The sequence below is a fragment of the Mchenga conophoros genome, linkage group LG23 (assembly GCF_057382185.1).
Source record: "Mchenga conophoros isolate Kocher_MC1m ecotype Shallow Benthic linkage group LG23, M_conophoros_male_GT1.1, whole genome shotgun sequence".
NCBI classification, from domain to species: Eukaryota; Metazoa; Chordata; class Actinopteri; order Cichliformes; family Cichlidae; genus Mchenga; species Mchenga conophoros.
In genome coordinates, this window is record NC_140547.1 from 25,998,912 (window position 1) to 26,071,000 (window position 72,089).

Here is a 72,089-nt window from a genome sequence, read left to right on the forward strand (position 1 = left end):
ATACGATAGGATTAAGTGAGGGTTAGGCACAAAAAATGACTAAAAACTACCAGGTTCAGTTTAGAAAAAGATTACAGTTTAGTGTAAAATACAACACTTGCCACATCTTTTAAAGCTTTGTTTTCTTGGTCACATGGGCTTCTGACACAAAATGTCCTTCTTATTAAAAGACATTACTTACTAATTTGTGCTCACTGTTTCACATTTTGTTTTGAGACAGGGCTGGACACATTATCCCCCAGAAACACCACTGGGATCTGGTCACTTTAGTGCTTTAACGGCGGCTGTTTTCGCCTAAAAGGAGAGCGTGGGCGTTCTGGCGGCAGGGCAGTGATTGCTCCACCTCTGCCTCGGGTTGCATGAAGTTCTGCAAGGTCGTTTTTGCACGATCTTGCTGACGAACAGACCTTCACATTACTTCAGTGAGGCGAGAGGCATAAAAAATGGCACCAAGGCGCAAAGGCGGTCTATGCTTGCTTTTTGTAGACAGACCCTCAACGACAAAATGACTAAAATACCAACTGACTCACTGACAAACGCAGCATGGTTCAAATCCCAACATGCAAATTTGCAGCTTTAATATTAAGTTTTTGAGGGAATATTCAAGGTGCCACGTTCCCATGTGTATATCGATGTGACACATGTTGAAAGTGACTCATTCTCCTCTGAAGTGGGCTCAGTGTGCGGCAGAATGGCCTTGTGATTAGAACGACTGAACTGTAGCTGAAAGGTTAAATCGCTACAAAAGCCAATCGACCGTCACACTTCCTCTGATGTGTCACTTGAGTCGGTGCTTCTTCATCAATATCAAACCTCAAGGTCCACTCAGCATTGCACACAATGAGTTTAACTGATAACAAGATGCTTTTGAAAAAAATACTTATATTGAAACCTATAGCCCTAATCAACGGTTCTACGCGACTTTAGCTAAAATACAACCAAACAAAAATTGCAGTGAGTGAAGTAAGTGTGGTAAATTCTCAGATGACAAATGGAAACAGCTTCTTCCTCCACCTCCTCTCACTACAAACTCTACAAGGTTCGCTTTGTTCCCATTTTCTGCCCTAAAGCGATCGAGTGTCTGACATACTGCTCGTGAGATATCACATATGTATACATCACGTATAATCAGAGTGTGTCTGATGAATAGAATAATCACATCCCAGAGATTAGTCATTTTTACTCAATAAACTGGGGCTACATTACTTACTCCGCTCATGTACTTTGCTATATTTGTGAAAATCTTTGTTTTTAGCATAATTTACAGAATACACAGCTGTAAAGTTAGATTAATTTTTAAAAAAAATGATGACTTGGTTACAATAATTTGAAATACTGGCGCTGAGTTGGGTCGGTGGCGCGTCAAAACTTTTTTATAAGTAGGTGGGGTTCTTCTGGGGGATTTTAATTTAATCTCATCTGCGTATTGAACTTAATAAGCACAGCACATTCTCATCTTGTTCCCACACTGTGTACCTTTGAAATTTTACAGTGTGATGCACATTCATAAAGAGAGAATAAGCAAAAAACAAATACGTGTATCATAACAGACGCACCATTGAGACATTTAAGGATTTATCACAACTGGAAAAATCCTGACATTCAGAGGAACATGATGCTTTCTTTTTAATTTTTGCAGATTTAAAAGGTCACTCTCAGGCCAAACCTGCATCATTTACTGTGTAATGAAAGTCCTGGGTTTAGAAACAAATGGGCCAAGCGTCACTGAGGTGGTGGAGTTTTTCTGCTGGTTTAAAAATGCTCTGCATAAACACCTGTAAAGCTTCAGTGGGAAGCCCTGCAGCTCCCTGCTGACAGGCCGTGGGCTGACGTAGAGGGGATTTGCCCATTTTGGCCACGTACAGGCCTCAGCGACCCTCACCGCCCACAGCGTCTTCACCCTGAGAACGCTGCTGACGTCTGACATGTCTGCTATCTCCAGGCAGAGGCTGACACTCCCTCAGCCACGACCACACACTGCAGTCAGAGGGAAACCAGCGGCCTCCAGTGTGGTGTGTGTCTGTGCGTGACAAACACCTCAGCTCTGAGCTGATCTGAAGGTGTGATTAATCTGTTAAGTGTATTAATTTGGGGCTGCTGAAAAAAAAGGTCACGACTACCTATCAGATCGGCGTTTCATCTCGCATGCTGACAGGCTGAAATGCGACAAAAAGAATGGGGGGGAAAAATCCCTTGCAGGAGAGGAAGGAGTAGAGAAGAAAAACTGGTAGAAATGATGAAACAATGCAAGCTACAAGGGTGTGAGCAAAGTTGAGGCAGGCTTTGAAGTGCAGCCACACATTTTGCATGATTATTGCTGTTAAGTTTTTGATCTCGAGCCAGCAGGCACGAAAAACAACAGCAGCTTGGGATTAGTCTCCCCCCCACTCGCACGCCTACCTTGCCAGCATAAGTCCCTGACTCAATTAGAAAAAAACCTCTGCAACTTAGGGCTCCTCACGCACAAGTACCCACATCACCCTGCCCACGTCCCTGCAGCACATCACAACCAGCATCACTTTAATCGCCAAGCACAATGAATGCACAGGGATTTGTCTTGGTGACATTAATGCAGAGACGTGCTGACAACTAATGTACACACTGATAAGACAGTGCAGGGACAAGAGGGCCGAACACACAGAGGAAATAAAGATTTATCCGCCTTTAATTAAATATCAGATATCATCCATGGAGATTACTGCCTGCAAGGGCTGCACAGAAAGCTGACTGCTGCAAACAAATGCTGTTAATGTCTAAACTGGTCAGAAGTGTTCGTGGTTTTAGAGTTTTAAATGCACATGCATGTTGAATATGAAAGCATTAAAAAATGGTACCGTTCAGAAATGTGTTGGAAATCTCGTTTGTGCATGGAAACTGTGGTGGGATTTATGGTTAAGTATGGTGAAGGTCTGAACATTTAGTGTGTTAGAAAGTTGTATATTTGCACCTTAGGTCTGCTTGATCCAGATGAGAGCAGATGCAAATACATATAAACTGGGTTGAGTCATAGTTTCAATTTAGTCATGTTGTTCTAAGCTACAGTTCTTCTAAAGTCCACTTGAGGTTGGCTTTAACAGTGAGTCACACCACATAAGCTATGCCCAACTCCTAGGCTGCATCCTTCTAAGGACCTGGCCTTCGCGGTCCACGTGGGCCAGGTCCTTCAAAAACCGAGAAGGCCGGAAGTGCGAGGCTGTGAAATGGGACGGTCAAACCTTCAGATGTCCGTCACCAGTTGTCTCGGTGGAGTTTAATAAACTCAGCCCTCTGCTCCTTGCTCCCTAAAATATAACACGAGTAAATTTTCGACCATCTCACACTTCTGTTTAATCAGTTTTCTGTTTGATGTTTGTTCAGTTGAACTTTAATTTAGCACATATCTGTGTCTGTGTGATGCACTCATACTGAGTATGCATTCAGCTTGCTAACCAAACTAGCTAGCATTACCCAGTACTTTAGCAAATCACATTGTTGGGGCAGGGATAGCTCAGTAGGTAAAGTGGTCGCCCCATGATCGGAAGGTCGGCGGTTCGAATCCACTTAACGGCTACCCTGAGGTACCCCTGAGCAAGGTACCGTCCCTACACACTGCTCCCCGGGTGCCTGCTTAGTGGGCTGCCCACTGCTTCACTGAGTGAATGGGTCAAATGCAGAGAAAAACAAGTAATTTCCCCATGGGGATCAATAAAGTATCCATTATTATTATTATTATTATTGTTGTCTGGGCACTCCTGGCTCTAGAAAAACCAACATGGCCACAGATTTCAGTGCAGAAGTCTACATGCAGAAGATCCTGTGTTTTACTTATAAGGTATGGATAAGACCAAAATCCTTTGAGAAGCAAATATTTGTCAGCAAACCAGGTAATGATGTTTATGGCGAGTAACTTTGAAGTCCTGTTCACCAAGATATGAAAACAGTCCAAATCTGAGGTAAAACCCCACTTAAAAACATTGCTAAGGCCTAGAGTCACACAGGCCTAGAGGCTGGAAGTTGCTTATTATCACTGAGTGACACTGGTTGAAGAGGAAGAAGCTGCACCAAAAACCTCCTTGTGATGGCTTTGGTTGCTAGCAGATTGCTGTGGTCACATTTTTGCATGGGAGAAGCTGGCTTATTTGCAAACACTCTGTGTTTACTCTCTGTGTGTCAGGGAAGCTTGAATAGTACAACACAAACCGCAAGTATGAAATGTTGCCTTTTAACATAAAAAGTTGCACCTTACTGCTGCCACCAACAAATTTCAGAACGTTCATCTTTACTTTGAAGAAAAATGTTCTACATTTCTGGTTTGCACTGCAATCTTTAGAGTTTCACTGGTGCTTAGCAAGTTGTTTGTTTTGCACTACTTGCAACTATGCTAATCTTCTAGCAGCCTTGCAATCATGAGGTTTTCCATGCAGCACCATATACCTCTTTGCAATCTATTTGATATTAGCAACTACCAGCAAACTCCAGCAACCACTCACCAACTCCTGGGAGAATGGGCACTTTTCGCTAACAGGTTATGACTGCCAGGCTCTAGGACTGTGTGAATGAAGTATTAGCATTAATACTGTCATAGTGACTCCCAGCAAACTTCAGGAAAGACTCACCAACCAGTCAGGAAATTCAAATTTGTCCATAGCGGATGCTAATTGCAAGTTAGTCACCGACCAGACTAGCCTGTGTGACTGAGGCCTAACTTTGCCCTGAAAAAAAAAAAGCTTTTTGTCCAACACTTATAGATCTAAATTTCAAAATATCACTCAAGCTCAGCACATTCAACAACTCTTGCTCCTCACACGAGAACAAACATGATACTAAAATACAATGAATACAGTTTCCTTTTACTAGCCAAGACAGTTAACTTTACTACATTAACAAGTTGATATCTCTGCCACTGCACACCACTGGTGAACCTCTACCCTCAATCCAACAAGGCGACTGACTCTTTGAGGACAGAACCAGGACAACCGCTGCCTTTACCAAATTCTCTGAATTTCTTTTCAAGAGCTGTTGAGTGCCATCCCTCTCTCTTATACCGTGTTGCCGTCATTTTTCACTTCCTTGACGTTATTGTTAGTTTTTCTGTGGTTGTTTTTGTCCGTCTGAAGACCTCAAGTAATGCCGTCAATAGCTTAACAAACGGGGCTCTGCCCAAGGTGACCTCACTTATTTCAGGTAGTTCATTAAAACTCTTCATAATTAACTATATAAATAGTTATATAGTAAATAATGGTTATAAAGTATAAATAAATACACTATAATAATTAATATACTATACAGTGGGGCAAAAAAGTATTTAGTGAGCCACCAATTGTGCAAGTTCCCCCACCTAAAATGATGACAGAGGTCAGTAATTTGCACCAGAGGTACACTTCAACTGTGAGAGACAGAATGTGAAAAAAAAATCCATGAATTCACATGGTAGGATTTGTAAAGAATTTATTCGTAAATTAGGGTGGAAAATAAGTATTTGGTCACCTCAAACAAGGAAAATCTCTGGCTCTCACAGACCTGTAACGTCTTCTGTAAGAAGCTTTTCTGTCCCCCACTCGTTACCTGTATGAATGGCACCTGTTTGAACTCATCATCTGTATAAAAGACACCTGTCCACAGCCACAAACAGTCAGACTCCAAACTCCGCCATGGCCAAGACCAAAGAGCTTTCGAAGGACACCAGGAAAAGTATTGTAGACCTGCACCAGACTGGGAAGAGTGAATCTACAATAGGCAAGCAGCTTGGTGTGAAAAAATCAACTGTGGGAGCAATCATCAGAAAATGGAAGACATACAAGACCACTGATAATCTCCTTCGATCTGGGGCTCCACGCAAGATCTCATCCCGTGGGGTCAAAATGATCATGAGAACGGTGAGCAAAGATCCCAGAACCACACGGGGGGACCTGGTGAATGACCTGCAGAGAGCTGGGACCAAAGTAACAAAGGTCACCATCAGTAACACACTACAACGGCAGGGAATCAAATCCCGCAGTGCCAGACGTGTTCCGCTGCTGAAGCCAGTGCATGTCCAGGCCCGTCTGAAGTTTGCCAGAGAGCACATGGATGATACAGCAGAGGATTGGGAGAATGTCATGTGGTCAGATGAAACCAAAGTCGAACTTTTTGGTATAAACTCAACTCGTCGTGTTTGGAGGAAGAAGAATACTGAGTTGCATCCCAAGAACACCATACCTACTGTGAAGCATGGGGGTGGAAACATCATGCTATGGGGCTGTTTTTCTGCCAAGGGGACAGGACCACTGATCCGTGTTAAGGACAGAATGAATGGGGCCATGTATCGTGAGATTTTGAGCCAAAACCTCCTTCCATCAGTGAGAACTTTGAAGATGAAACGAGGCTGGGTCTTCCAACATGACAATGATCCAAAACACACCGCCCGGGCAACAAAGGAGTGGCTCCGTAAGAAGCATTTGAAAGTCCTGGAGTGGCCTAGCCAGTCTCCAGACCTCAACCCCATAGAAAATCTGTGGCGGGAGTTGAAAGTCCGTGTTGCTCGGCGACAGCCCCAAAACATCACTGCTCTCGAGAAGATCTGCATGGAGGAATGGGCCAAAATACCAGCTACTGTGTGTGCAAACCTGGTAAAGACCTATAGTAAACGTTTGACCTCTGTTATTGCCAACAAAGGTTATGTTACAAAGTATTGAGTTGTATTTTTGTTATTGACCAAATACTTATTTTCCACCCTGATTTACATATAAATTCTTTACAAATCCTACCATGTGGATTCATGGATTTTTTTTTTCACATTCTGTCTCTCACAGTTGAAGTGTACCTCTGGTGCAAATTACTGACCTCTGTCATCATTTTAGGTGGGGGAACTTGCACAATCGGTGGCTGACTAAATACTTTTTTGCCCCACTGTATTTAATTCGTATAAGGGAGTCTTTCCTTTCCACTTTTGCCAAAGTGCTTGCTATGATTGTTGGTGTTTTCTCTGTATTATTGTAGGGTTTTTACCTTACAATATAAAGTGCCTTGAGGCAATTTTTGTTGTGATTTTGCGCTATTTAAATAAAATTCAATTGAATATGTACTACTCCAGCTGCATCAGATACTTATGTCTTTGTCCATTTTTGTCCTGAACCTGCAGAGGTGGGACACTGTAGGTGTAAAATCCAGCCCCTTTCTCAGTTCTGCATCATAAATCAATTTATGATCATCTTTATATTTTCCACAGAAATTCAGCTTCCAGCGTCCCCGGCTTCAGGGCTCTGCCTGTCACTGTTTCCTTGTCATATCAATGATCTAGGAAGTAAAGCAGAGTTACTTACTGGAAGTTGCTCCAGGTAAAAGAGCTCCAGCTAAGTGAGTAAAATGCAAATGTAACTGGGAACGTCCTGACTGTGGGGGATCAGTACATTCAATCTGCTTTCTGTTCGGTAGAGGAACAGCGAATGACTAAAATGTAAATGCAAATGTGCCCGCTGCTTGTTGGTTGTGACGTTGGTGCTCCAGGAATTTAAGCTCACTGTAATGTCTTCCTCATTAGGAGCCACTCTGAATCAAAGAGTCAGCTGTAACCAGACGCCTAAATTACCCATTTAAAACTCCTTGTTGTTGTTAGATTGTAAAGCTTGTCACCCAGGAAAAGAAGCTTGTTCTGTGTAAAAGACTGAACTGTTAAATGTTCCAGTCACTTGCTTTGTGGCTTTTTCCTCCTGCACATTTTTTCAAACAAACTATAAAAACTATATGAAACAGAATTTAATTTTTTTTTCCCGCCTCTATGGTTCTCTATATAAATGACTCATTTATAAAAGTTTACACTTTTATGGCACTGCAAGGAAAGGCCATTTAAATGTCTATATGTTGCATGTTTAATTTTTAACCTTCACTTATTCTCTTACTGTTTTCATCCACTAACAGATGATCAGTTCAGTGTCAGCAAGGTCCATTGAATACAAAATTTTTCAGCTGCAGTTTTTTTATGCTTCAAGACCTAAAATGTGTTTTTCATTATGAATCAAAGCCACATTTCTAAAAAGAAGAGAGTTTTGTGTTGAAGAATAAAATTTTTTACAAGCGACTCTGAGATTTTGAGCGTCAACATCAGAAAATACAAGAACGAATGAACATTAAAGCCGGCATAGGCGAGAAATCTTAAGAAATCTCATGTAGGAGTTCCCAAACTATGAGTGAAATTGTTTTTAAGCATTTTCAGTCTGTGTATAAAAGATGGACATCTCCCGGGTCTGAAAAGTGAAGCTGACACTGGAGAGCTTTAAAGCTGTATTATTTCTAATAGTCATGAGGAGATGAGACTCTGTGGATGCAAATGATTTCATACCTGCCACTTTAAGACCATTTCCATTCTTCTGTACGTGACCCTCACACTTTGTTATCAATAATTATAAAAGAGAATTAGTGAGTTTTCTGTGTTCATCTAATGCTACCATTAATTTCCAGTCTACACACTTACAACCTGGCAACACCCAACCCGATTCTAATCTGAGCAGACAGCAGCAGCTGCTGTTTGACGATCCTAGGTCAGTAAAGAACAGGTTTTTGCAAACACACAAAAATAAATAGCAGCTTTGATTCACTGCCGTGTGTGTGTGTAATGGAAGGGTTGTTGACTTTGGTAAACTTTAATAGTGCAAAAAACAATGCAAAAACAGAAGCAATGTGTCTTTCCAACCATAGGCAACAAGTGTTTCCATCAAAACTTTCCAACGTATTGTGAGATGACTGTGAAGAGACAACGTGCAAGATTGTAAAAACTGACAAGATACAAAAACAAGAGAGCATGGTGATAATTTCAAACATCACTTAAAAGGCGTTTGCATATTGCATATTTAACTTTATGAAATACAATATTTAATAACTGCACAAGTGTAACATTGTATCAGGTCAGGTGTATCAGGTCAGGTTTCTCGGTTTCCCAGCTCCACCCTCACTCATCATATCTACTTTTAAAAAGATGATTATGGTCAAATTGGTGATGACAGAATGGTGACGTCTTTCATATGGTATATATTAACAGCATGGTAGTGAAGGGACTTTTAGATTTTCTTTGGCCAGTTTTCTGGAAATTTTGCTCTGTATTACTTGGAAATCTCCAAGCTATGAAGTTACATTTTAAAAAAGCCATATTTCACACTTCTGCAGCTTTTCCCATTGCTGAAAGTATGTAACTGACCTTTAAGGCTTTCATGATCCTGACTACCAGGACAAAAAATGTTGTCCAATCAAAAAAAATTTTTTAATCCCCCAATGTTTGTAAGGTAATTAGAAGACTGAAATAATTTTTTGGGAAAAAAAAATTTACATTTTTTAGATATCACATGTCCACTGCAGAGGACATTGGAAGGCCAAACATGTAAAAATGAACTTTGATGGCAAATATTTGCTTCAGCTGTTCACCAAGAAGTTTGAACTCAAGGAACTGTAATGGTTTCTTCCCCCAAAACTGCAAGTCATTGCTATACTGAAGCCATGAGTTGGTGATTGCCAGATCAAAAAGTAGAGAACTGCACATACTGTCAATTTCTGAGTGCGAGAGACCATCCTGTAGAAACTCAACATTCGGCAGCAAGGTCCACGTCACCTATATTGGTAGTGTACTCAGCAATTGCCAGTGGACTTGGCACATGGACAAACCTTTTGTTTTTCTTAGACCATCTTGTGTGTCTGTCCTGAGGTTGATTGCCATAGGCAGAGGATGCCATGACAACTGGCTTGTTGTCCAACCACTTAATGACAGCAAGTTCAGGTCTGAGTACCATCTCTGATGCTCCTCCTTCTTTCTTCTTCAAGGGCTTATTCCCTATGATCTTCTTCATCAGACAACTCAAGATCTGGGTTTCCCTCATCAAACTGCAATAAATTTCTTTCTGCTTCTAAAAAGGACTCCTTTTCTGGTCATTAAAAAAAACAGAACTAAATGGAGGAAATGGACTACAAATGTCCACTACGGAGGACATTTTTTTAACACTTCAATACTATACTAAAATGAAGTTAGAATTAAGCATACTATGTTTTAATGTGTTATTAAGAGACTTGTTTAAAATATGTTAACAACATTTATAGCTAAAAATTGCTTAATAAGCAGTTTTATGCACTTACTTTTCTTCTTCCCATAAAATGTGCTTGCAGCGATGGCTGCCATGTTCCTTAATGAAAAAACTAAAGTTCCCAAAGCTCCACCCCTTCACATTTGGTATCATTGGAAAGCCCTAAATGTCCTCTGTAGATACCAAAAGGAGGCAATTCTGTAGTATGCAGTGCATGGGAGATATTCAGGTTTAGAAAGGTACTCTACAGAGGACAAATTTGCATTGCTGGTAGTCAGGAGGTTATTGTTTTATTTATAGTCTATTTTATGAACCAATAAACTTATATTTACAAAAGTAGAGAATAGGAACACAAGAACACGCAGCAGTACCTTTAATTAATATATCTTTTTTTTCTCTTCTCTGAAAGCTAAAATGCAATTAGAGTTTTTAACAGAGACCTTGTATCTTTCTCCCCCTCACATCTGATTGGTTGGGAGAGATCCCTCCTTCAGCAGAAACTAGATCACAGTAAAAGAAAAACTGTCCTTCAGTGACTTTAAAGTTCACTGGAGTGCCAGCTGAAAGCTTTCAGATGTAAAGCGTGGCTCTCCTGCTGTGCTGGCCCTGCATGCTGCGGGGGCCGGAGGAGGGCCCAAGCAGGGCTGGACTGGGCCGGCCTGCTGGGCTGCTGGGCTACCGGCCGCCCACAGAGAGGCCTGGCTGGGTGGGCGTCATCTATGGAGCGATTGATCCCAGCCAGGACAAAAAGTCTCCCTGTTGTCCTGCTTGAGCAGCAGCAGCAGAAAAAGTGCTCAGAGTCACTGAAACAATGATATACGACTGCAGTATTTTGCGTGGTAAAACAGCATTGCTTACTGAGGTTCAATACCACTGCTAATGCTGCTTCTTTATAGGCTAAACCTATAAAAGAGTTTTGGGGTTTTTTCTACTATTAACAGTGCTATCACTAACATTAAAACTATTCATAAGATTTCCAGAAATAACTACCAATTTACTGTTTGATTGTTTTCTCTGTTGATATTTCCAGCTGTAAGATTTTACTGTACTCTACTAGAGTAGCTTTGCATGAGTCACAATTCAAAACAAACTTAATTATCTTATATTGGGCAAGTACTATATATACCAGCTCCTTCCTTTTAGGTTTGAAGCCCCACAAACAGAAAAGATTTGAGCTGAGAGGAACACATAAGGATGTCTCCTCTCAGTGACATAATGCAGGTCCAAGACTAGAACAAACTGTGTGAAACTGACCATTTAGATTGGTCTGAAGCTTTACACACTGACCTCATTCATTATTTGAAATGCTGACCTTGTTTAATATAAACTTCCACCAACGGAACAGTTTTGACAGAAAATGAGAAAAAGGAAAATAGGTCAACTTTAAATATCAGCAGTGAGTTGAAAAGCATGAATCGAGTGGCTTTTGCCACGTCATAAACAGAGGCAGGAGTTCCCCAGGGCACCTGTTTTAGTCCTCTTGGATTTTATATCTTTTTTGTAAGACTTCTTTATAAACTAGTTTTGGCTTGTTGTAACACTTTTATATTTCCACTTCCAGCAAGTTTCATTTTGTTCTTTCATCACTATGTGGTTTATTTTGTCCTTCTATTCTTTGTCTTTGCTTTTATGATTTTATTTTTGATTAGCACTTTCAGACTTTCTCTATTTATACTTTGCAGGCTTCTTTTGTGTTGTCTTTGTCTTTTTAATGACATGTCTGTCTCCTTCTAAATGCAGAACATCCCCATTACCATGAAGTATGTAATTAGTATTAACATGATTAAAACTGCCAAATGACAGCTGGGATAGGCTACAGGCCTTTTGTGACCCTGAATCTGATAAATAGTTAAGAAAACTGATGAATGAATGGGTAGATGATTACATCAGAAATGTGTTGTGATGCAGTCTCTCATGTTCACCTCGAGTCACCCATCCTTAAATTTGCTGACCTCTTAGGGGAAACCTGGTTTGTATCTCATAGATATAAGATTACAAGCGCAGCAAAAGATTTTGCAGCCTGATTGCATTTGTGCAAAACGTCAAAAACAGTACCAACCGTACAGGTCAAAGGTGAGAAAGTTCAGCAGATGGAACAAACTGCAAACCAGTTAATACCCCTTTTGCTAAGATTAACGGTTTCCATTAATGTGGAAAAAGTGAAATGAGAAAGGAGACACAGAAGGTAAACTTTGTGCTGCAGTGCGACTTTGCCATCGCGCCACTCTTCCTCCTTTGAAGTCCAGGCAGCTGTGCCTGGGGAGGTGGGAGGGTGGTGGCTGCTGTGAGTACGGTGTGGAGGTGTTTGCCTGTACAAGGGGAAAGGTCACAGCTACAGAGCTTGCATCTTTTTGCACTTTCTCCTGCACGTCAGAGGTGTTTGTTTAGCTGCTGAGAAAAAAAAAGCACCTGTAGTTTTTTGGCGGTGTGGGCTACACGCTGACAGAGTTTTGGAAACTTTAGGGCAGGAAACTAAAAGCAGCTTGTACAGTCTTTATAAATGACTTATCTCATTTTCTGTTTGCAGGTGCTTTATAATTAGTAAATTATGTCACGGTTTACTCATGTCACACGTTTAAAAGCCTTACCTTTCCTGACATCACCACACAAAGCATCTTACATCATATCCTGTCTCTCTGCTAGATGCAACCAGAACCTCGACCCTTTTATCCTGAGAACAAAGAAGCCCTGTAATCTGACAACTGACTGTTCAGTCTTTATGTTACCTGTTTGACTAGCATTTCATTTGAAAGAGTAGTCGATGATTGCTTTTGCATGTCTGTTAATTGCTTCACATGATGTTTTTATTATATCATATTTTCTTGAAGCGGGTACCTGAGGGTCCACATCAAAAGACACTGGCATCACTAGACCCCATTTACTGGTACTCGACAGCTGCAATAAAATCTCAGGTTCAAGTTTAAAATGTGCTGTGGATTCATTATTAGAATAGCCCTGTGATAGGCTGTTGACCTACTGACCCCCCCATTGACACAGAATTTGATAAACTGATAGATTGATTATCAAAAAAGCAATATTTTGTTTGTGAAGCACAGATTTCTGCAGGACTGTAGGATTATTACTTAAAAGACATTCTAATATAACCGAGCACTCTTGCCCTCTGGACTTCATTTTTTTCTAGCAATTTTGGTCATGTTTTTGATAGAACAAGTTAAGGTGAAAGAAATTGTTAAATTTCTTTGCGCTTCCAACAGGTCCTCTGCTCATAAATGAACGGAAAACCAAAAGAAAAACATGCTTTGCACTTGATCCATGATGCTGGTAAGCCTTTTCTTGATGCTTTTATGAGTTTTAAGTCTTGCACGTAATGTTCCTATTTAGAATATAGTATGACACAATCACCTAACATGCAAAAGATCCCTGGTTCTCAGAAAAGACACAATCCCTGAGATGGTTTGTGTCAGGAAGGTCATCCAGCATAAAAACTGGTGCCAAATCAAATATGTGGTTCCATCTCACGTAGCTACACCTGTGGCAGCATCTGAAAGCAGCTTTTTTCTAAGTCACTATGAGCTTGCAGTGTCCCTCAGTTTCTTAGTCAGGTCTCCCACTTGCCTCTTACAGCTTTCAAATAAAAAGGTGAACTCAAGGCTTTAAGATGGAACTTTACAAACCAACAGGTGGCATGGTGACTACATCCATATTTTATATACAGTCTATGTAATGGTGGGACTTGGAATAGAATGGATCTTACTGACAGCTCAAAGAGCATTAGAAAAGCCACTCAAACATTAGATTCCTACACTGGTCAAACTTTATCCACCTCAAATCCACAGCCAATTTGGAATCACCAGTGGCAAACATGGAAACTCCCCACAGAAAGGCCCTGAGTCACCACCATCACATCCTTTAAGCTCTTATTTGCAAAAAACCTTCAAAATGTAATCACACAAAGCTACGAAAATAAGAAACAATTTGTACTAAACTTAAATGAGAGATAAGCTGAGAGACATATTTTAACTAGAGTGGGATAAAAGGCTTTAAAATGTGACATGTATTAAGGTAATGTTGTAGATACACTAGATATTCCCTTTTGATGATTCCACTTTTGTGCAGATGTGGGTCATGTACTCCATTTGACAGCAGGATCTGTTGGAGGCCGCAGATGTTGATACATCTGGAAAACAAGTTTTTTGTCATAATTAGTCCACTCACTGACAGTATGCACTCTGCAGGCTCTTTAAAGCACTTCTTTCTCATCTCAAGTTAATTACTGCCATAATCCATCATTAACCAAACCATTGAAGAACACTAAGCTCACAGGCAGCCTGCTCTAACTGATTTCTAATGATTAATAGAGCATATCCATTATAAGCACTATGTCTGCTCTCTAATCCATATAGTCAGGCTATATCTAAATGGCACAAGCAGCAAAGAGAACAGAAAATGTGACTCTGAATCATTACATTTCAGCTTTTCTCTGCTACTCCTCTGATCAGCTCACAACAATCAATATAAAATGGAAAGAAACAACACTGTCTGAAAATATTAATCTGTTAAAGGTAGAAAAATACCACCAGCCTGCAGCTACATGCCCGTAACGTCCCATCCCAACGAGACTGCTTTACAGACATCATATTTGGCTGGTGAAATGGTGAAAGGCTCTGGCAAAATTTGGAAGGCACCAACTATTGTGGCCGGTGGATGAGAATGTTAATTTCCTCCCTTGATAATGATGCATGTCGTTCCCAAATGTGATTATACAGACAGAATGGTGTGCGGCACGCTCGTAATGTGCTTAAGATATTTTAAAATACACCATCATGCCTGCACACTGTGAAATATGAAAGGCCCCAACAGAAACCACAGGGGTACCGGGCCAGTTCCCTGAGGAACTCCAGGATCAAAGGTTTAAGAACATAAAGGGAATTTGTGGCATTTGTAACACTTAAGAAGATTATTATTACGTGCAGGGTTAAATTATGAGAGGAAGGGGTGAAGAATCACAATTTTTACATGAGTGTACATTTTTACAGCACCTCAGTCGTCAAAGGAGCTTGCAAAGAAAAGCGTCTGGACTTCTTTAAGTTGCTTGAAGACGTTTCACCTCTCATCCGAGAAGCTTCTTCAGTTCTAAGGTCAAATGGTGGAGAGTCCCAGATATAAACCTAGTGGGACAAAAGGACCCCCTGATGATCCTCTAGTCGCCTGAGCCAAGGTGTGAAACTGGGTGTGGGTCCAAATCAGCCAGAGTTTCGGGTGTGTTCATTGTGAAACCTGGCCCCACCTTATCATGCGAATTCCTGAGATCAGATGGCCCAGGATGTGAGTGGGCGTTAAGGCGTCTGGGAAGGGATCTCAAAATTGGATTATAGATGGCAGAGAGTTGGTGTCGTAAACCACCGCCTCTGTTCAAAGATCGTCGCTCACAGTGGACATAGATGGCTTCTTTCACTCCTCTTTCAAACCATCTGTCCTCTATGTCCAAAATGTGAACATTGGCATCCTCGAAAGAGTGACCTTTATCCTTAAGATGCAGATGGACTGCTGAGGTTGTCCTGTGGAGGTGGCTTTTCTGTGTTGTGCCATGCGCTTGTGAAGTGGCTGTTTGGTCTCTCCAATGTAGAGGTCTGAGCATTCCTCGCTGCACTGTACAGTATATACTACGTTGTTAAGTTTGTGTCTTGGCGTTTTGTCTTTCGGGTGAACCAGTTTCTGTCTGAGCGTGTTGCTGGGTCTGAAATACACTGGGATGTCATGCTTGGAGAAAACTATCCTCAGTTTCTCTGATACACCGGCTACATAGGGGATGACAATGTTGTTGCGTCTGTCCTTCTTATCCTCCCTCGCTGGTGTCTGGTCTTCTTTTCTCTGCCTCTTTGCTGACTTTAAGAACGCCCATTTAGGATAGCTGCACGTTTTGAGTGCTTCCTTTACATGTGTGTGTTCCTTCTTTTTTCCTTCAGGCTTAGAGGGAACATGTTCTGCCCGGTGGTGTAGGGTCAGTCACAATTTGTCTCTGGCCAAGAAACAGAACAACCAACACTAGTTGCATAAACCGCTAAGTTAAGTTAAGTTTTGTGGATTTTGCATCTGATTTCAGTAGGCGGGTTTTGCAAATGTAAAATTCCCTTCTTTTTAAATTCATTACAAACCTTTTGGGACAGACAGAAGGGAATGAGGACAATAACTTCCTTCATGTTTTGGAAGACTGTAAGTCAGCAAGAAAGATTTATAAGCCTTATGAACAGTGTTGGTAAGGTTACTTTTAAAATGTATTCCATTACAGAATACAGAATACATGCCCCAAAATGTATTCTGTAACGTATTCCGTTACGTTACTCAATGACAGTAACGTATTCTGAATACTTTGGATTACTTAATATATTATCATGCTTTTTACAACAACGTGAATGTACTATTGCTGTGATTTATTACTGTTACTGAAGGTCCGCGACTCCGAACTGTAGTAAAGGGACCTCTGACGGCGGGGTCCCTGTCGGCTCGTAGCCGAAAAATAGCTTTACTTTGTTGTGTGGGTCAACTTTTCTTGTGAGAGACAGAGAGAGGCGTTGAAAGGCTGCTTCAACGGAACTTATTGTTTTTGGAGGAAAGCACGAACACGGTGTACAGTCGAGTCTTAATAGCGTACTTACAACTGGGCTCGTCAGGCACTCTTCTTGGCTGAAGTGGTTATTATTATATTTACATGCTTCCAGCTCCCGTTTTTCCTCGATGACAACTCGTACCTTTCCACTCCCCTTTTTCTCCCTCCTCGCTCACAGACCCATAACGTGTATGGCAGTCCATTCTCCCTGCAACACGGACTACACTGCCCATGATGCTACATTCTTTAGAGCTATGCTTGTAGCATTCTGCCTGTTAGCTTAGCACAACAACAACAACAACGAAAAGGCGCTCTCTCACCCAGGAAACACACAGTCGCAGAGAGAGAGAGAGCGTCGCCCTGTAACCATGGCAACCGTAACGCTGCCGCCTGGATTCGAAAGAACGTAGCTGTCAAACAAAACCCAAACAGTCCTGACCCGCGACAAAATGAAACAGGAAAGTACCGCAGTGTAATCCATTTATTTCAACAAAGTAACTGTATTCTGAATACCACCTTTTTAAACGGTAACTGTAACGGAATACAGTTACTCATATTTTGTATTTTAAATACGTAACGGCGGTACATGTATTCCGTTACTCCCCAACACTGCTTATGAATAAGAATGTATGTGGCTCATTTACGATTATTATTACACATGTAAGAATGTTAAAGTTGATATGATTTATTGGACACAGTGGTGCTGAGGTGCAAAATGCAATAACACAGAAAACATAGTTCAACTGTTTTATTCTGTTTTGTTATTGTTGTGTTTTTTGGTTTGTTGTTTTCTTTTAAACTGTGTTATCTGTGTGTGTTTCTGAAGTGTCATGTTTTCTAAACTGTTACGCTTTTGATTTGGTTGTTATTTTGTGGTGTATTCTGCTTTGAGTGCGTGCGTTTGTGTGTGTTGTAGCATTATCGATTGCTCATTCCTTTTTGTTACGTTTCTGAAATGTTGCTCTAATGGACACTGTGAACATCCACGGTCACCACTTCATGCATAATGGACCTTCCATGTGTATGTGCAGGTATATATGTATGTATATGTATACATGTGTATATTTAGTGTGTACATGTGTGTGTGTACTTGTCTATAAATAGGAATAGTAGTGGTACAATAGCTATATCAAGCTATATAGTTTATGTCTCCCATATTTCCAACCATATCCATAATCACATACTGTATATGCTACCATTGTATATAGTGTATTGTCTTACTTTTTTTCACTGATTGTACTTATTTGTATTTTTGTATTTCCTTCTGATATTTGTACCTATGCTGAGGTGACGCAAAAATTTCCCCATTGTGGGATCAACAAATCTTATCTTATCTTATCTTAATGTTTTGGTTTTGTTGTGTTTCTGAAATGCCCGGTTTTGTTGTGTAGTTCTTGTGTGTTTTCTTTAAAATGTTGTTGCATTGTGTTGTGTTTTCTGAATATGTTCAGTTTGTGGTTTTGTTGTTGTTAAAATTTTTCAATATTTTTATTGTTTGTGTTTTCTGACACTTTTGGTATTTTTTATTTATTTGTGATGTGTTTCTGTCGTTGTGTGTAAGTAGAAGTAGTGGATATTGTCTACAAATGTAAAAACATGTGTAATCTTTAAGTCACTGGATGACTTTGACAAAAGAATATAATAACAGATGAACAGTGGTGATTTAAAAAAAAATTATGACAGCAGGCTAATACTGCATACACACAAATATACAAAAATGTATGTCTTCTAATATCCAGTATGCATGTAGATTTGTGATAGCTGGTTATATTTGCTCAGTCAAAATGGGTTTAATTTAACCATAACCTTTAAACCAAGCAGCGTTTGTACTAGTAATCCCACCACAGTGATTTTACACAGTAACTGTGTGAATCCCAGGTTTGACCGGAATAAACACCTTAAATAACTCAACCAAAACCTCCAAAGCAGAGATGACTAAAAGACTTACCCTCCATTTGGCCCAGCTGCAGTCATGAATATGATAAACTGTTTGACTATAAAGCATCACGATCACCCAAAGCCTCCCTACAATAAGAAGACAACCCAATTATCATAACATAAGACTCATGAATTTGACTTTGGGTTATAGAGGAGCAGGGGTGTGCTCTCTGGGGACAGGTAACACTGCTCTGCCCTCACTTTGTGTAAACAGAGGCGAGGTTGTGTGAATGCAGCCAGTGGGTTGATGCCAGACCAACCATGACAGCTGTCTACTCTTATATATCGTAGTCTGCTGCACCCGGTTCACACTACAGCGCTCTCACTGCTCTGCACACAGATACTGTTAATGTTACAGTTACAGGAGGCGCTAATGATGTTAAGGGTGGGGGTAAATGCCATATAAACACAGGCCTTCAGTTTCATTATGGCAAATGTTTTCCAGCAAACTGTGCTTATAAACTAGAAAATTATCCATTAGTGAAAGAGACACAACCAGCTGTCTGCTTAAAAAAAGCTGTGGTGGATCCACAGCAGTAAATGCCCATGCTGGTCCACTAATGGTAGGCGTGGGTTTTCTGTGGGGCAGCATGGTAGGGAACACTGTATCCAGATGTGCCCAGTGGGCCCAAACATTAACCTCAGCCTGCACACACTTGGTCTGCTTTGAGGCCCAGGTGTAGCCCTAAGTGTGGGCCTACACTGTGGGTATACGGCCACTTCAGAGCTCCACAGTCACATGTCCTTAATAATTGGTGGTAACATTGCTCAATATGGCCAATTTTCAAGCAGCAGTGGCTCCACGGGGGCAGTTAAACTTTTGTAAATTTTTACCAGCACTTCACTAACTACTACTAATACTTGTGTTTTATATAATAAATATTGTAATATATAAATATATATGTGAAACCACAGCAGCCTCCTAGCAGAGGACCAAAAGAATTCTTGTTAGCAAAACGTCCAAGTATTTTATTTATAGCAATCATATAAAAACCATAATATGAATTACTGAAAGTAAAACAAACAAAAACGCAAATGTTAACTTTTTTGTGTCTTTGCTTTTTTGTATAAAAAAGATACAAAGCATTTGATTCTTGCTTGTAATAAATAAATATTTATTGTAAGATATTTGACCCCCTTTTCCCTTCAAACCAGTTTAAATTCTTCATGGCACAGATTCAACAAGGTGCTGGAAACATTCCTGACAGATTTTGGTCCATATCGACATGACAGACAACATGTTGCTGCATAGTTACCTACAGTTTGCTGATTTTAGCTTACAGGAGTGGCATTTGGTGTGGACTTCTGAGGCTGTAGCCCATTGGCTTCAAGGCTGCTAATAATGTGTCATGAGTGTAAATAATATAATATATAATAAGCGACTTCTCTAATTCATGTCACTTTCATTGACACGTATCAGTGCAATATTTACTTTTTTCTTTTGGACTAGACTTTCTCGATTGTTGTTCTAACTTAAGAAGGGATTGATGTAAATTTTATCAGCTGTGAACTCATTTTTCTAGTTTATTCCAACACCGCATAAACGCAAAATAAGCCAACCTGTGTCTTTTATTGATTAGCTGATTGGCCAAGCCGCAGGATGAGGGAAAAATCCCTTTGGGATTGTGTCAGAAAGGGCATCTCAGTTAGCACTGGATAAAATTAGCTCTATAAGCTAATACAGAAAAAAAGTGCTGCTGCCTCAGGGAATCCCATGTTAAGCTAGCAGATAATGACTAAAAATACTGAGTTAATTAACATTTCTATAATAGTTAGGTTTTAATAATACATGAATATGATAAATGTTTAACTTTATTTTCAACATTTGACAAATGAATGGTGACACGTGTTTAACCTCCTAGGACCTGACGTCCACATATGGCGACATCACATTTTGGGTTGTCTAGACCACAATACTAAATTTGCTCTTTCAAATGAGCCACATTGCTTAAAGGGGCACAATTGTTTTTTCCCATTTTGCTTTTTGTACTCAGGAAAAATGCTGCTGTGTTCAGACACCCAATAAAGAGGTTTTCACATCATTACTCAATTTTTTTTCCAAATGTTTTACTGAATTTCATAAACATTTTCCATATAAAATACTGCAAAATTTCAAACATATAAAGCTGACTGAAGCAGACAGCCTCTGCTAAGTGTTAGCTAGTTTATTACCCAGCCAGTAGTTAAAGCAAAAGCAGATAAAGTAAAATAATAATTACAAATAATAGATTTAATATTTATACAACATTTAGCTATTAATAGTACATAAATTTGATGAATTGAAGAATCAGAATTTAATTTCAATGACTAACAAATGATGGTAAATATATATGACAATATAAAAGAGACCGATGGCTAGCTGAGCTAATTCTATTACAAATTACTGTTTACATTAGTATAAATTAATGATTCTATTACTTTAATATAGACACATCTTTGAAGGAAATGAATTTAAAATTAATCCTTAAAAGAGTCAGAAGCGCAATAAAAAAAAAGTAAAACACACAAAAATGTGATTTAAATTACACATGTAAGATTTTTGATGCTCATCTTTTTAGTTTTAGTTTTAGTACAGTCATCATCTTTATATTTAAGTGTTTAGAGAAAAGGAAGAGAGTCAAGGTGGACTTTTTAAAAGAAACTGTACTCCGTTTGATCAAATGAGCTCCAAACATAAAGACTATAGAGGTGCTGCTTTGCATTGAAAGAGTTTTCTTTTTTTATTTATTTACTTTTGCTGGAGATTGGTCGTCGTTTGTTTTCTGTGTAGCATCACATGGCAAACACAAACAGAAACTGGGATTTTCTTGTTATGAAATTTTCTCACGATAAAGAACTGTGGTGCAAACTATACGGAAATTCACCACCTCATGGGACTTCTTTTTGTGTGTAGCACTAAAATGAGCCTGTGTTCTAAAATAGGCACAAATTTCTCAGTCTAAAAAGAGAACAAGAGGCATGCAGCCATGTGATATTTTGTCTGCAACATCCTGCCAATAACATGACTGGCTGTGGTCTTCAGTCTGACTCAGACTTGACTCAGGTGGTCCCGATAACATCGCTGCATGAGGTCTAACCGGGGGTCGTCTGGGGGGTTTTGGAACGGAGTCAGCGCCGGGCTCATCTTTAACCCGTGACCTACTCTTCTGTCTGCTCAGTTACACTTCACAGTTTAGTCATTTAGCTCGGTGGTCTCCAGCAGTTTGCCTCGCAGGGCCAAGAGTCTGCAGGTTTCTGTTGTGAGCAAACACTGTAGCAGAAGCAGCAGCAACAGCAGCTAGTTTCACTACCTGGTACAACTCAGAGAGCCTCAAATAGTCAAAACAAGACGTGATGGTGTAGCTGTGGCTTTGGCTTGGAATAAATGAGTGCAGTTACTCATTATATGTTTAAGTATCATTAAACCACATTAAAATGTGAAAATTATGAGCATATTTTATAACTGGTAAGGATATTGTCTTCTTCTATTATCTCAACAACATTCAGTCATTACTAATTTTTAGACTTTTCCTTAAATGCCAAAACCTGTTCCCTTATCAGGCCTAAAAAGTCCTTCAAATTATGCTAAATTTTGTCAAAAGACGTATTTAATGAGCAGATCTTACTTTACTTTAAAAGGTCATGGACTAAAAATATGCTACTTTCAGCACATTGTACAGTAGGTACTGAAATAGGGTTTCAGCTCAAGATTCCCTTAGAGGATTCCCAAACAATTTATTTCTTCTCTTCGCCCTTCAAAGTTTGCTTATTATCTTTCTCTTACATACCTCTAAAATTTATATATATATACTGTATGTGTGGAAATTTGATGAGGAGTTAGGAGCAGATCTTGCTTTATTTTAAAAGGCCACAGGGTTTAAAAGGACCTGGTGCCTCACAGAGGTCGAATGCAAATATAATCTAATTTCCTCAGGTTTCAGTGCATCAAAGTCTGCATTTCTGAAGTCTAATGTTTACTGTGTTCATCAGCAGTGTGCTTGTTTAGGCATGTAAATACTGTTGTAGTGAATCTTTGTGCTACGACCCCGGTTGGATGGCTTGATGAATGGATTTTTGGATGAATCGTCACTCTTTGATCACTTTTGGGGAACTTTGATGCGTCTGATACAAAAATGCGCTGCTGATGGTTTCTAACTACAAAAATCAAGAGTGACTGGAAGAATAAAGCATGATCAAACACACTCCAGTTCAACGCTGTAGCTTGGTGTCAAGCTTGAGTTGATTTAACTGAAATATTTTAGGGTCTTTTTTGGGGAGGGGATTACTTTCAGGTGTTTACTGTCGTCACTGTTAATGAGAAGCAACCCTACCGCAGTACTTCTATGTTTTAAAAAGATGTTTTTTGGAAAATCCAGAACCTGCATGTTCTGATAGCATACGGATACAGAGACCTGGTATTTGTCCTTGACCCTTCTAAGGCAGGAGTGTCAAACACAAGGCCTGGAGGCCTGTATGCCCTACAAAGACACTAGTCTGGTCTCTTGGACAGCTTTGGAAAATGTGAAGGATGGCATAAATATTGGACTTAACTATATTTTCATGAGTTCTACAGCTTCCTCTACCATTAAAGTCCTCCCCCATGGTCATTTGACACCAAAGCAACATTTTCTGTCTGTAATTATAAAACTCTCTGTTTTATAATTACAGAACAATCTGAGCAATGAGCTTCCAGAACTTCTTCTGTAATTTTACACGTTTATTTATGTTTATAACTATTAAACCCAAAGTCATGCAAACAGATTTCTTTCATTTTCTATTCTGAAGAAAAACTGAGACGTACTGTTGAAATTGCACTTGTTCGTTTATAATTATATATCTCTGATATCTAATTGATCAAAATGATCAAAGTGGACCTTATGTGGAAGAAGGGTATGCCTCTCTCTTTACTAACCTGTGTAATCAATACTCTTCAGCTGTGAACAGCTGTGCAATCGATAATGCTACAACACACACAAACGCACGCACTCAAATTTATTTATATTTTTATACTGTTTTTTGTTAGAAATTCTCTTGTTTTATTTTTGTACTAAGAAAAAAGTTTTAATAAGATAATGAGACTGCTTACTCACACTGATTGGGACTCCACACTGGTTTGTACTTTTTGTATAATGACAATAAAGATTGTGATTCAGATTTTTCTGACGTGGCCCATGATGTATAATCAGTTTGAGAGACTGAAACTAGCCAATTAGAAAGCGATAACAGTAAAGGTGACTCAGCATTCGATCACTTTCTTCATTTTGATTTTCAAAGCCTTTGATGCATCTACGATGCCTCTCTAGTGAATTGCACCACTGATGGTTTACAACCACTAAAAAGAAGAAAATCAAGGGACTGAAATAGAAATAGTTTGGGAATAACTCAGATCTGTTTTAGCACCTTTCTATGGGGGTCTTAAAACCACTTTCGAGAGCCTGGTAAGCTTCCTTGGTAAAATCATCATAATGATGAGAAGCAACGCTCACCCAAACACTAAACCATAAATTCTGATAGCTCAGGGTTAGAGGCACTAAATGTATTTGCAACCCTCAAATTTCAGGACTGGGTATTTGTCCATGGTCTCTTAAAGAGGCTGGGAGGACACTGGCTGCACACACTTCAGATTTTAAAATGCTGGAAACTAGAATATGAGAGCAGAAAAAGGGGAGAAAAAGAAACCTAAATTAAAGCAATGACAGCCAGCGTGACTCATCCTCTCATTACTTTCTTCACTGCGATTTTCAAAACAGTATTCAGTCTCTGATGACATCATATGATGCATGTCTCACAAATCAAACTGCTGATGGTTTCCAACCACAAAAATCAAGAAAGTCAAGGGACTGGAACAACAAAGATTATGGGTTAATGTGTTCATGCTTAATCCCATGAGGTCTAAGTCACCATCTTTTCTAACCCTGACATGATTTTATTTATTTATGGTTCTTTTAAAATTGCTTGGCAATCAGGGGACACATAACCTTTTCTCTCTTTTTTTTGCTTCTCACCAACACTCAGGGTTAGGGATAGACTGCACTTTGATCTCGTTTTTAAACTCGGGTTTATTTAAGCCAGAACTTTTCAGAAGATTTTGAGGCTCAAAACTCGATTCATGTGTCCGGGAAACCTCCTTTAACCCTCTGGAGTCGTCATAATAATGAGACGCAACAGTAATCCTAACCCCTAACTCTGTGTTTTACAGAAAAATAAAAGAAAATAAAAAGAAGGACAATATTTTTACTACTATTGTACTGATAGCACAGGGTTAGGGTTACTGAAGGCTTGTAGCTGTATTTGCAACCCTCGACCGCGCACTTGTCCCTGATCCCTCAAGGAGTCTCGGTGGACATCGGGCGCCGTCGTCACCTTGACTCAACAGTTCCTCCTCAGGGTGTCTGTCTCGCCTCTCTGTCACGGCACAGTGAGGCGAGGGAACTAAAAATAGCTTCAGGTTGTATCTGGGCAGCAGCTGGCCAGGACTGAATGCTCTTTAATATCAATGGTAATTGGTACAATGAAGAAAATAGGCTCTGGATGAGGCTCTGTAGCATGTACATTAACATTAGCTTTTGTTCTTCAGCTTAAAGGGAACAAAGCAAGAGCAAAGGAGCAGGTTAGGGGAAAAAGAAAGATGCTAAGATGGTGAGGCGGTGAAAAATGACCTTCGGGGTGTGAGGGCCTTATTTGACTCCTGAAAATTAGGAGAAAGCTGTTAGTTTACAGCAAAATGTGTTTTAATGTGGCTTTTGGGGACCAAAACTAAAAACTGGCAGCATTTATTTGCATTTTTACCCCCTCCTCCCATTAGTCAAATAATCAAGTTGCAAGATGCAGTAATGACCAACATGCACGACTCTCTTTGTTCAACTAATTGGAAACGTCTGCAGGTCAGCGCTGCAGTAATTCCCTGCAATTTCCAGAGACATGTCAGGGAACAGAAAAGCCGGCCTCTTCTCGACCTTCCGCGCCATTTGAATTAAAATGTGTGGCATTGTTCTGCAGCTCGCGGTCATGACACCTCAGAAGAAAAACAACACCATTATACTGTTCATTATTAAGGACCACGCAAGACAAAACAACAACAACAGCATCAACAGCACCGGGGCTGATGAAATTTCTCCACGGATATCAGACAGGCTGAGCGTGCCAAGACGGGTTTTGATTTTATTATTTCTTTTTTTCTTCCTTTCCTTTCCTTTTTTTTTTAACAACAGCACATAGTCTAGTTTTTGAGGAAGCCTATTACTGTCCTCCCACACACACCCATCAGTAGCAGGCGCACCACGACCTCAATAACCCTCCACACACATATAGAGGCTGGCAGAGTCCATTTAAGACTCTGTAAATGCACCAGAGCACTACTGCCATCAAGTGGCTGCTTTAGCACACAAACGCTGAGCACCAGTGCAGAAATACCTCAGTGTGAATGCTGCACACTTGCACAGATGAACTATGAAACATTAAAGTATTTAAATCAATCACAACACCCCTCATTTCAATAGAAAAATAGTCATATAGATTACACTGGAATCATGTGGCCTTTTACCTTTGGGGTACTTTTTACTGGAGTAGATTTCTGAATAAACGTTTCTACTTTTACTTACGTGAAACCTACTGCAATAAAAATTGCACTAATTTTAGCCACATTAAGGCATGCTCCTTAGAGGAATGTTTGGTTTTTCAGGTGATGTGGTCTTTCTGGCTTCATCAAAATGTAGATCATCTCTAACTCACTCAGGGCGTCAGGTCAGCAGCAGATGTTGAGGTGATGGTTTTCAGCCGGATTGAGTGTGGCGTATCCACTCTAGGTTGGGATTAGTTGCTTTCGCAAGACGAGGAGTTTTTGTATCGTTGGGTCTTGTTCATGAGCAAAGGGGAGGTGTAAGCTTTGATTTACTGGTGGAGTTATAGTGCTGTGCAAAAGTCTTGAGCCACCCCTCATTTCTTTATACTCTGACTTTCCTGTCATTGTTTTTTTTAAAGCGGCCTTGAGCAATGGCTCTCGAGACTTTCCGGTGGTCTTTTAAAGTTATTCTTTGGACATTGGCTGCTTTTCACTTATTTTCAGTCCAGTCCTTTTACCCGACCAGTTTCAGAGAAATGACTTGTTGATTGTTAAGCCGTTTAACACTGACCTATGAGTCATTTAAGTATTTTTTAAAAGGCTCCTAACTTAACAGACATTCACAATTTGACTCACTCTCCAGTTTGTGTCTTTAGAGAAATTTGGGGCTTATTCTCATATCTGGTTTTTGATTCAGTGCAGTTCATATACATTAAAAATACCCCAGAATATTTCAAATTACTCAACACCAAACACACCTGTGAAAGAAAAGCAATATAAGGCTACTCATTTACACACTCATTTACATCAAGTTAATTAAAACTGGATGATTACTGTAATAAAGGAGTGATATTGGCCATTTCCAAAAGTCCTTTAATTGACCGCACATCATTACAGTACATCGAATAGCTTCGTCTTTAAGGCTTTCCTACACATACGGCACAAAAACACTCAATACTGAAAACTATTTGGCATGAAAATAAAAGACAGGAAGCAGAGAGCGTGTCAGCTGTTGGCAGTGTAGTGTAGCACAGTAAAGGGGTCTTTGCTCAACATCGCATCATAAGAAGTTAGAATAATAATGATGATTAAGAAGAGGCACTTCTTCATCACAGCTCCTTCAGTGAGCTCTGACGAGAATTAACACTCAGCAGTTCCTCCCACGAGACTTCAACAATCTGATTTGTCAAGGAGCAACAAAGGTAGAGGATGTAACGTCTTTATGTGGACCAAATCTGCTTTTCCTACATTTTTGCATCCATCTTCTGTTCCAGTGGCCAAAACCCACGTTAAACATGGACAAAACGTATGTACAAGCAACCCTTTTGAGCCGCAAACTCCAAACGCCATCTTATCAGTTCTTTTGCTCTTTATGATATCAGTAAGAGCAGACGTCCTTACATATTATCATCCCTACTGGGGATACACTAGGTTTGAGTGTGGGATGCTGCAATGCCTTCAAATCACATCAGGAGTGTTTTAGAAATGTAATCTTCTGGGTCTTTTATTTTGAAACTTTATCTGATTTCTACGCCCGAGCATAGAGACACTTCTGAAACACGTCTGCTGGAATCAAAGCGCTTAAGTGAGTGCAGTGTATTCCCAGGCTGGTCAAAGGGATGAAGTGAGACCCATTTTAAGATAAATACGGATTATTTTGAACTGTGAATCATACAAAGCTACTCTAGTAGAGTCCAAGAATGAAAATATTCTTCCCATTTCCAGCTCTGTCCATTTTTAAGGTACCCACAACCTGAAACGGCACTGAAAAAAATTAATTAAATGTATTTAAGGAATTTGAAAAATACAGTTTTAAGTATTACAGCGATTCCCAACAGACAGACCACAGATGTAACCAAATTATTGTAAGCTTATGTAAAAAATACATTAACAACCAACAGTACTTGTTTTTGTAATAAACAGTTTTTCAGATAGTTCTTCTAACCACATTATAGCTATATCAGTGTCAACTGTCATATGAGGGGCAAACTAATTTACCATCCCCCTGAACGTGACAGAGCTCGTTCTGGTTTTCTTTTATGTCTCGGTTATTCGCTTTATTCCCGCGACATTTGAGACATGAAATATGGAGATTGTGTTAACACCACACATGATAATCTTGCGAATAATACGGTGCCATTAACTACCTGAACTGTAATTATATTTCATGTGGTTGCCTTTGCATTAACCTGAATCATTCTCATTGTACAGTTATGGTTACAGACTGTCTACACTCATTTTATGCTTGAATGAATTAAACCCAATTTTAATAAGCACCAGTTTATTATTTGCATGTCAGAATCAGAGAAGTTCTCACAGGAGAAATCATCTATATCTTCAAGAAATTTCACAAATTAATTTTTACTCACGCACTGTGAAGGTGTGCCGTCACAGGCTGTGCGTATTATTATTATTTCAAATTTTTATCACCAAAGTATTAGAAAATCAGTAAAAATCTAATTTATTTATTCTCTTTAATAAACTTTTTATTTTTACTGCAACTAGATTTGCCTGATTTTTATGCACTTTTTCACCAATATATTTGCAGTATTTGCAATTTGATTCATTATTTTATGCAACTGTTTTATTTCGGTTTCCTTTTTTTGTGCAACAGTGGAAACGTAGGGGAAGAACACAAAAAAAAAAAAAAAGACAAAACTTTGGTGAAAGTGTGCACATGTAATGTATAATTTACTGTTTGTTATTTACCTCTAAATTTACATTGTTGTGCCTCATCATGACTCTACAAAGAAAAGGAGAAAGGAGAGGTCATTTCTATGAGGAGGGAAGAGAAAGGTGACATTTTTTTAAATTACAGAAATCTTTGGGGATCGTAGAAAGAGCTCCAGAACAACAGACATTAGTTAACTTTTAGAGAAACATTAAAATGATACATTAACTTAAATGGGTTAAACTTCCCCAAGAAAAAAATAAACACTGATTTTTAGAAAAGCAGGCCCTCAGTAGAAAAGATAGCCTCCGTTTTATGTGCATTAAAAAAAATGTTTCTGATTTCATTTGTATACTAAGTAATCACAGGTTGAATTTAAACTTGTTGTAAAGCTTTTCTGTTTGCTGTATTTCTCATTCAGTATGTGGTAGTTTTCACGGTTAGTTACTTATGCTGCTGCTTCAAATTAAAAGCACTCAGCCAGACACAACTGAGAGGCTTTTATTGTGAATTTAGCTCCACACATTCGAAGCGTGGCCATGAAAATGATCTACGGCACATTCAGATTGAGAACTCTTGTATTACAGTAGAATTAACAAAACAAAACAAAAAAATCCCTGCCACAAGTTAAAATCCCATGAAGTCATTTGTGCTGTCGTCCAGTCAAAGCTGCACGTTGTATCATTACTTCTTTTAAAAACACTTCAACAGTTTTCTTCCCATTTTAAACGTAAATTAAGTTAAATAACATATCAAGAGGCACATTTACAAATGAAGGAATTTCCTTCACAGTCCACTGGAAGGTGTTGCAGTGCGCAGAGATCAGTTTCAAACCTGCTGCAAAAACCATCCATTAATGAAGTTTAGAAACCACTCCACCTCTAGAATTAAACCATTCCCAGCTTGCTTCCAGTATTCAAGGATAATCCCCCATTTCACAATCATATGTACACACTACACTAGCTTTTAGAATAATCTGGACACAGTGTTTATAAACTGCAGAGGAATCACTTCACCACACAATAGGATTTTAACACTGAACTAGAGGACAGATGAACTTGTTTAGACAGGTCACTTTGCAGTAATGAAACACACTGGGGTTAAAGCCCTCTGTGTGTGCATTCAATAGTTTTTAAATGAACACTCAATGTGGGTTTTCTTCTGTGAAGACCGTATTGTCTTTGGGCGCTCCTCCGTCTGACGCAGGGTGCGTTTGGTCTTTGTCAGAGTCTGTGTGTGAGGTGTGGGCGGTGTCTGCTTGCGTGGGAGTTTCCGTGGTGGATTTCGGCGGGTGTGCGCCGTCATCGCTCGAGTTTCTGTGCGAAGTTGCCACCGCCTCGTACTCAGCCACCGCCCGCTCATTATGCACCTAGCAACATGAGAAACAAAAACATTGAGGGCGGCTGGCAAGAAGCCAGTTGAACATGTGGCACAATTGCCGAACAACAGTTTAGGTTACATCTGCTAGATCATGTCTAACTGCTTCCAACAAAATGCTAGCAGGAAAAACCTGCCTGAGCTGTTACTAGCCAACAAAGACATGGATACAAGGGTGCTAATGCTAACACTAGCTGTTTACATAACATGTTAACTATGACAAGTATTTAAGAATTGGGTAACCTTCCCTGAACTTCCTCTGCTACTCTGACTGCCTCCAGGTCATCTTCAGACCTCAGCTCTCTCGTCCTGGCTCTGTTCCAGGCGCTCTAAGGAGCCTGCACGGTTCAGGCTGGACGGCAACATCGGTGCAGTCTGAATGTGTTTGTCGGTGGTTAATGAATAAAAAGATTTCCCACACTGTTAGTGAGGCTGCACGACTGCAACGACACCTCTGTGCTTGAATTTTAAAGATTTGAACCAAATTTCAACCTCGATGAGTTTCTCGAGTGATGTTAAAACTATTATATAGAACATGTCATTATTGATGTTGTTTCTACATTTTAGAGCCATAAGCAATGCTCAGTGTGTTCAAATATGACTACATTAGACATTTATTCTGACCCAGGAGGAAAAAAACTAGAAGATGGGTCTGGTACCAAAATGTAGGTAAAAATGAGACCCTTCAGATGCTAAAGACCCTTTAAAGTTCACCCGAAACTTTAAAGGGTCTTTTTGATATTTTCTCTGTTAAATCATTGGAAAACAGATCGAACCTCCAGGATACCAGTTCTGGTTCCTGTTCCTCTGCTGGACACACATTAGAATGTTGTCATTTAACTACAGATGATGCTTTTCCATGAGATCAGATTTTTGGCTGTGGATGTAAAATTGATTTGGCTTCAGTTTTTAAAAAGGGCATAAATGTTTTTTTAAATAAGTAAATCTCATTTACTTGAATGTATTACAAATTGTGCATCTGTATGTATATTGAAGGCCTGTAATCACCAAATAGTCATAGTATACGTAACTTCATTAAATAGCCTGAAGTTATTGTACAAAAACGACAAAAGTGGCTCCTAGATGTGAGCTTGTGTTTACTCCCAGAGCTTACTGCAGTGTTTTACAGTTTCATAACTCCAGTATTGCAAACAGACTCTCACTCCCACACTATTTAACTTGTAAAAAAGACATTGACTTGTAACTAAAAATGCTAGCCCTTCGTCATAAGAAGCAGCTGCGATCACACAGCCACTGAATACTGCACACAGGTTTAATGTAACTTAAATTTATCAAGGACAGATTAAGAAAATTAAATGAAATGCTGTCATATGATAGTAAATATTGTGGAAAAATGATTAGAAGTAGGAGCTTTAAATCTCCCTAAAAGCCGGTGAGGATACGAAAATGAAGAAATTTAACTGCATTAAAAAAAAGGATCAAAATATTAAACAAAGCTAGCTTTTCATTATAAAGTAAATATATGTCCACCATATGTTTCCATTATTTTTAACATCATTGGTGTTTGTTTTCGCAGATGTGGGTGTTTTTTTTTTTGCAGTTTTACAGATTTTTTTTTTGTTTATATCTGTTTGTAAAAATATTTTAACTGTTAAAATTGAATTTAGTGATACAAAAGCTGTTATAATTTTCATCCTACATTTGAAAATTGTAGGATGAAAGCAGCTTTAATGAAAATCTTGTGTTTTATCCCCTTATAGGGGATTTACTGCTCAGCATGGCTTTTATTTTTTTTATTATTTTACTGTGTTTAAACTAAACTCAGAGCAAAGTGCAGCTACGAGTCATATTTAATCTTCAGATCAAATTGATTAAATAAGACTCTGACAAAATCTGATTTATTTGCTTGCACGGCTGCTACATTATGGAAAAAAAAAAAAAAAGATATGCTCATTTTTCCCATAGCAAACATTACATCATTTTATCTGCAATTGTAATTATTAACTTAAACATTACACAGTTATTGTGGTGTAATCGCAACAAGGAAATGGGATACATTTAATTCTGTTTCCCCCCCTCTTTTGGATAGTATAATTCTTCATAAAAACTGTATGCATGGTGATTTGTTTTTATAACTCATCTATCTGGATACTAAAGTTAGAGACAGCACATCCAAGTAGTTTATGCTGTGGTTTTGGTGAGTTATATTCCAATTAGTCTGTCACTTAGCACAATTAACAGGTTGTGTGATGCACCCATATAGTCTATGGTAATAAAAGCTTGTTAGCATTAGTTGAGAACGCAGTGTTTCACTGTTTGGCCAAGATGCCAACATTGAGTCCCAAAACAAACAGGTGATATTTAGGTTATTTTTTTCATTATTTTTATTTGAAAGGGACTGTGTACAATACTAACATAAATGTTATTTGAGCTACTGTACTAGAGTTAGCTTAAAGCTCATTTGCATCTGCGATACTTTGGCAGGTCACATTTTTACCTACTTTTATGGTCACACAATAAAAAGTCTAAATTGCTAAAACAGTATGTGAGTGAAAATGCACCAACGTTAAGAAAATAAGCATGCGATTTTTATAACACAAGAAAGAGCTGCAAAGCAAAAAAAGAAGGCAAATTCTATTTTATGCATATCATCTTCTTTTCTCAGCAAAGAAAATGATATAAGTATTTTTTAACTATGAAAATTATTAAATGCGTTTTGGCCAGAAAGTCTATAACAGTTGTGTTTTAAAGATATATTATATTTAAAAACAGAATATATTGTTTTGGGAAATTCTGCAGACACCAGTAGTGCCATCAAAGCAACAAAAGACTGAAGTAGCTGCTTTACCGAGCACAGATTATCTAAATACCTCATCAGTCAGGGGTAAAGCTCAGATCAGCTCCCGGCCACAAAAGCAGACCTCAGGCCCCACCCCCAGAGGGTGGGGTTGGAGGTGACATCACCGGGGAGAAACCCATACATGTAAGCGCATCACATGATGTCAAGAGTCAGGTGTGGGCGGTTCACAGACACACAAAGACGTACATGCATGTACACGCCCACACATACACAGGTATGCCTGAGTCACTGTTATCACCCCATGCATGAGAAAACACACACAGAAAATCCTGAACTACACCCCCACCTCACAGACGCACACACACAGTAGTTTTCCATCAACCTTTGCACGCAACACCATCTCACCTTTCTTCAGTGTGTGTGGGCAGCCAGTCAGGAGGAAGTGTCAGATTAATGAGTTAAAGCATGAAGAAGAGACATTTCAGACACAACAGATGGAAACAGTGAGTTACTATTACACAACGCCTCGTAATACAGCAGCTACAGCGGCATGTGGCTATTAAAAAAAATTACACACCGTGTAAAATGTCCACAAATCAAAAGCCTGCCCTGATTTAAATCGTGCTGATGTCTATAACTGACAGAGTTCACTTCTAACCGTTTTCTTATTTTTATACTTGTCGATCAGTCTGATTTGTTTTTACTCCTGTTTGGATCGCCAGTAAATTCCTCATCAGGAATATCCTCTTTTAACCAGACAGGCTGGCTGCTATTTTTAGATCTCTTCCTGAAAGTCACAGTCTGACCACTTACACACTACAAAAAGCAACTCGTGCCTCGGGCTGACCCGGATTGCATCTAATAATGAATGCCAGGTCTCGGGCAGTTTTCAGCTTAAAAGTCATCAGTTTAGAAGCATTAACGCTGGCGTTTGGCTATGTTGAGTTAAGGACTTTGTTCAGTTCTCACAAAAACAACAGGGTATAGCAGATGGTGATGATAAATCATGCAGATAAGATGCTGTAGGTTTGAAAATGTGCTAGAACAGGAGCAAAGATCACCCGTGAGGGGAAGAAACATGAAAAAAAAAAAAACATGAATAAATAAAACAATCAGCACAAGAAGCTCTGACAGGCTTCAGACTTTTGGGTTCTTGTGAGTTTTTAAACATGTAAACCGATATACAGAAAATATAGTTTTGAAATTTGCACTGTTAAAATTTTTTATACAAGTTAATTCTATAAGAATTCATAAACTCTGAGGAGACGAGCTGCAGAAGTCTGAAGAAAATCAGGGAACAGGACATAAAAGAAGTTGAAGCTAAGATAGTCTTTTCTTAACTACATTAAACTAAGCTCAATTAAAAAAATAATAATTAAAAGGTGTAGTTTTAGTTTTGTATTTTCTTGACCCTCCAGGTCAATGTGAAAATTAATAATAAGCACTGCTGAAAAACTGCTGGATTATACTTTCTTTGTTTTATTTGACAGCCAGTTGCTGGTTTCATACAGACACCCATGTCCAACGGTTAGGTTACTTCAGTTAAACTACTTTGAATATGCCTGCTGTAGGCTCAGATGCACTTTAACAGGCTGATTTGGATGATAATGACAATCCTTTTGGTTTCATTCTTGAGGATCAAACCATTTGAGATCGATCCTAAAATTGAAACCCAATTTTTCTGCTCAGATTTCTTTTGGACTTTTTAACCTGTGTTTAGCTGTTAAAAACACTTTCAGTCGAAAATAAGTTTGTTTAAACATTTCATCACAACATTTAAAGTCAATGTCATGAAGCTTGGATAACTTTCATTAGTGGACTATAGGGCACATTTGAAAAGCACAGATGCAGAATTTAAACTATATTAAAGCTATTAACACCCCTAATAGCAGCATTCATATTAGCAGACCTGCATGAGTGTACGATATTAAACATGCAGAGTGTTGCCTCTATAATGCATTTGTGTACCTCGCAGCATTAATGTTCACACATTAAAGCCTCCTCTTAGACAAAGACTGGCTTCTCTGTGCTGCCTCCAAACTCCAATCAAGAGTCGACTTATTTTTGATCTTGAACTGCTTGTATATCCCACCATTAGTTGGAAGGAACGTAATATGGAACAAACCATCAGCCCAAAATAAACTTGGGAATGGCTCTAAGCTAAAGAACAGCAGTAACAGCAGCTTAAGTAGCCCAGATTACTGGTTGTTCAACATATTTTGAGAAAGCTGCTGGTGATAATGCATAGCTACAACACAGATGATTGTCTGTAAAGCTCTGCGTAGGACAACCACGCAGGTCGCTCCCAATGCCGACTGCCACTGCACTGAACACAGGTCTCGCTCACCTCCTGCCCCGTGTACCAGGTTTGCCTCCCTGTGACTTTAGTTCCAGTTTTGGGAAATGCACAAAGTTGAAGGATCAGTGTTCTGATGCAGTGGAGGACATCCAGCTCACATTACAGAGCCACAAGTACACACGGACGTAACAGGCCCTTCTGTAAAAAGCAGCTACACTGAAAACAGTCTGAGAACTCAAGTCTGATCTGATTAGAGATCAGCTGAAGATAAAATCAGGTGAGGCTTTTGATATTCAGGTATCTGCTCTCAGAACTTTCTGATCACCCCTCGTATACACACTAATACATTTATCATGTTTGATTCAGCGCACAATGACTTCACTCTTACTTTGAAAGTCCGGGTCAACCAGGTCAGGTTGCTGCTGTGGCATAGAGTTGTCTCAGGTTTTATTCCCTGCTTATTCTAACTGAAACTCCACCTTCTGGGATGTGTGGGGCTGACCTCCAGCTTGACAGAACAAGGACTAGCATCACCAGCTGCACTGGAGATGGAGTACGTCCATGAAATGAAGACTACAGCAGCAGCTGATTGGTGCTCCACTATTTATTATCACTAATTAAAAACGGTATCATTTACTAATTTAACAAAGTGTTTAACATCTACACGCAGATCCTGCCTCACCATCGCAACAAAAATGATCCAATTCTCTGGGAAACACATATTTGTTATATGGATGTCAAATTCTCAACTATGCAATCACTGATTTTAGTTTTTCTTTAATGTGGAAATCTAAACGCTTCAGCTCACCTCACTGCCGACAGAGCTGTCGCTACATTTAGCCACTTTTCCGACCCTTTTTGCTTCGTCTTTCCTAAAAAGACTGAGCTAAAAGTCTATACACTCTCTGAAGCCTCTATACTGAGGCTTCAGAGAGTGACAGACGTGCTGCGGCTTTTAGATTCTGTCAGTATAAAGTACCTTGAGGCCCCCGATACTGCGATATGGCGCTCTACAAATAAAACTGTATTAAATTGACTGCAGAAGACAGAAAACTATTCAGGAGAGTCCCAGTTTAATATTCCCACAACTTGAACCAAACATAACATTACTGTAAGTCTTCCGAAATGACCAGTTCTCACATTTTTATCTCCTAAATCAGATTTTTGCTTTTCTTTTCATGTGCTCATGACTAAAACTCTGCTTGGCTACTGTCTGTTCACCTGCAGTGGGTGAGGGTCTCGAGTGCTGTTCTTTGCCAGGCTGATCATCTCTTTGATCTGGACAAAGGCGAAGGCAATGGTGACCCAGGGGGCACCGGAAAGCATCCAAGCCGGCCTGTTCGGGTCCTCCTGATCCTCCTGATGTTTAGTCTTCCTTACTGGCAACAAGGGAGCCTGTCGCACTGGGGCCGGGCTGCCGTCGGGTGCGTGACTCTGCACCAGGTCGATGGTGGCGATCGGGACTGGACTGGAGGGCACAGGGATGTTCTCTGCTAGCATTTTGTCCTCTGGAAGAAGGTGCAGAGGGAAGAAACACAAAACGACGGGCACAAAAATATAGATTTTAAGGATCTGAATGTGTATCATGTCACAGCAAAAGCATCAGTTAAAACAGTTTGTTCTGCTAATCTAGAGCAGGGTATTCCAGACATACTTTTCCAGTTTTTCCTCCACTCTCCAGAGCTCATGACCACCGGTGAGGGTTAGAATGTAGACCTACTGGTAAATCAGGAACTTTCCTCTCGATCAAAGCCCTCTCATTACCACATTATCTGTAAAACTGCACCAATCCACGTCACTCATGAACATCCTGACACACTTAGACCCAACCCCAAGGGACAAACCCAGCAAAAGCAGTGGAAACATGACCAGCCGTGATTCAACATCCGGCTCAAAATATCAACAGGAAGCACAGCTTTTGTTTACTGCGGATCACATAGTTTCAGCTTTAATTTTTAAGCTGCTCCTTTATCCACAAGGGGCTAAGGTCAAGGCATTAGTGTTTCCTCCTGGGATCAAACCAGGAATCTTTCACTTATTAGGCAAATCTGTACACCTCAACACTATGGAGCTACTTTTCATCAATTTCCTTTTAGAAGGTGATTATTATGCTGTGTTCTTACACTTCTTATTAGACAAGATTAGTTAATGCTTTAGTTTTCTAAATATTGCAGACACTATAAACCTGCAATCTACTTAGTGACATACAAAACAAGCCTAATGTGCATATCTGCGATCTTGTTTATTTGTATGCATTTTTCCCACCTTTGCCTTCAGTGTCTCCGGTCAGACACTGGATGAAGGAGAAGATGAGGAGGATGACGAGGGAGGCCATGCCGATTCCTCTGAACGTATCTGCAGCACCTGCAGAGCAAACAGAGAAACCATTAGCAAGGCGAACTCATATATTTCCTGTGTTTCCTACCCTAAAGCAGCTCAAATAAACAACTTACACTACACCGGTACTGCATTTAAACATTAGCCAGTGTGCTGCAAGGCAATTTCCGCCTCACGTGCTCGTTTCATACCAAAATAATTGACGAATACTCCTCCGACCATGGCTCCGCAGCCGCGACCCAGCCCGAGGTGCAGGCCCTGCAGAATTCCCTGTGCCGACGTCCTGAGAGCCGACGGGACCGCGGCGCTCAGGAAGGAGATACAAGCTGCCCAAACTGAGGCATGGGTCACACCTGGAGGACAAACAGGGACATACAAAGGGTCACAGCTGAATCTGGATCTAAATAAACTCAAGCATCCTGATGTAATCAATTAACTCCAACATCTCAGCTTTAGAGTCATTACATCAGCAGCATGTGTTGAACAAATACAGGCAGAGCCTCTGAAATTATTATGTTTTTTAACAATTGGCCAGATTTTCAACTTAAAAACACTTTCAGTCGAAAATAAGTTTGCTTAAACATTTCATCACATTTAAAGTCAATGTCATGAAGCTTGGATAACTTTCATTAGTGGACTATAGGGCACATTTGAAAAGCACAGATGCAGAATTTAAACTATATTAAAGCTATTAACACCCCTAATAGCAGCATTCATATTAGCAGACCTGCATGAGTGTATGATATTAAACATGCAGAGTGTTGCCTCTATAATGCATTTGTGTACCTCGCAGCATTAATGTCCACACATTAAAGCCTCCTCTTAGACAAAGATTGGCTCTCTGTGCTGCCTCCAAACTCCAATCAAGAGTCAATAACCTGCAGATATTGACTGCTGCATTCTTTCTTATTTATTTTTCTATTGTTATCTATTATCTAAATCTATTTCTAATTCACCTTTTTCTTCCTGGCACTTGAGTAAGTGAATTGCTCTACTGTGGAATTTAAAAAAAGTCTATGAAAATTTGGCTTTTCATGCATTGCAAGATCAAATATCACAAGTTAAATTATTTGTCCTTACTTCTCCACTGCCAAGTGTCAACCATTTGTGGACTCTGGAGAATAAATAAATGCTGACATATATGTTTAATTAACCTGCAGTGACAGTTTTATTTCTTCACCTCAGCTTCCTCTCTGCAGACCAGCTAATCGCATCGAGGTAAAAAGTAGGCTGCCTCAGCCCTCCCTGTTTTTACACCACATGTGTTGCAAATGCTAAATATACTTTTAGACTTTTTGAAATTGTGTCATACTCAGCGTAACGCTGGACCAACAGGTGGAGCACTCAGAACTGAAGCCCCGATGCAGCTTTCACGTGTTTATTCTGCGAGGCAGAGGTGTTTTCTCAGGGCGGATGTCTCATGCAAACCAGTGAGCCACAGAGAGCAGCTGTTCACTGCTCAAGTCTTCACTGTAGTTTTATTGTATACACTGCATTTCTCACCTTACTTTGCATTGCTTAAATAAAGTCAAAGATAAATTAGAAATACAGTGTTAATAATCTGGGATGCCAATTCATATGGTGTGATGGGAATATAAATATAAAAAAAATATCAAATTAATATATAATAAAAATATTATATATATTCTATTCAATATTAAAACTATTAAAAACACAAAATTAAAAAACATAAAAACACAAAATAAAAAATACAATTTAAATAATTATATTTACAAAAATACAAATAAAAAATGGAAAAAAACTTAAATAAAAATACAAAATGTATATCTAGTAAAAAAAATGTTTTAAATGTATGCATAAATCCGTGTTGCTGCTAACTGTGGCTTTAGTTTCCACTAACTGTGAATCTGAAACTGAACTGACTGAGTGAAGACTGAAGACAGATTACTGCTAAGTGTTCTGTAAACCGCAGCAGCTCCCGAACAGGAAACAAACCGCTCATAAACAGGACCTATGACATAATATAATCAGTCTTTTCCTTTTTAAAACTGATCAGCCCTGTTTTGAGAAAGCTGCTGCTTGCACAGAAAAGCCAGCGTTCATTATCCGGGCTGAAAAAAGTGACACATGGTTTGCAAGTTTGCATTCGACTGATTCGTGACTCCGAGAAAGACGACTTTTTCTCTGTTATTTTCAAGTCCGGCAGCGCCCTGCACATGCTTTCTGACAACACCTCTGTTAATATCCTCTCTGTATGTTGCAATGCTGCTACAATAAAGGAAATAACACAGAGTAATACAGATCGTGCAGTTGAGAATCCGGGCCGTTTCCCTTCCCTTCAGTTTTTTCTCGTACTTTACAGCTTTCTGTCATCTGCTGCAGCCCTGACAGCCTTCTGCTAACCAGCGATACTGTAGGAAGAGAAACGCTGTCTGATAAGGCGCCATGCTGGACAAACAAAGCCATTTCCTGGCCTGCCCTGTCCTCTGGGTCCTGAAGTCCTAATACTCCCTGCAGACACAGACAGAGAAAAGGTTACCTTGAAGGATCTCCATGGGCAGGACGATCCAGGCGTTCTCCAGGTAGGAGATGTACAGGTAGCGAGCTGTGTTGCAGGCCAGCCCGATGTACAGCACTCTAAGGAAGGAAAGAGAAGAAGCATGAGACTTGTTGCAATGAATTACCAACTCAATCCTGAGCTGTTGTTTCTTTGCTTTAGTGATGTTTGGTAAGACTGATATGCATTTTTAAATCCTAATAACATCTTTCCAAGGACTGAAGAAATGTCTTCAACTGTTTCTATCCTGTAAGCATCCCGATTCTTAGTTTTACTGCAAGTATGACCATTAGGATGAACTGGTTGTGATAAGGCCACACCTTCAGTCAGTATAATCGTTCATCATTTGAATCTTTGTTTAAGCTTTGTTCTTTTTTTTCCACGTCAGCAAAGACAACAAATTCATCCTGTAACTAAAAACGAGCAACAGTTCGTCTGGATCTGCTTGCCTTTCTTCTTAAACCCAAACCTGCTGCAGTTTGGGTATCAGACAAAAATAATTTGTCCTATTTAACTGTTTCTTTATTGCAATAAATATTGAAGTTATGACCCAATGGTACAGAGCATAAATGCTGAAAAACTGACAAACACTCAAGCTGGTAAAAAGTCTTTAAAGTCAGCTGACTGAATTATCCTGGTGGTTTTTTGTTGCTACAAAAACAGGAAAAAGTATTTTCGTTATACGAGCCTGTATTTAACTGTTCGCCTCATTAAGCTTTCTGTTCTTCTTCTGTGGTGCTGTTCGTACCCATCAAGGAGGCTTTGTGCTGCTATTTCGAGAACAATACAGCACAACACGCACCGAGTTCATCGCGCTCATCACCGGGATTATTTTAATGTTTGCTCATCAGCTGAAGCGTTACTGAACACACAGACACACTCTGTTCTCTGGGTGTGTGAACACTGAGCTCGACAAGCTCTCTCGCTGAAAACAACGTTACAGGGAAAGGTCGTGTTGTCAGCATTTCCCAAAGATAATAACAACGAATGAGAGCTGTTAGGCCTCAGCCACACAGGCCTAGAGATTGGACCGTCATTCCTGGCAACCTCTGGCTGATGGGGAAAAATGTGTATCCCCAAACTGGTTGGCCGCCTTTATTATGAAACTAGTTATAAAGTTTGCATGTTCTCCCCCGTGTCTGCGTGGGTTCTCTCCGGGTACTCCGGCTTCCTCCCACCGTCCAAAGACATGCAGCTTGTGGGGATAGGTTAATTGGTTAATCCAAATTGCCCATAGGTGTGAATGTGCGAGTGAATGTGAGTGCAAATGGTTGTCTGTCCCTGTGTGTTGGCCCTGCGACAGACTGGCGACCTGTCCAGGGTGTATCCCGCCTCTCGCCCTATGACAGCTGGGATAGGCTCCAGCGCCCCCCGCAACCCTGAAAAGGATAAGCGGACGCGAATGGATGGATGGATAGTTATAAAGAGCGCGCTGCACCAAAAATCTTGTTTCGATTGCTTTGGTTACGTGGATGACACCAAATAGTCTGCATTTCAAAAACATTTCAAAGGGGCACAACTCCTTGTATGGGTCGCTTCATACTTTTCACAGCTTCACGACCGCTTAGAGAGTAGTTGGCAAGTTTTTGCAGACAAGTCGGCATCTTCCATGCAAACCACAGGCAACCACAGTAAAGCAATTACAAAGAGGTTTTTGTTGCAGCACCCTCTTTGCGCCCAATATCGGCATTTCCTTCTCTCTCTCTCTCCCTCTCCCTCTCATATTCTAAAGAGTATTCAAATGAAGAAGTATGAATTAAGTTGTGATGATGTTTCAGGCTGCCTTGTTGTCTGATAATGATCTAAACCTCCAAAATATTTCAAGTGTTACAACAAAGCACAGAACAGAAACTTTAAAAATAACAACATTAAATACATAAAGCTAATATATCTGATTTGGTGTGGTGGGAAACTGCGATAATCCTCACAAGAAAGTACATCTTTAGATTCTGGACATTGCGAGTTCAGTCCGTCCTCTAAGATGGACTCCATTAAGTGCTAAACTGAGCCCATCTGAGCAGTAGCAGATGGTCTCTCTGTGCTAACAGGTCGGTTTAAAAGGGTCAACACATTAAACCTTCAGCCCGAGGTCACTTACTGACGTGCTCTCATCGGTTAAAATGAAAGCAAGTGACCACCAGAGAGGAAGCTGCTGCTCAGACGTTGCAGTGAAGCAGGAAGTGTGCTTACTAGACAGAGTCACATCCTGAAAACACAGGAAGATGAAGGGCGTGTTTGCATGAGACTGAATATACACACACAGAGTCACTAATGCAGATTAAGAGGAGCCAGACAGCCTGTGGGCCTGTAAAGGCTGTAACTGTCTTCTGTGAAAAGGTGCTTTCAAAAACAGGTGAAATGTTCTCATTGCTTTAAAATTTCTAAAGGTTTCAATGCATATGAACAGAAAGGAGCTACTGTTAATATATTTAACCAGTGTGTCTGGATTTTACACATAATGAAATAATGACACAGCAAGCTGCTTTTGATTGGCTAAAATGAAACATGGAAAATGGTATTAGGCTTCACAGCTTCAAGAAGCAAAGATGACTTCCAAAAACATTTCTGCTAATGCTTCTAGTCACTTAAAAATCTACCATCAGCTCTGAAAGTGAACTAAAAGTCCCCAGTGTGATCACAGAGAAAGTTAAGGTCTGTCACGTCAACGCAGCCGTATGGTGGCCAGGAGAAGTTCCCAAGGCGCCAATTCTGGAAAGTGCTTACAAGCGTGGACATCTGTCATAGGACTGTATGAAGGAGGAAGATGCTGATCTGAGGAATGAGTTGGATCAGAAAAATGACAAACCGACCCTCAAACAGCTGAAGCTCTCCCTCTCTATCAGCTTCCTACTCCTCGTCTCATGTTGATGTAAAAATTTGAAAACTATTGCTCTACAACATGTTACAACATTTAAAATCTGAGATAGCGAGCAGCTGGATGGTTTTTCATCCTATTGTTGCTTTTTTCCCTGTTTGTTGACATTTATGGCGATGATGTGCCCGATTTGTCTGTCCGAGGCACTGAAATCAAATAGCTTCTGATCTGTGTCCGTGTGAAAATCCCCACTGATGTCTTGCATAAGCACCTCTTCATAGTGAGCATTCCTGTTCAGTTTATTTATATTTTTGCTTCTACTTTAAAGTTAAATCAGTCTAAATATTCCCCAGTTTTAATCTTCTAACTCCCAGTGGAGTAACAAAGACATTACTACTTTCATGCCCTGTGTTTTGCTCATGTACTAACTTATATTATATGCTGTATTTTTGTTATTCTAAATAAAGGAAAAGTGAAATGTGTGTAGTTTAAGATAATCAGCAGCCTTGAGGGGAATAGAAATACTCTGAAACATTATGAATAAAAATTTCGTTGCTAACTGGAGGTCTGGTAACCACAGTCACAGTCATGTCAGTTAGAGTCCCACTATTTTCACTTTTTGCCAGTGAACAGCTGAGTAAATTCTTCTCTTTTGAGGCCTCTAAAAGTAAAACAGAAAGTACTCCACGTCTGACACCAGAGAAACGGTGCTCATCATTCATTATTCAGTTACATTATAGACCTTGTCTAGCTTCTACGACTGCCTCATTTTGTCTGAGTAATTGCTGCATGCTCCCAACTATCAGTGGCTTCGTACAAGGCTTTTGATTAATGCGAGGAACAGAAATATCAGCATGCCCAGCAGGTGTATTTATTAAGTACTTCAGCTAAATTTGCTCCATCTTCACCTCGCGTAGACTTGAGAGCTCTTTGAAAGTCAACAGCATAGATGGATCTGTGAAATCTAACCCCTTGTTCTCAGATGTCGAAGCTACCCGAAGGGTCCGACCCTGAATCCAATGGCCGCATTGTCCCAAAGAGGAGCGCTCACTTGTCACAGCTCTGACACCAAACACAGCGAGGCGATGACTGAACTGTTTGGACCCACCATTAATGCTATGAATGCACAGTTTAAACGGTTGATCAAGAGTTTTTGCTTTTAAAAAGTCTTTAAAGAAAGCATGGAAGTTGTTTTTGGTCATTTATTTGAGAAGATGGATTTTTTTTTAAACAGCTTACAGATTTCTTTGATTTAATGGTGGAAGAGTTAGATCAGAGGCAGCTGAACACGAGGAAAAAGGAACTCATGCTCCAGCAATGGTAATACAGATGAACTGGCTCTTTAAATAGCCCAGAAGGAGAGATAGTACTGTGTATCTAAGGGGGAACATCACCTATGTGAAACCTAACAGCATGATAATAAATAATTAGTAAATAATTCATTACTTCATTAGTTAATTACCAGATGTTTCTGTCTTGGTTCCCATGATTATCAAAAACAAAAATATTTGGGACAAAAAAAGTCAGAAAAAAAAGAAAAAAGTTCAAAGTAAACGTGATCTCCAAGCAGCCTTAACCTCCTCAGACCTGGCGGCCACATATGTGGACATCACATTTTGGGTTGTGTAGACCAAAATACGAAATTTTGCTCTACAATAATAATAATAATAATAATAATAATAATAATAATAATAATAATAATAATGGATTGGATTTATATAGCGCTTTTCAAGGCACCCAAAGCGCTTTACAATACCACTATTCATTCACTCTCACATTCATACACTGGTGGAGGCAGCTACAGTTGTAGCCACAGCTGCCCTGGGGCAGACTGACAGAAGCGAGGCTGCCATATCGCGCCATCGGCCCCTCTGGCCAACACCAGTAGGCGGTAGGGTAAAGTGTCTTGCCCAAGGACACAACGACTAGGACAGAGAGCCCAGGGATCGAACCCTCGACCTTCCGGTTACAGATGCGATTCCCAACCCCCTGAGCCACGGTCGCCCTACAAGGGCCTGATATCCACTTACGAGGACATTATACTGCCACTGTTCTATCAAAATTATAACGAATGTCTTCATATGTGGATCTCATTTATTTTAGGTTAAAAAAAAAAAAAAAAAAAAAAAGATCTGCTAATTCTTTGTTTTTACATTCATCAGGTCCCAATCAGTCCAAATAGCAAAGAAAAATTAAAGCATGCAATGAATGAGTTTGGGTCTTAGGAGGTTAAGGAATATCAACACAGGAAGCAGCTAGCAGCAACATACAACAGAAAATGTCAATGACAACAAGCCACACAACCACTGACGACGCAAAGTGTGCGAAACCTTTTAAAATTTTTAAGCAAGCGACTAAAGAACAACCAATGAAAGTGAAGGATACACTGGCAGTGAGAGAGTGGTATTACGGTTAGCCAGGCAAGTGGAACCTGGGATGCTCTTTAGCGACCAACTACCAGCTACTAACTGATGTGTGATGAGAAAATCTCTGTATATGTAGGAGCAGCTTTGGTGCCTTGTAGTGTTTGTTCTTACCTGATGTGTCCCACGAGCTCGATGAACTTGTGGCTGGTGAAATACGCAGCGAGCTCTGAGATGTGGCTGAGGACGGAGCAGACCCCAAAGAGCGTGGTGGTCCCGCCCAGGTCCTCCAAGTGCCAGTACAGGAAGCTGAAGACGAAGCCGTAGCCAAAGCCCATGAACCAGGCGACAAAGAGGACGGAGCTGTAGCGCACGCTGCACAACAGCTTGAGGAGGTCACTGTAGTGGAACTCCTGGGTGGTGTTGGGGTTGCTGGGGGTCTGCTCTGAAGTGACTGACTCCCTGTCAGTGTTCGCCGAGTCCTCCACCACCTCTGGAACTTCCTGCTGGTATTCACCGCCTTTCTCAAAGTAAAACTGAGTGGCCACAATCAACGCCACACCCATCAGAACACCAAAGACAATGAAGGCGAGCTGGTAGTTGTGAAGGCGAAAATCGGGCACAGCGCAACCAGTGCCTTCGATCGCCACGGTGATATGAGTGTGGTCAATCCAGATGCCCACCAGCAGCATTGCCAGACCCCAACCCAGAGAGCCCCACATCCTCTGCAGGCCGTAGCGGTCGCGGGCTTTACCGAGATACTGCAGGGTCACCGTGTCCACGATGGTGACGGCGGGAGCGCTGAAGAACTCGCCCACGATGATGACAAGCAGGATGAGCAGGAAGATGGACTCCACCTGGTCCCTGTTGTAGATGATCTGGTACTTTTTCTCAGGTGCTGGAGCAGAACTGGTGGTGGTCTGCAGAGTGGCGTTTGGTACGAGCTGGGTGGTGTTTAGTAAATTAAATGGAGAGTATGTTGTGGTTATGTTGGCATCCACACTACGTTCTAGCCTGTGGAGCACGTGGGAATGCTCCACATGCAGCTCCAGTACGTTTCGCCGACTTCTGGTGTGGTTGGTGGAGTTGCTTGGTTGTGTTACATTATCCTGAGGCTGGACCGTTACCACGGGTGGAAGCGGCGTGGAGAGAGAAGCTCCCTTTTCCTCACATATCATTTCCGCAGGTTTGACAAACCCGATGCCGCAGTTGAACATTAACCAGCACAGAACGGAAAACAGCAGCACAACTTTTCCTTTCTTGAAACGGTCCGCCACTACACCCCAGAAGGGGGCGCTGCAAAATTCAATGAAGTAGCGGATGCCGACGAGTAGCCCGCTGCGGCTGGCTGACATGCCGAGCTGCTTGTAATACACGGCCAGCAGGGGGTGCAGCGAGCCGTAGGCGGCATAGAAAAAGAAATAGAAGACTTTGGAGATGAGGAGGTGGCTGTTGATGCGGAGGCACGTCCTCTCGCAGCAGTCCATGGAATTTGGCTGTGAGGCCGCCACTGCTGCCACCTGATCACGTGCCATGTCAGAGCCGGGTCCTGGTGGCGCTGTGACATCCTCTTGCTGGGCCATGGAGAGGGTGTTGAATGGCTCAGCGAGGACATACTTCCTCTTCTGCTCCTCCTCATCATCTGTCAGGATGGCAACCTTGTCGTCGGCTGGCATATCTGGAAGATAAGGAAATGAGGGTTAGAGCAACGCCAGAGTAACCAAATGAGGCTAAATTCATCTTGTAACTACTTCACTGTGAGACATCATTAGTAGTTTTCTGCTAAAATATAAGTTATACCAGAAATCTGCTAATAACACCCAGAAATAACCTGAAAGATTAAGAGAAATGTTTTAATATTAAATAATTTTTAAAACAGAAAAAGAACATTTGTGGATAACTTGTTTGACTACGAGAGAAAACAATAAAAAGAGCAAACCTTGATCACGACATGTCTTTGTATTTCTGTGAAAGGGCTGAGTTCTCTGGAGACTTTCCAAAAACAATACTTGTCTGACTGTGGCCAAAATCAAACAACCGGTATAAATAGATCTGCCTCTGGAGGAACATTTAGGCAGTTCTGAATACTGTAGACAAGCTGCTTTAAAAAAAACCCATCTATTCAGAGTAGCATTATGGAATATTAATTTAAGGATTACGGTTTAAACAGAGCTCCTAACCTGAACCTATGTTGGGTAATATAATCCAGATTATGGCTGCCCTCTGCCACCCCTGTACACCATCACCAGGTCCTCCTGTCTCGGGAAAGCCAGGACCATCAGAGGTAACCCCTGCACCCCACCCACCACCTGTTTGACCGGTTGCCCTTTGGTAGTCAATCAGGTCCCACACCTCCAGACTCACAAACAGCTTCTTCCCCTAAGACGTTCGGACTGTCAGCTAACACCGCACCCCATCCCTGCACACTCACCTCACCAGCCATGGTCTGAGTAGCCCTCATCATTCAGACCACTAACAAATGGACTCTATACTCAGACCAAGTCCTTCGCACTACTTCTATGCTCTTTGTTCTCTAACATGTAGTTATTTTTGATCTACACCTGGTGTCAAATACAACCAAATGGTTAAAAGCTATCAAGTAATCTGGTTCCAGATGGGACAAAAGTCTCACAGAATCTGAATTTGAAACTCTCCTGGATGTTTTCTTGATTACATAATCTATAGATTAAAAGAGTCTAAATGCAGCAGGTGATGGTCTAGATCGAGTCTAATGTGGTCCACTAGCCAAAAGAAAAAAACTCTCTTTAATCATATGTTTTGTGTTACAGACATGTCAAACTGTTTTTCAAAACATTTATTGAAACGGTTTGGTAATGAATGATAATCCAGATTAGAACAGTACCAAGGTAGTGGTACATGGTCTAGACATGGTGTCATGAGGTCTACATGCTAGAAAAACTGTGAATCCAAGCATTCAGAGGTAGAATAAAAGGTTCAAATAGTCTCATTCTGTGTTTTAAATGGCCCTGACGGGTGCTAGGTAATATAATCCATACTAGCAGGGGCTAAATGTGTAGAGTATCGTTCAAATTGGTAAAAAGCAAAGAAATCATCATATTTCTGTGTCACAGTATTCACATATATTAAAACAATCTGTACACTCTCCCATGTCCAAATTAAATCAGTCTAAATGGACGAGTTCCTGGTACTATAATCCGACCTGTGTAACGTCAGTGTTTGTGGATGTACTTTGAAGGTGCTGATATTTTGTTTTTATACAAAGACGGCCAGGTTAGACTCCCTGACGGTCCCTAAGCCTTACTTTGAGATCCACTTGTGTATCGTGACAACAATAAAACTGAAAGCTGAGCAGCAGTCACCAATACAGATATTTCAGCAAACATACGACCTCTGGAGGTCCTCAGACTCAGTTTGTAAGCCGTCCATCTATCAGTGATGGTCTCCGCGGAAGTGTCAGACATGTTAAACAAAACTACGGGTTATCTAAATTGTATAAAACAAACCAAAGTCGGAACGTTTAAGGGGTAATTTAAGGAAGTGCTAAGGAAGTGCTGGCGCTCATTTAAACCCGGTTAAACACAAAGGAAGTGTCTCCGAATGTCAGGACTTCTACCATGTAACCTAAATTAAACGTTTTAAACATGTATTTCACGAGACTCAATTTAAAATAAAGGACAAATTTAACGACAACGCAAACTAATGTTCTTACCTGCTCAGGTCACCGCTCCCATTAAACTATGACTGCGCAGTTTCTCTTCAATTTTCTCTCTTCTCCTGCGGACATTTTTCACAAAAAACGTTCAAACTACCGCTTTTATTTTCTGTAAAATATTTATAGTCTCCGACATAAGTTCATGTTTTAATTCGGGGGGAATTTCAGGTCTTTCTCGTCTCCGCCTGTCTTTGTATTGAGAACAACGGCAGCTCGTCAAACCGGAGCTTCCACCTGTCCAGAAAACAGAGACGCCGCGGTCAAGCCCGCCATTGGGACCTCTACGACAACAGGCCGAGACTTCCAAAATAAAGCTCATGCGTATGCGCTACCTTATTCTGTTTTATTAAATTGTGTTTATTTTTAAATTATTGAATAGTTTGGAGTAATTCCTCCCAGAAATATAAAATAATAACCTTTAAATTAAATTTCACAATTAAATGAAAGACTGAATAAAGTTCATTTTTGTTTTTCTATAATTTACTGTTTGTTTTGTTTTTGAATTATTAAGTCTAAAAAATGTTGTAATCTGTTCAAGGAACACATAATAAAATGTTACCATAAGCACATTGGTACAGTATTTAGAAATAAGGGGAAAACAGTTTAAAATTAGAAATTAAACATTTCTTAGTGGATCTTGGGGAAGAAATTGTTTTAGAAAAGTTAACATGTTCGGTTTTAGAAAGTTTAAAAAAAACATTTGTTCATTTTATTTAACAAAAATGTTGCTACTTTTGTGTGTTTTGTGAGCCTACTTTTTTCAAAGCTGATGGCACCGTTGTGCTTTTAAGTTTTCGTCACATCCGGTAGTTGCCAGGTGTAAATTCTGGCAACTTGATACCACAAAGCGACTCCGCCTAAACGTCTCCAGTGCCTCAATTAAAGGGGAAAGTGCCATTAATCGCAGTCAAAACATACAAAAACACAGCAATAATTCATTTTTAAAGAGACACAGGCAGTTCAAAATGACTGTAGGACTCCCTGAAGGCTTATTAGTCTACAACAATAAAACATTTTTCACCATAAGGAGCATTTTGCATCTTTCTTATGATCAATATCAAATTATTATCCAATAATCATACAGAAACTCTCTTGTTTAATGCACTCATGCCCAGTTTTAGAGGAGCTGTAATCAAACCTTCCTCTTTAAAAGGCTTCATATTATAATTTAGCTGTAATGATCATGAACTGTGTAAACTGGCTCTATTGTTAAGTCAGAAATGTTCCTTCATGATCACCATCAAGTCTGAAAGGTGTCATGTCGTTTTCCATTTTTCTTTGTGACAGAAATTAATTGGTTCAAACACCGTGACAATCAATGAGATGGAAAGGACTTTATTTGTACACCTTCTTTGCTTTACAGAACAAACAGAGCAAATGCAGAAGAGCATAATTCATGCCGTATTTAACAAAGGTGTAAAGACAGGTGGGTGAGGACTGCTGGCTTTAAATACAAGAGCAATGAGAGTTCCTGGAAGGCATCATAAAGTTACATCACCAGGAAACCACACACTCCACCCAGCCGCTTGAAGTAAATAACGTCTCATGTCACACAGTCATTTTCAGAGCAGTAAAAATCTGTACCTAAGGAGCTGTAGTCATACACACTCATGATTATTGATTTAAAGATGGCCATACCAAACTTAAGGCCATACCACCGTGAGCACACCTGATTTCATCTGATCTCAGAAGCTAAACAGGGTCAGGCCTGGTTAGTACTTGAAAGGGAGCCATCTCTGATTGCTAACTCGGAGGATGTTGGTCTGCTCCAACTTTCCGAGTGGGAAATCCAAGTTGAGGGGATGTTCCACAAAAAATTTCCAATTAGGAACTTGGAATTTCTGACTTCCAACTAATTCAGGAGCCCGGTATAAGCCCCAGCACACATAAAGACCCCCGCATGGGCACCTTACAGCCAGCAGCTGCAACCATTGGAGTGAGAGTGTGTGTGCAAATGTTAGACAAGGTGCTTAGGCATAGAAAAAAGCACCTGTATGACTGTATGGGTAGTGTGGTGAATGAGGCTTGTGGTAAGAAAACACTTTGAGTGCTTAACTAGAAAGCAGTCTTTGACTACCGGTCCAAACAAATGGCAAAGGACATGCCTCTTTGAAGAAAGGTTGATTGACTGGTACTTAAATAGTGCTTTCTACTCTATTTCAAATAGGTGCACTTCAGAGTTCAGCATCTTACCCGATCTACTTCAACATGCAGACTACAGGAACTGTGTTTGGAACGGGCAACCTTCACGATTAGCTGTTAGCCCACTCTACCTTGTGACCCACAACCACTACCACAACAACAACAGTAGTAGAAAAAATGGGCTTTGTTTGGTGAAGTCCTGTGAAAGCTCCAGCAACAGGAGATTGAGGACAATTTTGTCTAGCCTTTCATGCTCTTGAAACTGCTGCAGAAAAGATAGACTGTAATGGATTATCTCTAATATAGCTGTCAGTCAACTGGACCTTTTGATTGTGCTTATGCTGTTGGTGCCTTTTGGAGCATTTTAGTGCAATGATCTATTATATATATATTGCTAAATGGTTGTGGAAATCACTTCTGTTCTCTGTGTGTCTGCAGGCTTACCCGCTGGCTGGTTTTTGTATAAATCTATCCTTGAGCTGGTTCCCTCTTATCTGTGTGTATACATGTGTAATCAGCAACCTTCCCTTCAGTCATAACAGACATGCTTTAAAGGGCGTTTTGGGAGTTTTTCTGGGAGGGAACCCTCCAAAGCTGGGAGGAGACCGTGGGGAAGAACATTACTTGTTTCAGATCATCAAATACATTTAAATAATAGACAAAGATAACCCAAGTATGAGCATCTACCCCCCCCCCCCCCCCCCCCCCACACACACACACACCCAAGTTGACTCTGAATATAGCCTTCCAAAAAAATGTGGTTGCTCAATGTCACTAGTTACACCCAGACCTGATTACGACCACACCAGTTGAATCAAGAAAATAAAATTGAACCTGATTTCAATATTCTCAAAAAGAAACACATTATGTCATGATCTAAAGAAACAGCTGACAATCAAAGTCACTGACATCTAACAGTCTGGAAAGGGTTAGAAAAAGAACAAAAGAAACCTACACAGCATTTCATAAAATCAACATCATAGCAACAGTCAAACATGGTGGTGGTAGTGTGATGGTCTGGAGTTGCTTTGTTGCCTCAGGACGACTTGCTGTAACTGATGGAACCACAAATTCTGCTCTCTACCAGAAAATCCTGAAGGAGGATGTCCGACCATCAGTTCATGCCCTGAAATCCTCAGTTAAAAACAGATTTGTTGTGACCACAACCCAGCTTCACATATGTAGAATGCAATGAATGGATGGATGGATACAATCTCTGCTGCCTTCTTGGCCAAGTCACTTTTGAAAAACAGGTTTTTAATCTCACTGAGGCTTCTATCTGGACTTTTTAAACTCCACTTCTAGTCTAGCTATGAGCACTCTTGGTTGAAAATACTATCAGACTACAGTGCGAGAAAAGAAAGAGTGATATATTTAAGTCAGAAACAGAAGTTGCTTCAGTAGTCTGACTCGTCTGAAAAGTCTCCCTGCTGCGTCCAGTGGAATCCCTTCTTCTTCCTCCTCCTCCTCTTTCTCTCACCCATCAGCATGGCAGCCAGCAGGGTGATGATGACGGTGATGGTTATGATGAGCACAGTGACCGTCTCAGCAATGCACAGCTCATCATCCACGTTTATCAGAAGGTAGCCCTGGAGGTCAGGTGGCGAACTGCATGTCAGGTTGTAGTAGTCATCCAGGAAGAGCCGCTGGATGCTGTGCAGCTTCCGGAAAACTCTCTGCAGGTCACAGTCGCAGTTCCAGGGGTTCCCCTCCAGCAGGAGGTGGGTGCTGTAGGTGTGGATGCTCAGGAAAGTCTTGAAGCAGATGGTGGTCAGCTGGTTCTTGGCAATGTTGAGTAACGTCAAGCTGGCAAGTGGCTTGAAGACACCAGTCTCCACCTCACTGATCTGGTTTCCGGCCAGGTTGAGGACTTCGAGAGAGCGCAGCATGGAGAAAGTGCCACTCCTCAGAGACGTCAGCTGGTTGTCCTGCAGGTGGAGCTGTCGGAGGAGGCTCATTGAGGAGAACGACCTCATCTGAATGGTCTGGATGCTGTTGTTGGTCAGGTTTAATCGCTGGATGCTGTCCAGGTGCCGGAAGGTCCGGCTGCCCAGGGTGGTCAGTCGGTTGTGGGACAGCTGCAGCTCCTGCAGTGAGGCTAGGCCAATGGAGAATCCCTCAGAGAGAGTGGTGATCTGGTTCCAGCTCAGATCCAGCTTCTGGAGGAACTCCAGTTGTGAGAAGGCCCCATCCTCCACCACGCTGATGTTGTTGTTCTGCAGCAGGAGTACCCGTAGTTTGCGAGTGGTGTTGAAGGTGCGTTCGGGGATGATGGAGATCCAGTTGTCAGACAGGTCGAGGCGTTCAGTGTTGGGAGGCACTCGGCTGGGGAGCCGTGTGAAGGAAGCCCTTGAGCATATGGTGAACTTGAGGTCTCCAAGACAGTCACAGCCCTTCTCACACCCAGAGCTGTGAGACCTGCAGGATGCCTCCGTCACCAGCAGGAGGAGCAAAACCAGCTTCATGATGGCTCTCTGAAACAACAAGGAAGGATTTTACCACTCAGTGACCTCTTTCAGGACTGTGACATGGATACACAAATCTCATACTGTGCAGGAAATATATATAGATTTAGTGTGAAGATTTGTGATTGTAGTGATTAGAAGAGGAAAAAAATGAAGCATTATGTTTCAACTATGTTTTCAACTTTTTACATTTTGAACAAAGAGTAACCCTTTAAACTCTTTTGACTATTTTTCTTTGCAGAATTGGTAGGGTTCATTTAAATTGGTTGGTTTCCAGTCACGGTCCTGGCTTTTATGCATCATCCGCTTTGGCTTTGGCAAGGCCAGTCCAGAAGTTTAATGTGAGGCTGCTTTATCCATACCAAAACCAGTTTTGATGTTTGTTTGGTATCATAGTCATGTTGGAACACCCAACTGTGTCCAAGTTTTAACTGTCAGACTGTTGATTTGAGGTGAAGTTGAAGAATTTGGAGCTAGTCCTCCTCTATTATATTATTATATTATTCCATGAAATTTGTTCAGCTTACATTGTACCAGTACCACTGATAGCAAAACAACCCCAGAGCATGATGATATCACCACCATGCTTGACAGCTGGTATAGTGTTCCTAGGTTTGAAAGTCTCACCTTTACTCCTCCAAACATACTTGTGGTCAATGTGGCCTACATCAGCGGTCCTCAGCCCCCGGGCCACGGGCCGGTACCGGTCGTTTGGTACTGGACCGTGAGAGTTGAGATGTGAAATTTATGGTTTTTAGGGTTTTTATCGTTAACTCGGTTTCCCTGGGTCTTTTCCAGTGTTGTAGTTGTGTGGCTTATTTTGAAAGAAATTAGGCATTACCATAGCGACCAGAGAGCATTAAGGGGCAGAGAGGAGGAGGTTACTCTCAGTGTTGTCAGCACTGCTAATAAAGTTACACAATTACACAGTGAATTCGTGTTTATTATTAAATGTACAAAATACCACAGTTTTTGTCTTGGTCGTATCATTTTATTTTGTTGTATTTATCCGCAACACCTTAAAGGCCGGTCCGTGACAATACTGTCTGACATTATACTGGTCCGTGGTGCAAAAAAGGTTGGGGACCGCTGGCCTAAATAGCTCAATCTTTGTCTCGTCTGACCATAAAGCTTTAGGTGAGTGTATGTACATATTTGAGCCTGTGTGGATTAGAGGAAATCCAATATAAATTCAAACTTGTGCAGCCAATTCTTGTTTTTTAAAGTTATTAAAAATATATCCTGTACAATCATTCCCCACCTGAAAAAGACAGTTCAAAGAAATCATTATAATACCAAAATTACAGTTACATTCTTGCCCATAAGGAGCAGATGTAAATTTCTGACTACAGCTGTATATTTCTGTGTTTCTGACGAATCGACATTTTTATAACTGAGAAAAACAACCAAACAAACAGATAGCTGGAGATCTCTACCTATAAATGCTGTTGCCTTCATTTGTTCTTGAATGTACAGTGAGTTAGACCTGAATCTTCTTTGTTTTTATAAAAGTTGTAAATGCTGACTAAAACAACTGTGGGAAAAAAATAATCCTTTTTTTTCATCACAGGAGCTCTAAACTAATCTTGTGACCCTGTGTGGGAGCTCGACTTCAAAGCATAAATCCACTAATCTACAAATGACAGCTTTCAGCAGGACTTCTTTACAGCACTGAGAATTTAAAATTTTCATAAAGACATATGCAGTACTATCTGTGATGAGATAAATGAGAAATCCAGCCTAAACGGCTAAGAGAGAGAGCCACTGTACCTTGATGACACTGCAAACTTTTTAAAGGTGAATTTTTAGATTTTCTCATTTAAATTCATTCAAACTCATTTAAATATCCTCCAATCTGATCTATGATCAGAAATGGGTCAGGGAAAATATTCCTTTATTGTAAAAAACAGCAGTCAGATTTAACTAATCATCATTACAAAACAGATGTTAAAAAATCTGAGATTTTCCCCCCACATTCAATCACAGCTCTGCCATTCAACCAGGGCTGTTTAAATGAACATTCATTTAAACACCACTGGGTGTTAAAACCAAATCAGACAACTCTAACAGAAACAACAAAAACCCTTTACTAACTGTCCAAATAGACAGACCACCTTTGCCATAAAGAGGTTGCGCAGGAGTAACAACGATGGGGGAAAGGAGATCACGAGGCAACACATGGGGAAAAAACATGAACATTTACAGGCGACAAAGAGGAGGACAGGACTATTTATACACCGAGGGCTGATTGAGGAATCACTCAGACAAAAGAAGTAAATATAGCACAGGTTCCAAAAAACTCTAACCCTCAAAGTAAAACAGGAACTAGTCAGAGACAAAAAGAGTTGCATCAACTATGAAGACATACACAAGAGGACTGGAGGACAAAGGCATCAAGCGTATGAGACACTAGAAGAAAAAGGTCAACTTTACACGCAGTTAGAACTTCACTAATACAGAAAGTAATGCTCAGTAAAACCTAAACTGAAACGCAGACTCACTTAAAAAAAAAACCCTGAGTTATGCCCCACTCTCATTAGTCTGCAAAGCCAGATTGGGTCGCGCCTGGGCTAATCTGTCACATTGCGTCAGAGATCATTTAAATAAGAGCTGCTGCAGCTCTACAGAGTTAAAGAGATGCTGTAATTACACATTTTAGAAGGTTTAGTTATACTGAAGCTATTTTTTTTATTATTTAATAATGCATACTGGACATCTGAAGCCTAAGAGGTTTTTATCTTTTAAAATGTTCAGTAGTTTTGATTTAATTTAATTATTAATATATTTTTTCACTTTTGCTTTTTGGTTGCAGTGCTATATATTATTTTGCAATGTTATTTTTCCTAATATTACAACACTTTTTGTAATTAAAAATATAATGAAAGAAAAAATAAATAACTAAAAAGTTGCTGATTAGTTCTGGTGAAATTTTGCAGTAAAAACACAATTTTTAAGTGAGCTTCTGCCCCTAGTGGGTAAAAAGGCACTGCACGTGGACCTTTGGAAGTAATTAAAAGTTAGTATATTAAAAAAAAATCTAGTTTAACAAATCCACTGGATATAACAGGAATCTCTTGGTTTTCTGACATATTTTCACTATTTTCCTGAACTTGTGTTGCAGTATTTGAATGAGAAATAGGTGCAGTGATTCATTTAGTCTTCAGACATGGTTCTCCATTTTGACAAGATGTTCAAGATATCAGCTTTTTCTCCCTGTTTCCTTCCTTAGGCATGGCTTCCTTCCACTAACACCATTTCTGAGGCTTCAGTGAACAGTAGATGAAGGTCCAGGTGCATCTCTCAGGTTGTTTTGTATGTCTCAAGGACAAGACTTTCAGATACTGTAGATAGTTTTCTTTAGACTGAGACTTGTTCTTTTGTTATCCACTTTTGCAGTTTCCTCAAATCTTTTAAGGTCAGACTGCACGCCATGCAAGTTTTCAGCTAAAAGCTCTCTGAGAATCACCTTCTGTCAAAATTCAATTAAAGAAATGGGAAAAAATTATGTTTTTAACAAACAAATTAAAAAAACATTCCTCCAATAACGGTCAGTTACAAGGACTGAAGTAAAAGTGAATGAAAAAACATCCAATGTACAACATAAAACTGTAAAAACTATCAGAGAACTATTGATCAAGACCACTTTAAAAAATGACAACAAAGTCTGGCTGCTTGGAAGCAAAATGCAAAGACATGACGAGCTGTGGCCGTCGGGAGGCTAAAGTGAAGCTGTTGATGGAGAATCACCATAATTAAACTAACTGACAAAAATATTTATCATAAAAAAAAACATGGAAAAATATTTTTCATCTTTGCCTGATGTGATGATCAGAGTTGTGATTAAAGGATTTTGGGAGTTTTCCAAGAAAGATTTCCAGGAAATAGGCTGCTGACTGTGGAACTGAAAACTATTCAAACATCTGCCTGCAGGTGCAAAACACAGAGTAAAAAAAAACAAAACTCCTTTTGTGCAAACTGTCAGACTTTGTAAAGCCATCAGGGGGCCGGACTGATTCGTCATAATTTAGTAAAAGCTGCAGCGTCTCTGCACTACTCCTCTGAAATGGACAAACGTGAATTCAGACGTCATGTCAAAAGTAGTCTGATAGATTTTAATAACAACAGAATTTGAACATAAATCCTATAGAATAGAGCACCGAGAGGTTTAACAGCATGTTATAATACCAGAGAAGCATCACTGCTCTCCTGTGTCACCAAAACTGATTTTGTTGATAAAAACAAAAAACTAATAATCATCTATTCATTAAAAAAAGGAGTTTATTGATTACAGATCTGGGAATGAATAAAGTTCATCTGAGTATAGAAAACTGGGTGCAGCGAGAAAGCAGAATCACATACATGACTCGAGCACTCTCACAGTTTTAAAAAAGGGTCCCCATCAGGGCGACGGCAGTAAAAACATCCTTTAAATGAAACGAATGCTCAGCAGACTCATTCACTATGTCGTCCTCTAATAAAATTATACCTGAACATGAGAAATAAGAAGAATGAGGAGCAGATGCAGCCTGTGAGATAAAAACCTCCAAAAAGTCTGTGTTGTCTGACCGTAACAGAACGGTTTCATCTTACCAGCAGCTGCTGCTCCTGCCTGCCCCTCCGTCCGTCTGTCTACCTGCTGACAGTCGTCAACATCCAGCCAGCAGCAGGTGGCGAGTGGACGTGATGGAGCAGAGGGAGGGGCGGGTCTTCACGGTCTGGAGAACCCGGCGAGCGACAACACAAAGACAGAGTGATGGAAAGAAACACAGAGAGGGAGGGAGAGGAGGCAGGACTCGTCAATTATTCACCACGCAGCGCTGTTGGTGTGCTGTTGGTGTGTGGTGTGGGTGTGGGTGTGGGTGAGGAGATGGGAGCTTTAAGAGATTGAAGCCAAACTGGGCCACAGAGCAGAGAATTAGGAGGTCTGGACAGATTTGATTGACCGCAGGCGCCGCTGTGTTTATCTCCCCGATGTTCCTGCATGTTTACAGCAGGGTTCGTACACACAGCTGCATTTAAGTGTGGAAAAAAATTGGATCATCAAAGAAAAAATGGAAAAAATATGTCTTCAGTTGTAGTATTTATCATTATAACCACCCTGAGGAGGCGTCGGTGCATCCACATACTGACCATATACCAAATGAAAAGAAAACAACTGAAAACAAACCGAAAAGCAAAAAACTCAAAACTAAATCAATATATAACAAATCTGTTTTCGAGATTTCGAGATCAGATGTTCCATCACAAGAAAGGGTGATTTGTGTGCTTTCATGATCAGTGTCTGCGTCTTTTTTAAAAACTGGATGCAGAGGAAATTGCAAAGACACTCTTTGCGGATTTGCTTTAATTCAGACACACTGGATGATTTTCCAGCATGAACAGCCTGTTTAAGGTCACGTCAAAGCTTCTCAATCTGGTTTAACTCCAGACTTTGACTCAGCCACTCCAAAACCTTCATTTTGTTTTTTTGGAGCGAGTCAGAGGTCGACTCGCTGGTGTGTTTCTGATCGTTGTTCTGCTGCAGAACCCAAGTGCTCCTGAGCTTCAGAGCATGAACTGATGGTCGCACATCCTCCTTCAGGATTTTCTGGTAGAGAGCAGAATTCATGGTTCCATCAGTTACAGCAAGTCGTCCTGAAGCAGTCAGTCCACAGAACATTTTCTCTGGGTTGATTAGGTGTTCTTGGTAAATATGACACCAGCCTTTGTGATCTTTTTGGTCAGCAGTGGTTTTCTCCTTGAACTCTCCCATGGAGACTATTTTCCCCAGTCTCTGTCTTATTGTTGAATCATGAACTTTGACCTTAACTGAGGCAAGGGAGGCCTGCAGTCCTTTACATTTTGTTTTGTGACCTCCTTGATGAGCCATCGAAGCTCTTGGAGTAATTTTAGTCCATAGCTTCACCACTGTTCCAGGTTTCTTCTTTGTGTGGATAATGTCTCTCACTGTGGTTCACTGAAGTTCCTGAGCCTTAGAAATGGCTTTGTAACCTTTTCCAGACTGATACATGTCACTGACTTTGTTTCTTAGCTGTTTCTTTAGTTCGTGGCCTGATGTGTTGGTGTTTGAGATCTTTTATCCTGCTTTACTTTGTGAGACAAGCTATTTTTTGGCTTGGGGGTTTCTTTGTCTAATATTAACATATGTTGATGGGTTGAAATATGCACGCTTGATAAATATGCAAAAAAAAAAACCCAACTAAACTAAGAAATGAGAAAAGGGGGAAATACTTTTCCATTCCACTTTATTAACAGTTCACTATAATTTATATACAACGACTCAGCAAGTTCACTTCAATAATAACCAGAACTCTACAAAGAGCAGTGCAAACTATCAGCCCCAAACCCAGCAGACCCAATGACGCAGAGAGTGATTTAACCCAGTGAACAAAAACAATACAATTTGAGCTCAGGTTTCTCTCTGAAAACAGTAATTCAGGTCAATGAGACAAGGACGAAGGAGCATCAGTGTGTTTTGGTATGAGCGATAACTCCCTCAGGACTCCCATGATGTCCTGAGGACTGAGACTCAGGTGGAGCAGGAAAAGAGCTGGTTTTATTTTCATTTAAAAGCCAAACAGAGTTTGATGTGGTGTGCATTAACCTCTATCTTGTTAGCTTTTAATCTGCACAGAGCAACAGTTTGTGGATTTTAAGAAGTTTTATGTAACTTGATAGATTCACCAGAGGTTGAAACTTCGGAGATGATCGTCTGTTCTCGATGTTATCAAGGTGGATCACGTTTTAAGCAGCGGAGCAGATTATGTTCCAAATGAGACATAATCATGTACCAATCGACCACCTAGTGACCAATCAGATCTGTGTAAAACAGCGGCACCGTTCCTCAAAGTGCCCTCAAACTTCAGAGTCCAGAAACGATCACATCAAAAATCTCTGTAAAACTTTACTCCCGTTTGTTTCCTTCTGAATAAAAACCCAGAATCTTTACCAAGAATCTTACTTGATGATCTTATTTAAATATTCCAGGTATTATTGTTCATAATGAATACAATAAAATCAACAAATACACTTTTTTTCATTCATATATTTACGAAAATACAACAATGACCACGTCTGTGATCACTGTTAAATCTCCTCTATATCTAATTCTGCTATCAGTACTTCCTCTGTTCCCAGTACACAGTACTACCAGTACCAACACTCCTTTCACCTATATTGAATTTACTTTTACTTCCTCCTTGTCTCACAAATGTGTCCAGCTGATTGGGTGTCTGTGTTAACAGCTGTCAGACTATCATGGAGCCGGAGGATTACAGTAAGACAGAAACCCTGACAGTGGAAGATGAAGATAATCCCCGAGGAGGAGGATTAGCTTTATATTCTTCCCCTGCTGCTGCAGAGAGGAACATTAAAGTCGCTCTTTATTTCACTAACCAATTTAGTTTGATTATCAGTATTTTTCCCGAGCTGCTGTGCTCATTTTTCATTATTCTCTCTTCTTTTGGTAAATTGCTTTCAAACGGTTTTACAGCCATAATTTCTTTACACTGTATTCATTATTTGCATCAGAAGCTGTAAGTGAAACACGCTGTGATATTTACTGAAGGCTGTGAGCAGATCTGGTGTAGTTTCTGCTGCTGGCCACCAGAGGGCGAAGCAGGTCTGTTAGAAAAGGATGAGACCGCAGGCGGAGCAGCAGCACGAGTAGTAATGGTTCTCAAAATGTGGCTTTTACGTCAATAAAACTAAAATTGGATCCTTTTTTAATTTTTAATGATAATTTTATTGATCATGATGAAAACTGTGGGCTGGTGGGAGTGAACGTTTTTGGCTTTGAGTTTGAGGACCACAGGTTTAGATCAAGCATCAGCCTCTGGGGATGAAAAATTAAAAGAAGCTGACAGAAGTTGCAGTTCCACTAATCACCACCTGGGGTTCGTTAGTAAACAATTTTTACAGCCCAATGTGAACATTTGTTTTGGCCTCTATTGATAGCTTTACTGAAACTCTTTCTTACTTAGGACCGATTAGCATATATGTGTACTTGCATGATCTTCTCATTTACGTGAAGGATGTGGCTTCCTTGGATAACTCTGTGTTCAATCGTCTTGTCCAAGTGTGATAATGTCCAGCTCCAAGAAAACCAACCTGATGGTGTTCAAATCTGATCTTTTCTACAAAGAGCGGTCAGCTGACATCATGTGCACTAAGAAAACCTACTGGAGCTCATGTTAGAAATTATTGTGAGTTATGATTCTTTTCCCTGAGCTGAGCCTGTATTTCATCCACCTGATGAATCCCACTGTAACCCCTGACTGAACGCTATTTACCTTTTATGTGTGGAGGTAAGGTCACCCTCTACAATATAGGCAGCAGAAAATAGTTTTTTTTTTAATTCACTTTCGCTGCTTATGTCCTACATAACAGGTCAAACCGAGTACACTCATTAGAGTTGGAATTTAAATTTGAAACATTTTTATCCTCATTTATTAATATTACTTTATTATTATATTAATACAGCCCAAGGTTCAGTTAACTTAACAAAAAGTTATTCGACTACTTTTTACTTTCTTACTTTGAGGAGATTTCAGAGCCTGTACTTTTTCACCTTTACTCGAATAAAAATATTTGCTTGAGTATTTTTTAACACAGGTATCTGTACTTCTATTTAAATAAAGAAAGTCTCTAATTTTAGCCACCTCTGGCTGGGAATGGGAATAGTAGTTGTAGCACAAATATGGCAGCTTCAGCAATGAATCAAGTCTGTTTTAGTTGATGCCTAAGAAGACTAAAACCAAGCAGCTTCAAACACCAAACCAGCGTTCTTAATGTCCTCAGCCTGCAGCACATGATGAACCTGAATGATGAGTTCACCAAAGCAGAACAAAGACTGCTGCTGGAACCTGTCCTCTGAGGCGGTGCCATCGTCCACCTGTGAGACGAGGTGAGACGAGGTGAGTACTTATTAATCCTTCTAAAAACGCCTGCTTCCAGCTGTGGAAAGAGGCGCTAGATGAAATTAGAGGGCTTCACACACTCAGTATAGACGCACAACTCTACAGGACAGGACCATCACTCGTCGCTCTTATTGTCAAAACACTAACATGCAGGTGTGTGTGTGTGTGTGTGTGTGTGTGTGTGTGTGTGTGTGTGTGTGTGTTGCACTGAGGTGCCAACAGCTCCGACAATGGCAGAGTGACGTGGCGGCCTGTTCACGCCCCTCCTCAGATCCGCCGTGGCAGCTCTGACTGGGTGACAGGAAGAGACTCGGAGAGGTTGTGGAGGTCAGGAAAACACGGGGTGTGCCGGCGGGAACAGATTGTCCCTGCCGCTGTCAAGTCTTCAATCAGGTCCTCTGATTGAAACACAGCGAGTGGACGCCCAGGGAAGTGATGACGAATGTCTTTATTTATTAAATACAAGCGACTGTTAATTACTGCTGTCCCCCTAACTAGTAGGCTGAGTAAGGGCGTGAAGAAGACAGGGTGTTACGTGGAGTTAAAGTAAATAAATAAATATAAAAAAAAAAAAATTAAATGAAAAACACTAATTAATCATAATAAATGCTAATGAAATAAAAGGTGTAAGAATAAAGATAAATAAATAAACTAAAAATTGAAATTGTGGGACGAGAGGAAGAAATAAAGTAATTCTAACTAATGATCAGAAAGAGCAATATTAACAGTAATGAAAGAATTGATGTTTAAAAAGATACATTTAAATGGGTGATGGAAATAAAAGATAAAAAATAATCAATAATGATGACAATATAATGTAAATAAATACAAATATAAAAACAATAAATAAATAAATAGCAGAATAAATAGTGAAATTTGTTATTGTTGACAACTGTTGGAGTCAAATTGTTGAATGTTGTCATTGTGTTACTTAAATTTGTAAGTCTTAGTTCAAACTGTAGGATCAAAGACATTCCTTTGTCTCTGACCACCTCTCCAGCCAGTTTGTTGGTGGGGGAGGCTGAAGTGTTTTATTATAGGATCGATAAACAGATAAATACTTATAAACAAATTAAATTTGTGAGGCAGTGGAGAGACATAAACAACAATAAATAAAGCATAAAAATAACAAATATTGATAATAAAATAAATACAAAAATGTAAAAAAATATATAACAAACAAAACAATAACAATCCCATTTTAATTTTGAGGATTGATCAACACAGTGCTCGTTTAATTAAAAAAAATGAAGAAAATATTTAAATACAAAATTTTAACCACTTAGTTCTTTTATCTCGGGTGCTGAAAAAAAAGAAAGTTTAAAATCCTTTGAAATCAGAACACTTGTGCTGTACGTGCTGTGATGATGTTAAAGAGTCTGATGGAGGCTCCTCGCTGAGTGTGAACCCATTCCTCTGAATAAACATCATCACTTCTGTCATCGTCACCATCGCCACCTTCATCATTTGTCTGATACTTAATTACTGCTGAGATCAGAACTTCATAAACAATCTGGCAGATTTTTACACACATCTAAGGCTGAGTACTCGTGCTGGTGTGACTGGTTTCTGCTGCTATTATTATTTTTTAATAATGATGTGCTATGTGCACATCATAGTCACAAGTACTTGAGCTACACTAAACCTGCAACCACAGTAAAACTACTGCTGCTACCTTTGAAAAACTACAACAATGGGTCAAAGTGATCAGTCTAATAGTAATGCTGTTCAGTGAAGTGTTCCTCTGTTCCTCCCGTCTGGCAGCTCCATCTCCAACATCCTTTTTCAGATATATCCACTATCCCTCCTCTGCACATGCCCAAATCATCTCAGCCTTTGCCTCTCTAACTTTGTCTCCAAACCGCTCAATCTTTACGTACTCATTTCTAATCACGGACATTCTGGTAACTACCAATGAAAATCTGAGCTCGGACTTCCATGTTTTCTTTTTCTTTGCAAATCTCTTTTTATTAGCATTGCTTTTTTTTTTCTTTTTAACAAACAGAAAATACTTAAAGAACATTACATAGTAATAAAAAAAAGAGTAAGAACAAGATAAAAACAACAACATAAAAAATTATAAAGACGAAAAGAGGCAGTGGAGGAGTTACAGTGAGTAGGAGATTAGCTCGGCCGCAGAAACCCCATTTCAAGTTAGAATTTGATCATAATTTTGTGAAACCAAAACCTTCATGTTGAAAATTTGTAGAGATTAGAACGTTTGTCCACATAAAGGACAATAATATCGGTTTCCGCCACTGAACACCTCGTACAGATTATATGCAGGTCTAAAGATAAAGTACACATATAATAATAATATTAATAATAACAATAAAAGTTACATCCATAAAAATCCACATGTCGTTGTTGTTGAGAGTAAAGTCAATTCTTGCGTCAGAAATGATCAACATTGACCACTTCTTCCAGTTCTGAGTGAAGAGCTGTAGTTTAGTCGTAATGCAAAAGTTATTTTCCCATACATACTTTTTGAATTATGTTTGTCCAGTGAAGGAAAGTTGGGGCCTCGGGCTTAAGCCACAGCCTAGTAATGGCTTTTCTTGCTGCAGTAAGAAGAAGCTTAGTTAAATATAAGTCCTCTCTTTTAACTCTATCATCAATATTTCCTAAAAATAAAGCAGTACAGTCCTCAGGGACCTTGTAACCAAAGACTTTTTGTAAGGTATCATTCACTGTTGTCCAGAATAATTTTAGAACAAGACCAAAAGATATGGGAGTGGTTAGCTGCCACTTCACCACAGCTTCTCCAACAAGGCTGCTGTGTGCCCACCTGCTTGCTCCTAATGTGAGGAGTGATAAAAAAAACCTAATAAGACATTTCCAATTAAATTCCCGCCACTGTAGGGAATTTGTAGACGTTTGAAGTGAACCACATAACTGGTACCATGTTTCATCTGTAATTGACAGTTTTAGTTCCTGTTCCCATTTTGTCTTTACATATAAAGAGGTAAATCTTTGATTCTTCATCAAATTAGAGTATAATTTGGATGATAGTTTAGTAGTTTTCTGCTGGTAGGCGTCGCACATCGTTTCAATTAGAGGGTTAATCATCTCAGCCTCAGCTATCTCTTTATTGTAATAATCTCGAAGTTGTAGATATCGAAAGAAATCCCGGTTTTCCAATTCAAACATGTCCTTAAGCTCTTGAAAGCTCCTGACTTTGTCCTTTTTGGTAATTAAACAGAGAGCAGTTAGGCCCCTGTTGGTCCACTCTTTGAAAGCCTTGTCATATTGTCCTGGTTTAAAACCCCAGGCTCTCCATCTCAACTTCCTCTGGCCATTTTGCGGTTTTAAATGTTTGACAATAGAGCACCATATCTGTAATGAAAACTGGGATATGGGATCGAGTTTTGACTTAATAATGTCAGTTAAGGTATTTTCTCCTAACAGTGTCTGGACATTATAGTCCGTGCTATCTTGTGTCTCAATCTGTTTCCACTTTGCAGTGTATGAATTATCACACCACAGGCATAAAGGGCGTAATTGTGCTGCCTGGAAATATAATTTAAGGTTTGTCCTTTGGCAACTGCAGAGTGGAGAAGCGTACTCTTGCCTTTTTGCCTCCCCATATGAATCTCGACAACATTTTATCCCAGGCCTCGAACTGTTGAGATGGGATTTCAACCGGCAGTGCCTGGAAAATGTACAGCAGCCTTGGCATTATATTCATTTTTATCACATTTATTCTGCTTCTAAAGTCCAACGGGTATGTTGACCACCTCTCCAAGTCTTTTCTAATATCATCCGTGATCGGAAAATAATTTGAAGTGTACAATGCAGCTGGGCTTCTTGTTATGAAGACACCCAAATGTTTTTAGTTTTCCAATTGATATTAAAGCCTTCTTTAATTTCTTTGCTCGGTACATAATTGAAGTGAATCATTTGTGTTTTTGCGATGTTTAGTTTATATCCCGAGCATTCATGAAATTCTGCTATTACTTCCAGAAGCTCAGGAAGGGAGGTGTTCAAGTCCCTCAGATACAATATTACATCGTCCGCAAATAATCCTATTTTATGCTCCCTTTTTCCTATAAAGACCCCTTTTATTTCTACCTCTTGTCATATTGCTTGAGCCAGAGGTTCAATATATAATGCGAAAAGTATGGGACTTAACCCACATCCCTGCCTTGTTCTGCGATGCAGGCTGAATCTTGCTGATAGGGATCCATTTATTTTAAGTCTAGCTACAGGTTGGTGATACACTGCCCTTATCAATTTTATTGAGTCTTGAGTGAAACCAAATCTTTCTAAGGTCTGATACAAGAATCCCCACCCAACCCTGTCAAAGGCCTTTTCGGCATCCAGACTAATAAGAGCTGCATCCCATTTATTACTATCAATGTCCTCCTGATATTGTCCTGTGTTTGCCTCCCTGGAATGAATCCACATTGGTCGTCCTCAATTATATCGTTAATGAACAGTTCGATTCGTTTAGCTATAATTGAAGTGTACAATTTGTAATCTACATTTAGGATAGATATCGGTCTATAATTTGCACAGTTATCTCTATCCTTCCCTTCCTCAGAGTTCAGAGTTCTTAGCAGGATAGGGTTAAGCTTCTCCCGAAATACCTTCTACCATTCTGCGGGGAACCCGTCACTGCCTGGGGATTTGTTGGCTTTCAGTCTATTGATTGCCTTATTCAGTTCTTCTACTGCGATTTCCTTAGTAAGTACTTCGTTTTGGTTTTTCCCGATGGTAGGTAGATCTAGTGAGTACAAACATTTTTTTATTGATTGTACATCTATTATTTCCTTCTTGCAGATAGAGATTTTGGTAGTAATTGTTGAAAATGTTTACTATTTCTTCTGGTTTAGTTCCAACTTTTGAGTTATAGGGTTTCTAATTTTGTGTATTGCTGTATCTATCTGCTGTTTTCGCAGTCTGCGAGCTAATAATTTGGCAGATTTAGGGCCTAGGTCATAATAATTTAGTTTCAAATATCTTGCCTTTCTTTCCGCTTCCTGATTCAATAAATTTTCTATTTGCATTTTAACCTCTAAAATTTGTTTCTGTGTTATGGGGTCCTTTTTAGTCCTGATGATTTGTTTCAGCTCTTTTAAATTTTTTGTCAGCTGATTATATTTTTCAATTCTTTTTTTTTTAACAAAAGAAGCTTTTGCTGTCAAGCTTCCCCACAGAACAGCTTTCATTGAATCCCAAAGAATTAGAGGGTTCACTTCTCCGTTGTCATTCTCTTTAATGAATGTATCTATTTCTTGTTTAATATCATATGTAATAGATTCATTATTCAGAAGCCCTACATTAAGGCGCCAAACCGTGTTCCTTGGAAGTGAGTCCAACTGAATTGTAAAAAAAAATCACATTATGATCTGAGACATCCGCTACCCCGATTCTACAGTCTAACACTGTGTGACATTCTTCCTTTTGCATTAGAAAATAATCAGTCTGGGTGTGCACTGAGTGTGGAATTGAGTAATGTGTGTAGTGCTTTTGTGAAGGATGCAGTAATCTCCACCCGTTTCCTCAAGTGTCAAGTTCAAGTGTCTGCCTATATGTGTTTTGCATCTAGTTTGACTAGTTGTGTCCAAATTATAATTCAATATTACGTTGAAGTCTCCTGCACAAATACAAATTCCCTCTGCCTCCACTGAGATTAGGTCAAAAAGATCTTTAAAGAATGATTTGTGACTATTTGGTGGTGCATATATACAGACAAGAGTCAAGACACTATTTAAGGTTTTGCCCTTCACAATGATGTACCGTCCTTCTTTATCTTTTATTACTTTAAAGAGTTCGAATGACACTACCCATATGGAAAAGAAATAGTAAAAACTTATATGTGATTACTCATGAAAGTGGCCACTTTCATGAGTAAATCATATAAGGCTTACATGATTTACTCATGAAAGTGGCCACTTTCATGAGTAAATCATATAAGGCTTACATGATTTACTCATGAAAGTGGCCACTTTCTCATTACTTTCATACATTGTTTTAGTAAGTATCCAAAACATACAAGTTTCATTATATAATTTTTCAAGGGATCTTATATCTATTTTCACTCGTATATGCTTTTCATACAAGTTTCACACAAGACAGATACAAACTTTATAAGATTTATAAATAGCTTTTCCATATGGGTATGTTCGCCATAAGAATGGCCACCCCTCTTTTATGGCTGTTGATATGAGAGCTATAATATGTTTTTCTATATCCAAGTTTCTTTAATTTTTCGTTCTCTTGTGGTGACAAATGGGTTTCCTGCAGAAAGATTATATCCTTATTTTCTTTTTTAATTTTTGTTAATACTCTGGCTCTTTTGATTGGATTTCCCAGACCGTTAACATTAAGCGACATCAATTCCAGACACTGTGACATAGTATAGGCTACTGTTGTGAAAGTAAAATGATCCTCCACCACTGACCTCGAAAACAAACAAAACCTAAACCAAAACACGGTAGGACAAGTAGATGAACAATTACAGAGAACTGTAGAATTCAAAACTCGAACAACATTGCAATATGACTCCCAATATGAGGTAAATGACACACCCCCACACAATGATGAGAGGGAGAGCCACACCGAAAGTGAGGGCCCTCTCTTAGAATCAGTGAGAACCCCGATCTGAGTCACACTCATCCTATCTTAAGTTGTTGGCTACCTCAAGGTAGAGCGATTATACACAACTAGAAACATAAAGAACATATTCATTATTCAGGAAAGGCAGATATATATTTGAAATGTTCATCTGCCCCCACACTGAAATAGTTTCTACAAAGTCAAACCCTTCTCTGAAGTCAAGTTGTTCTGCGCTGGAACTCTTGTAGTTTGTCGCACACTCTCTGAGTGGCTCCGCTGTTGCTTCTCCGGGTCACTGGTTGCCATGGTGACGCTTTCTCCAGTTGCTCTAGTTGAGACGTAGGGTCGAGTCCTCCTCTTTCGCGTGGCTCCTCCACTATAAATCCCCTCCGCTGCATCTCTCGTACCGCATCCGCCGGACTGTGAGTTTTGTGAACGGGGATTGGAATCGTATGCCCTTTTGTTTAAGTGCGCTTTTCACTTCTCTATATGCACGATGCTGTTGTACTACCGTAGCAGTGCAATCATGGTCGAAACCGATGGGTTTGTCTTTGACGAGGATCTTCTTCTGCCATGCGTTTCTGAGGACGGTTTCCTTTGTTTTGAACTGAAGAAAACAGACGACAATGGAACGGGGAGCGGCATCAGCACCTGGCTTAGGACCGAGGGATCGGTGAGCCCGTTGTATTTGTGGGTCAGTGCCATCAGGTATTAGCCTCTCTTCTGATCACATTTTCAACAAAGCTCATTACCGAGCTGTCCTCTTCTCCTTCGGGGACTCCGTAGATTCGCAGGTTATTTCTTCTCGATCTAGACTGAAGGTCTTCTAGCCTTTCGGTTAGTTTCCTCTGCTCCATTAGCGATTGTCTCAGCGCGTCATAGGCCACCGCTGACCAGCTTTCAAGCCCCGCCACTCGTGTTTCAGCTTCCTCGAGTTTCTCGCCGTATTCTTGGACCGCTAGCTTGTTAGCCAAGAGCTGTGGGTTTGTGTCTTCTTTGAATTTCTTTAGGTCGTCTTTCAACTCACGCCTGAAGTCTTCTTTGAATGCGTTGAAATCAGCTTTCATCTCCGTCTGGAGGTCAAAGATTTGTTGGCTGATATTTTTAATGCCCTCTTGCAAAGATTCGAGATTGGCCCCCGCGCCATTTGCTTCATCTGAGTTAGCCATATCAGCGTGCGTGTCCTCTCGTTCTTCTGGAAAATACTGTTCAGTTGGTTCATGTATCTTCTTATTCTTTTTCTTTATTCCCCCCAGTATTGTTTTAAACATAGAAGCAGTCGGAAAACTTGAAATTAAGGGGGAATTCGCTCGACCTTGAGGAGCTCATTCTGCTCGCTACACCCAAAACACCTCATCTAGAAGACATCCTAAGCAGCTGCCTCCTTTCAATGTGGAACTCCTTCCAAATGACCGAGTTCCTCATTCTACCACTTATGCTGCCTGTATGTTCTTATTATCTCAGTTTCTACCCACTGTTCAACCAGTAAATGGACAGCTATGGTTTCAAGCTCCACTGTCTAAATCTGTAGGGGTGGAGTACATTTACAATCCTTAGGGTGAAGATTTGGATCGTTTTCATCAATGGAAAACTTCATGAAGTGTGATAAAGGAGAATTCCTCATAAGCACTTAGGAAAAGAGAATCCGGCTTCATTCACTCTAGCCACTCTACTAACATTAATCAGGGTTTTGTTTTATTCTATTTGCAGCCTGGTCACGGATCTCAAGTCTACCATCTGTAACAACCAAACAATTCTTGTGTGAACTCTGACCTCTGTGTGCGTGCACGTTTCCAGACAGAGGTGCAGGCGGTAAAGAAGAAAACACCTACACACACACACACACACACACACACACACACACACACACACACACACACAGTCTGCGTCTCCAGTGGTCTGAGGTTGTCAGGGTGGATCCATCAGACCAACAGGAGGGAGGCGGTGACCTCCAATAATGCTCCTCACTTCATCCCTTTCCCAGCTCCTTGTTTTATTCCTCCTCTGCTTTTTAGCTTTCCCCCCAAATCCTTTCCACTTTCCTCCTGTCCATATTCTTTTCCTGCTTTCCTCCCTCATTCTATTTCCCAACCTCATCTGTTCCTCTTCAGTCATATCTGCTGCATCTGCTTTTTTCTTCCTTTCCTGCTTTTTCTTCTCCGATTCACCCATTTTTTTACTCTTTCCCTCATGCTTTTCATTTTTTCTTCATATTCCTGTTTTCTTCCTTTTATGATGCTTATTTTATTTTTCCCTCCTATGTTTTCCTCTTCCACCTCTTACCATAATTTTCTTCTCCCTTCTTTCCTCCTATTTTCCTTCTCTACCCCTCTTGTGCTTTACTCATTTTCTTCATCGTCTTCCTTCCTCTTCTTCTCAATTTCTTACTACGTTTCTCATCTTTTTTCTTCATCCTTCCCAACTTTCCTCCTCTTCTTTCCCTTTTCTTAATTCTCCTTTCCTCCTTTTCCCCTTTTTTCTTGTGTTTTTCTAATTTTCTTCATCTTCTTACTCCCTCCTTTCCTTTCCTTTTCCTCCTTGTCTTTCTACTTCTCTCCTTCCAGTGTTTCCCATTTTTATTCATCCTTCTTTCTTACTTTTTCCTATTTTCCTCATTTTCTTTGTCCTCCACCCTTCTCCCCCCTCTTTTCTGTTTCTTTCTCATTACTCCCTTATCCTCTTCTTCACTCACCTTCTTCCTTTCTTTTTTCATGTCTTGGATTTGCTGTTTCTGCTTCTCAGTTAACTTTTCTTTGACTTCTTTCTTCCTTCTGGTTTTAAAACTTTCCTTCTCTATGAAAACAATTCCATGGTCTGTTAAAATCTCTTTTTTTCACAGTTTTTAATTTCTTCCCTTCATCTTTGTTTCATATCTTGTCCCCCTTTTGCTTCCTTCTCTTGGTTTCCTCTCTTACTACTTTATCTTGTATTATCCCAAAACTCATTCATCGCTCCACCTTTTCTTTCTTCATCATCTCTCTTCTCCCCTTGTCCTTTTTTTTCTCTTCATCTCCACCTTTCTCTCTTTCAGCCTCTTTTCCTCTGCCCTTGTTTCACCTCTTTATTCTCCATCCTTTCATTTCTTGTATTGATGCTCTTG

The 72,089-nt window shown here is 40.1% G+C and overlaps 2 protein-coding genes across 2 annotated transcripts; both read right to left on the reverse strand.

The window, feature by feature from the left end:
• Positions 1–26,920: 26,920 nt before the first annotated feature.
• On the reverse strand, positions 26,921–49,178 carry LOC146547370 (major facilitator superfamily domain-containing protein 6-like). Its single transcript, XM_085264561.1, has 7 exons — positions 48,901–49,178; positions 45,384–46,887; positions 40,014–40,111; positions 37,705–37,866; positions 37,442–37,540; positions 36,398–36,684; positions 26,921–30,108 (listed from the first exon to the last, which is right to left on the reverse strand). The coding sequence occupies exons 2-7, from the start codon at positions 46,883–46,885 to the stop codon at positions 29,884–29,886; spliced, it is 2,373 nt and encodes a 790-aa protein (XP_085120687.1). The 5' UTR covers positions 46,886–46,887; positions 48,901–49,178; the 3' UTR covers positions 26,921–29,883.
• Positions 49,179–51,766: 2,588 nt separating this feature from the next.
• Positions 51,767–58,615, reverse strand: LOC146547371 (uncharacterized). The gene is made up of 2 exons (XM_085264900.1): positions 58,101–58,615; positions 51,767–53,519 (listed from the first exon to the last, which is right to left on the reverse strand). Exon 2 carries the CDS (start codon positions 53,508–53,510, stop codon positions 52,443–52,445), a length of 1,068 nt encoding a protein of 355 aa, XP_085121026.1. The 5' UTR covers positions 53,511–53,519; positions 58,101–58,615; the 3' UTR covers positions 51,767–52,442.
• Between the last annotated feature and the right edge of the window lie 13,474 nt (positions 58,616–72,089).

Coding starts and splice junctions, on each gene's coding strand:
- LOC146547370 (XM_085264561.1), bottom strand. CDS start 46,885: ATGCCAGCCGACGACAAGGTTGCCATCCTGACAGATGATGAGGAGGAG. Junction 37,541..37,704: donor AGTATTCGTCAATTATTTTG/GTATGAAACGAG, acceptor TTTGCTCTGCAG/GTGCTGCAGATACGTTCAGA. Junction 30,109..36,397: donor GAGACCCTCACCCACTGCAG/GTGAACAGACAG, acceptor TCATGTTGCTAG/GTGCATAATGAGCGGGCGGT.
- LOC146547371 (XM_085264900.1), bottom strand. CDS start 53,510: ATGAAGCTGGTTTTGCTCCTCCTGCTGGTGACGGAGGCATCCTGCAGG.